The sequence below is a fragment of the Papaver somniferum genome, unplaced genomic scaffold (genome assembly GCF_003573695.1).
Source record: "Papaver somniferum cultivar HN1 unplaced genomic scaffold, ASM357369v1 unplaced-scaffold_132, whole genome shotgun sequence".
In the NCBI taxonomy this organism is placed as follows: domain Eukaryota; kingdom Viridiplantae; phylum Streptophyta; class Magnoliopsida; order Ranunculales; family Papaveraceae; genus Papaver; species Papaver somniferum.
In genome coordinates, this window is record NW_020622381.1 from 16091861 (window position 1) to 16154876 (window position 63016).

General features: G+C 37.4%; 2 protein-coding genes across 6 annotated transcripts; one reads left to right on the top strand and one right to left on the bottom strand.

Annotated features, from left to right (window-relative positions):
• The first annotated feature begins 38405 nt into the window (after window positions 1–38405).
• On the top strand, window positions 38406–43976 carry LOC113332987. 5 transcript variants are annotated; one of them, XM_026579472.1, is made up of 3 exons: window positions 38406–39477; window positions 43251–43519; window positions 43628–43976. In XM_026579472.1, the coding sequence occupies exons 1-3, from the start codon at window positions 39212–39214 to the stop codon at window positions 43870–43872; spliced, it is 780 nt and encodes a 259-aa protein (XP_026435257.1). In that variant the 5' UTR covers window positions 38406–39211; the 3' UTR covers window positions 43873–43976. The 5 variants fall into 5 exon arrangements, 3 of the variants coding, with proteins under 3 accessions (XP_026435257.1, XP_026435258.1, XP_026435256.1); XM_026579473.1 differs by having other exon boundaries at window positions 38406–39168; window positions 39335–39477; window positions 43251–43976; XR_003351756.1 differs by having other exon boundaries at window positions 43349–43976.
• Window positions 39397–44878, bottom strand: LOC113332989 (peptidyl-prolyl cis-trans isomerase CYP20-3, chloroplastic-like). Its single transcript, XM_026579474.1, has 4 exons — window positions 44739–44878; window positions 44442–44645; window positions 44191–44323; window positions 39397–44083 (listed from the first exon to the last, which is right to left on the bottom strand). The coding sequence occupies exons 1-4, from the start codon at window positions 44778–44780 to the stop codon at window positions 43983–43985; spliced, it is 480 nt and encodes a 159-aa protein (XP_026435259.1). The 5' UTR covers window positions 44781–44878; the 3' UTR covers window positions 39397–43982.
• Between the last annotated feature and the right edge of the window lie 18138 nt (window positions 44879–63016).

The window sequence follows — 63016 nt, forward strand, 5'->3', positions numbered from 1 at the left end:
TCATATTAACCACTTGCTCAAAATATTTGCTTATGGTTCAAAAGTTGATTAAAAGATGAAAAACTATAACTCTGAATGTTTGCAACGGTGTATTGGAGTCGCAAAACGAATGACTGATTGTTACAAAAAAGTTACTGTAGCAGAGTTACAAATTTGAGACACTGTTCTTATTTGCAACGGATGTTCTTCAGCAGCAGCAGCATAAATACGGGTTTCCTGCAACTTGATCAATTCGCCTCTGTAGTGTTAAAAACTCCTCTGCGACTGCTCCAATAACTTCGTTTCCTTCCCTGGGACTTAAACACACCTTTTATACTACTCAGAAACCTAAAAATAACGATTAATTCTCTCTTTTTATTTTCGTGCAAGCCACGACAATAATCTCTTCTGCCGACTTCCTTAATCGTTTCTGAGACTTCCAAACCATCCTAAACTCTTCCTTATATAAAATACTACCTTAGGAAACAATATCACGCGTTTAGTCTCCCTGGAATTCCTAAAATAATTCCACAAAGTTTCCGTGCAAAACTCAAACTCTGTTTCCTTTTTCCGGCTTATCCAGCCCAATTCGATTGATTCCATCGCACATACCAGGCCTTTTTAGTTGAATCACGTCCAGCCCAGCAAATTTCAATGATTGAATCTCACTAAAACATCTTCGAAATCCAATCGAAAGTTTGGTTCTTCGCTGGTTATTTCTTCCCGCCTTTTTCTGAATTTAAACGAAGAAGATGACCTCCCCCTATCTTGTGCTGGTATCCCTTTAGCAGCTGCCTGGAAATGGATGCCCCTTAGTAATTGGTCACCCCTTATCCATTTGAGGGGTCTGAATAGCAAGTGTCCTCCGGGGGTGCCCCGCGCAACTTTTCGAGCCGATTTTTCCAAAAATGTTTGTTGGCCAAAAATACCTACACACACATAAAACACCATAATAAGTACAAAAATGAGCACTATCAATATATAGAATCGAGACAAATTAGACACAAAAATGTGTCTATCAATCATACCACAACAGTTTGCATACTGGTATGCATACTGAGTTATATCCAGACAATGGTAATTGTTCTAAACTCCCATTTTAATCATTGAAACATCCTTATAAGACGACAATAGCTGTCTCACACAAACTATTAACTTATAAGTAATTTTCAAGTGATCGAACAATAAATACGAAACATTCTGAGTCGACATCAAATGACTGTCTCACACAAATCATGTAAGATGTTTCAAGGAAATTTTCACATGATCATCTTTTGACTTATTATTTAGTTTCCAACAAATAAATTGTTTCCAACTAAACTCGTCAAGAATGATGATGAACGTAGCTAAAGAAAAAAGTTTTCAAACACATATTTCGAGAAATAGATGTGCAAGATAAACTCGGCTCGAAATATCAAATGTGTATAATGTAAAAGTCTATATAGCTATACGACTTAGTCTCAATGAGAGATAAAATAGAATAGACTTTTGAGTGATAGATAAGTTTTAGTCTCCACATACCTTTTGTTGATGAAGTTCCTCCAAGCTCTCCTCGGTAGATATTCGTCTTCAATCGATGAACACCGTGAAGTCAAGACTTATAGTTTTGATCACCTAAACAAGACAAACAAGATTGAGATAGCAACGGTTGCGATTTCGACCGAGCCATGCTCTAACAATCTCCTCATTTGTCAATTTTAGTGACAAAACTATCAATACATATGGATTATAAAATTAATAAACTTTGTAGCTTCTCATCCAACATGCTTGATTTCCTTGGTTCTTCAACATTCCTTGAATTTTTCGCCACTCCAACTACTTCAGTGATTCTGAACGTGTTCAAATCAGCATCATTGTTGTTGAAGATCCGTGACATGAGAAGTTGTCATCTTTTTCTTTTTCAAAGAATTTAATATATACCTCAACATACTCTGAGATTTCCTTATCAACATCTCTATCAATATCTGAATCACCTTCATTATAAAGTTCATCCAACTGTTCTTCTGGGCGTGTTTCCCAAATATCAATAGTTTCTACATTAAGAGAATGTTTAGATATTGACATAGATGTGACAGTTTTCTCAAGTGAATCCAAGATTTGAAAATCATCTGGTAATTTCTGAACTGGTACGTTATTAGAGATAGACTCGTCCATATAGTCACATTGCTACAAACACAGACTTATGAGATCTTAGCGTGTTTGCTTGGCTCTGATACCAATTGAAAAAGCGGGGTATAACAACCAAACCCAATATTTCGTTCGACAATATGTGTGGACTAATCTAATATTATTACCCCGAGAGCACCAACTAATAAAGCGAGCTCTATCAAGAATGATATCAAAGAGTTATATCATTGTTTTTTCAATGTAATCAGCAAATCGAACACATATGAGTCCGTGAGCCTGATTATTATGAGAAACAACTTGGACGGTACCAAAGACCAATGTCTAAGTGTCAATCAATTTTCTGTCTAACAACCACAGGTCGGATTTACCAATTGATTGAACAACGCACAACCTGTGATATTTCAATTATATAAAAAATATAATGCGGAAAAGAAATAACACATACACCAGAAGTTTTGTTAACTAGGAAACCGCAAATGCAGAAAAACCACGGGACGTTGTCCAGCTTTGAATACCACATTGTATTAATCTTCTACAGACACTAGCCTACTACAAGTTAACTTCCGACCGGAATGTAGTTGAGCCCTAACTATGTCTCACTCCAATTAAGGTACAGTCGCGTTCCTTACGCTTTCGAATCCTAGCAGGACTCTACACACTTGATTCCTTTAGCTGATCTCACCCACAACTAAGAGTTTCTACGACCCAAAGTCAAAGGCTTTATAAATAAATCTGTCTCCCACAGAAAAGTCTATTCTGATAGATAAATTTGTCTCCCACAGAAATACCTACGAAGTTTTTGTTCCTCCTTTTCATAAATCAAGGTGAACAAAAACCAATTAATAATACGGTCTTATATTCCCAAAGAACAGCCTAGAAATATCAATCACCTCACAATAACTTAACTACATGGTAGTATAACAAGTTATTGTGGAATCACAAAAAATGAGACGAAGAGCTCTGTGATTATTTTTTATATCTTACCTATCGGAGATAAATCTCGAGCCAATCTTAGGGAAGATAGTACTCAATATGATAGAACAAGTAAGATCAAAACACGTAACTACAGAGAAAATTGTTGGGTCTGGCTTCAGAATCCCAATGAAATCTTCCAGTCGTTAACCTATAATGGTTTTAGGAAAAACCTAGGTTAAAGGGGAATCGACTCTAGTACGCAACTAGTATCACACAGAAGTGTGGGGATTAGGTTTTCCAGTTGCTAGAGTTTTCCCTTATATAGTCTTTCAAATCAGGGTTTGATAGCTTAAAAATAAAGCAATCAATATTCACTGTTAGATGAAAACCTGATTTAAGATTCAAGCTAAATTTGCTTAAAACTAAAGCAATATCTCTCCCCCGTTAGATGGTCTTACCTTTTTACACACAAATGAAATATACCCTCACTTAGATATAGGTAACGGTACCTAAACATGTATATTGAGTTGTCTCAACAATAGTTAACCGAAGTTAGCCATATGAACACTTTTGTATTAACCACATTCATCTAATACTTCTAGATCAAATGAATCTAATTGTGTTACTCATAAAGTTTTTTAATTGTTTATATTCTCATAGAAGTATACAAGACAGAATTGAAACAAAATTGGATTTGATTCAAGAGAATCAATTCATGAACATTTAGCCACGGTTTGCAAAGATTGCATTCCCTAATTTATAAATGTATTTGTTCATGAGTATGAAATCATACTTTACCGATTTTAGAACTTAACCAACTAAGTTACGCAAACTTAAGTTCCGTACTTTGATCTTTTCCGATAGTTCGCAAACGGGTACGCGTACTGTCGTTCCAGACCGTACTCAGGTGAAACTGTTCGCATACTGGTATGCAAACTTTGTTCCTAGACTTTAACAATTAAAACCGTTCGCATACTGGTATGCAAACTTAGTTACCGGACCTGAATCATACCACAACAGTTTGCATACTGGTATGCATATTGTGCTATATCCATACAATGGTTAATTGTTCTAAACTCCCATTTCAATTATTGGAACAACCTTAGAAGACGACAATAGCTGTCACACACAAACTATTGGCTTATATGTAATTATCACGGATGATAAATATGAAACATTCTGAGTGGACATCAAATGACTGTCTCACACAAATCATGTAAGATGTTTCAAGGCAAATCTTTTGACTTATTATTCAGTTTCCAACAAATAAATTGTTTCCAACTAAACTCGTCAAGAATAATGATGAACGTAGCTAAAGCAAAAATCTTTCCAACACATATTTAGATATGCGAGATAAACTCGGCTTTAAATATCAAATGTGTAAAAGTATATATAGCTATACGACTTAGTCTCAAAAGGATATAAAATAGAATAGACTTCTGAGTGATAGATAAGTTTTAGTCTCCACATACCTTTTGCTGATGAAGTTTCTCCAAGCTCTCCTCAGTAGATCTTCGTCTTCAATTGACGAACACCGTGAAGTCTAAAGCTTAACTACACATTCTATCCTAATCCGAGACATAGCTATAAGTAAACTAGAAATCAAGAATTATAGTTTTGATCACCTAAACTTGACAAACAAGCTGAGATAGCAACGCTTGCGAGTTCGACCGAGCAGTACTATAACATGTATGTATAAACTCAAATGCTAACTATATGTACGCTTGGCTATATTTAGTTTTTCAGAGTTTCATACCACTTTTAGTCTCAAATCTTAAACAAACCGACCAAATTTGGGTATACTCCTTTCGATTGTGATTATTTCTCAGACTAAATTTGAGTATTTACCTCATGACTGTGGAAGTTAATGGTATTGTCCCAGTATTCATTTATCTTGAATTTTAAGACGAAATAAAAATATTAAAGTGAAATTAGTGATGAAATATTGGATAATGATTGGTTTCTACAAACAAAGCAATCATGACATCATTTGTTACTTGTTAGCCTAAAAAGTTGCGCTACTGCTGCCATTTTTTACCCAAGGTTGAAGACTAATCCATGAATCTAAATATTTAAGGTACAACGAGACCGTTTAGATTTAATTATTGCACATCACTGGATGGGGATAAAAATGAAAGTGTATCTAGAAATGTTAGAGTTTGTATTTTGTTGTTGTTTATTTATGAATAAGCTAACCGCGAATCTAGTATTTGTCTTCTTTTTTGTTATCGAGGAAAAAGGGTAGAATGTGTAGATGGTTCATTAACTCCAACTATAAGTATCGAGGTTCCATTTACTAATAACCAAGCAGTAAATCCTCTAGGGACAAGTACTGAGATTCCTATTCCTCCAAAGCAAGCAGCAAATTCTCCAAGGGGAATTGACAGTACCATCAGTAGTTTGCAACGCGATCCAAGATTATGTCCTCAAGTATGGGAGAGCAATCTAAATCAACAAGATGAGATTGGACAATCATATATTGCAGCCGGTCCATATCATCCCAACCTTTCAATATATCCGCTATCTGGAGAGCTGGGTAACCAACGTCCCTTTCTATATTCATGCATAAGTTTAGTTCCAACATGGTTAGAAATTTAAAATATTTTCCTCATAAAGACATCGTTTTTTTTCCACCATGCTATCTATTTACTAAACCATCAAACAATACCGGGAAGAAAGCTTTTACAGTTACTGGATTTAAGAACTAGAAAAATGTTAATGATGGTGATAGATGTAAATTTTTGATACATATGAGTAGAAAAGTTCACATGGATGTGGTGAAAACATTAGAGGACTTGAAGAATTATTCTCAACATATTAAAAGAGTGGTCCAAAGTTATACTTCGCAACAAATTGCTGAGATTACAAACCGTAATTGATGTCGTTCGGTGGCTTACATTTCTAGGTTGTGCTTTAAGAGGTCGAGACGAAAGTCAGGGATCACTAAATCGTGGAAGTTTTATTGAAACAATTGAGATATTATCTTCCTATACTAAAGATGTTGAAGCAGTTATATTAAAGCTCCAAAAAATGCTTCTTACACTTCGTCGCAAACCCAAAAAGAGATTTCACATGTGATTGCAATAAAAGTGAAAAAAGATTTCGTGAAGAGACCGGCAATGAAGCTAACGATGAATCCAAAAATAGCAAATGATAATAGTGTTTAGGTTCGTCGATAAAAATGAGTCGATTACTTTCGAGACTTACAAGAAAATCGTATAACTTTTTGATAATTATTAAGTTAAATGGACTTGGTTTAATATTTTTTTGTACTTTTTGTGTTAAAAAAAAGAAGCCTTGCCCCTTTTCGAAAAAAATCGTGGCTCCATACCTATAAAAGCATGCCCTCATTGGTAAACATCAAAAGATGAGCAACTAGATGAAAAGTTCGTCGATATATAAGATGATCAACCTTATATAGTAACAATAACAAGGATCAATGTCTTGCGCGCAAGTAGTGTCACACTCTCTAAGTCTAGCAACTCTTCCCATTCATGTCTTTTTTCTCCCCTGGGAACGTCATTTTTGATGAAACCCCACCTGAGTTTGGAAAGTAATCTTTAGTAGTAATAGAAATGGCTTAACCTCTAGCTAGTTAGTACTAAAAGACAACTTTTGACCAAAATTAGATCTTAATAATATTGTATTATTATCTCTCAAAATCATCACACATGGTAAAAAAAAAGTGATATTGTTATTTCAACAGTCATATCACATCTTATTTGTCTAGATAATATTAAGGCAAATATATGTTTTATTAGCTAACATATTTTAATCAAAACTAGTCCAAAAGGTTTCTTATTTTGTATTTCAGTATGCGTGCAAATTAACAACTTTCAAAAAAAGGTGCATGTATATGCATATTGCATTTCTATCTTTTTTGATACACATGCGGCTTGACTAGTTTGTTTTTGTCACCCAACTTCTTTTTATAAATGAAAAGCTATCAACAAAGAACATCTAACCTAAGGTTTACATATAATGATCTAGTTATTTATTAAAGACGATTAAATATAAATTTTCGATTTGAGGTTTTGTCCATACGGTAGGTGACGCTGATTAAGTAGAGTTAAGTATGGGGTGTAAAATAAGACTACAATCCACATACTGGAGGCCTAATTCTATCTTTCTTACTAAGCTTCGGCACTGCTGAAAGCATCCACTGATCTTTTTCATGCCAAGGGTGGATCAATTAGGCTAATACCGTGATTTCTTTAGGATTATGCAACCTCCACTGCTTGCATACTTATAAACCTTACTTTTCTAGCCATGCCCAATGTGTTATTGGTGCGTGCCAACATCGAACACCTTGATAGGAAGTATGGGCATCCAAAGAATGGAATGTGAAAAAGCGGGGGTCTAACAACCACACCCAATATTTCGCTTAGAAATCTGTATGGACTAACTCCAATAAACTTTTAAGATAATCAACTAGACGTTCATACTCAATCTTAATAAAAAGTATATCAAAGAGTTATATCTCAATTCCTCGATTCAATACTTACTCAAGCAAATAGAAATTTGCGAGTCTAATTCAATACAAGAGAAATTCACTTGAACGGTGATCGGTGTCTGATAATGCATATTTCTTGATCATTTTGTTGTCTTTTGTCACACCTCAAGTTCTTTAATGTCCTGTTTTATGCCAAATTGTGTAGTTTGCCTCCCGAGACATCAACAATCGGTATATTGTAATATTTATTATCTATGTTTGTTTTTGTCTGAGAATATAGAGATTGGTCGTACTTCGAAAAGCGGAAATGTGAAGCGATATCGTTGATCTTGCTGGAGTTAGTAATGCACTAATAGAGGCTAAGAAGTAGAAGGAAATGAAGAGTAAAAAGAGAAACTTGGTGCAATCCATTGGCCCACTCTTCCACAAGCCATTTGCACCGTTGAGAACATCAATCTCGTGTCCCTGCTTAGCACCAAACATTACCTCCTCCCCAAACATCAAACTCGATGGTATTTGGAACACCCTAGCAAGCTTCTAATTTTCTTCCCAAATCAACTTCATGACCAGAAACCCAACTCCATTTTTATCTTTTCCTTCACCACCTCTATGTACTCTTTCCCATACCATCTCTATGTGAACCCATACCCCTATATACCACATCCACCAAACCTCTGCAAATCTACTTTTTCTCTTTCCCATTTCACATTCGAGTACTATTTGCTATTCTTGTTGTCCATATCCCGTTGAGATACTTTTGAAGCTAGAACTAGGTTTACTGCTTTTGACAAGAGAATCGGGTATGAGAGGTCAATCTTTGAATCATGTTGACACAATCCAAGGAGTTAATTACAACAAGCAATTGATGAAAAGAAATCTGAAATTGTTGGAGTGAAGTATAGGTTGTCGTATGAAATCATTCGAAGACTCCCTCAATTGCAGCATGTATGTGACGTCAATGGAGTGGTTGAAATCCGTATATTTTTCTTTGTCATTTGGTGAGTGATGGATATCTCAATCCCTAATTTTCTGATTGTACTTTATTGAAAATGGGTTTAAGAATTGGGAGAATTTTGTATAAATAGGGTTGCAGTTGTATTTTGAAAGCATGCCCGGAGTAGACGGTGCACCAAGACTTAGTAATAATTTAGGTTTAATTTCAGTTTTCTTCATGTTTTAGTTTTCTAACTAGGGTTGAGATGAAACCCTAAATAATTAGAATTGCTTAATTTTGTTCTACTTGTTCTCCATGAATTTATACTGAGAAGCATGATTTAATCTCTGAATTCATAACAATTTACTTTCACCTTGTATGTCATGCATCCTTGGCAGTTTGATCAATTCTTTGTTATGTATTCAAGCTTTGTAAACTGATTTAGTTCAATTTGTGATTGCCTATGCCTTAAAAAAATAGGTAATGCTTGGAATTGACACTTATAGTTCAGTCTTTGATTGGTTGTGCCGTAACAAGACAACCAATGCTTGGGTTTGACAGATTTTTGGCTTGAGGTTAAATCATCAATTTGTGCAAGTGATCTATCACATCTTCAAGGTAGTTTGAGGATAGAGCCTCTATAACTCCTTGATCAAAAGAGAACTAGTATATCAAATTAAGGAGTTCTAAGCATTTAGGTGGCGGATTCGAAACCATAGTTATCTTTGTATTTGTTTTACATTTGTTGTTTTAGTATAATCATCAATCCTAACCGTATCGGCAAACAAAACCCTCTTTGTTAACTCTTTTGTTTTTAATTAGTAATAGTAGAACTTAGAAGTTTAGCTTCGCATCGTTACAACTCCCTGTGGGATCGACCTGTATTTTCCATATCTATGTTATAGACACTGTGCGCTTGCAGTTTAATATTGTAGGTTTTTAAGCCTACCAAGTTTTTGACGCCGCTGTCGGGGAGTTGGCAAACGGTGTAGTTAGATTCTTTGGGTTCTGTTTATAATAGTTTGTAGTTAGGACTTGTAAATATTGTATATTTGTCTGACTGTTTAGTTTTCCTTGTTTTAATAATTTTATTTTTATGCATATCACCATCATTTGCATAAAGTTTGTGTGTCCCGTAATAGCTTGATTTTGCATTTCAGTTCATATAGTCAGTAATCCATGAACTTGTTAAGTTTGGTGAAATAGTGTTGCATTTTGTTTTGCATTGTCAGTAGTATTAGCTTTGGAATTTTATCCCTTATTGTTCGTCTTTTATACTTGCTTACTTTTTCTTTTCATTTCACCGTTTTAGTTAAGCATGGGGTAGACTTTTACAATATGTAGCACTTAGTAATCTAGTTTGTTTTATGTAATCCATGTTTTGTAGCTTTTTGATTTTGGAACATGTTGCGTCTGTTTTGTTTGCTTTCATTTCATAATGTCCAGTGTAGTGATTTGTAGGGTCTTACAGTATGTTTGTTTTCTCCTCTATATTGATAGAAGGTTTCACATAGAGGTTTACCTCTATCTCTATGTAAATACCACTACCTAGAGATTTTGAAATTTTTGTTTGTTTAATCACTATATAAAAGCTCTATATTTAAATTTGAATTTATACATTTCACATTTTACCCTTATACAAATTCAAAATTTCCAAAATTCATTCCAAATCAACATTTTCAAATTTTCAAAACTACAATCATTATCAACCTCACTCAGCAGTACCAGTAAAGGTCACCTCTAATCCATAATTTTGTACACAACCACAATAACATTTTATACCCTAACAAGTATATCTAATTCATTTGCAACCTGATCACGTAATTCATGCATAAAAGTCTGATCTTGTGGTCTAAAAACATGTTGTGTAGCTGATGTTGCACTTTCACTATGCATCTCAACGTTATTGTTCACTTCCAACCCGACATCTTCAAACCGCCGAAATAATTCGTCATTCAACCTAATGCGTCTAAGGAAATTATGTATAGCCATGGTTGCAACAACTAAATACTTTTGGGTGGTAAAACTAAACCTGCACATTTTGTCCAAAATGGGAAATCTTGCCTTTAAAACACCGAAAGCTCTTTCAATCACATTCCTAAGTTGAGAGTGTACTTGATTGAATTTTTCCTTCTTCGTTCGAGGGCGACCACCACGTCGAAAATCTCGTAACCAATATCTTGTATTCCTGTAAGGAGTCATAAAACCCTTTGTATGCGTATATGCTGCATCACACAAGTAATATTTGTCTGCAAAATAACAACAGATAACAAGATATACAACATCATCAGTTTACTGAACTGAAGAAATTCAGTTTTATAATAGCACAGACATAGCTTTACTGTAAAACAAACTGTGGGACAATATTATGCATAACAGTATGAGCTGCTCATAACCATTATTTGCAAATTATAAATCATCATCAATAACCTAATTATAATTGAATATAAATTATCATCAGTTCATGTTGGTGAATAATATTAACAAAACATCAAACCTAAGGAGGTAAACAATCAGAGAATCAACACAATACAAAATAAGATCTAAATCTGCAATACAACATCATGGTCATATTCATATTAGACCAAAAACAATATTGGATCCATATATATATCATTGATTCAATTGAATCCACAAAACCAGATTGAAACCAAAGAAATCAGAACAAAAAATAATGAAAATCAGCCGAAAACGAAATCGAATAATTGCTACCTCTTTTGATGATTAGGGTTAGGTCTCGTAAAGGGAAATCGAGAGAGATGGTAGATAGAATCAGAAGAGATGAAACTTACCCTAATTGTTGGAATTGGTTGATGAATCTTTTTTTTTCCGATGATGTTCTTCACTGAAAAGAAAAGAGATGATGAAATACATTAACCCTAAAATCTAACAGACAAAATATAGAAACATATATCTTCTAAGCTGAGATTCAAGATCAGTTAATCAAAGATATTAGATAAAACCCTAAAATCTGATTTAACAGAGATGGAAACCTAAAATCGAAAAACTGATAATGACTTACACAGATCAAAATCTTAAACTCGATTAGCGTTAATCTTAAAATCTCTCCATGAGTGAATCCAAAAGCAACCTTACCTCAATTTCAGAGAGAAAAAACGAAGCGGAGAGAAAAAAGAAAAATGAGAACCTGAGAAACGAATTTAGGTTTTGTTTTGATAGTGGATAAAATTTGTCAAAATAAAATTTGTTGGAGGGTCATATGGACATTTCACAACGAAATAGAGGTTTGGCTGAGAGATAGCAGTAGAGAGGTGCTATCTGATTTCCTCTATCTAATAGAGGTTTAGCCTCTATATTGTTAGAGGTAGTGAAAAAAACAAACATCCTAAAATGTGGGACCCACCTCTACATAGGTTAATAGTGGTTTGCCTCTATATAGAGGAGAAAACAAACATGCTGTTAGTTGTTTTAAAATTTTAACGCTTCATTTTTTTTGTTTAATACTGTTAGTAGCTTGTAGCATTTTAGCTTTGTATATAGTTCAGCAGCTTTCATCTTTTTAAGTCTTTGTTAAGTTGCTTTTAATTAGTTCATTTTTTTGTACATAGTGCATTAATTAATCTTCCTTTCCCTTTTATACCTTGCCTATAGCATTTGTATTTGTAGGCCCTAACTAGATAGTGTCATGTAGCTTTTGGACTTTGCATCTCACTTTAGCTTTTGTTAAACTCTTAGGAATTTGTCTGTTCTGTAGCTTGTGTATTTTAGGTTGCCTTTGTACTATTTAGTCTTGTTTCTTTCTTTAAGTGCGGTTATACATGATTCTGCAGGTTTGAGTTGTTTCCCCATTTGCATTTTTTTCTTTCTTTTGTTTCTACCTATAGTGATGGTTGTAGCTTTCTTTAGTATTTCCATTTTTTTGAGTTAGAAAATTTCTTTCTTCTGTAGCTTTTTGATTTTGTGTTTCATTTTGTTGATGCGCTGAATTGGCATGCTCTAAGTTGCTTGTAGGTTTTAGAGAAACTACTACAAAAGCTATGAAGAAAAGTACTGATATTCAATGTACTGTGTCCTTTTTTCGGATGCGTACCGGAAGTAAGTTTCTCGAACAGTATTACAAAATGACGTCTAGGACAGGTTATAATCGCTTAGCCTGAATGGTTTGATATTGGGTTTAACAAATGTGTAATATATCTTGGTGACATATACGAGTTGGCCTCTCGTTAGTTACCATATTTTTACTGCTATACTCCAATAGAAATCCACTTTAGGATTGATAAACGTCGAAGTTCTCTACCATTGATACAACAACAATATTTTTAATTTTTCTTATTAATTTTTATTATTATGATCGTGTACCGGTGTGTTTAGTCTGTTGTGCTTAGTCCTAGTAGCTTATATATAGTTTTTGCATGCATCCTTTTGTGTAGGATTTGTTGGTACCATTTAGGATATTAGTTGATTCATTTTATTCTATTTACTTTAAAAATAAAATAAAAAAAAGAATCATGTCAGGATTTTGGTCTGCAACTAGGGACGAGAAATCGTCGCAAAAATCTATTAGAGAACTCGCACACGAGCATGCTTCACATTATGAAAATCCCATAGACCATGATTTGAATAACTTTAGGGAATATTGCGGACCTTTTCAAGGTCCTGAGCTACAATATATAGACCTTAATTGTTATCCACACAAGTACCAGTCACCCCCATGGGATGTTGAACAATTTTGTACTCCCTTGAGCCGTTGTATGCAATCTGTGATGGAAAATCTCAAACTCATTGAATAAAATAATGCTAGATTTGAATTACAAGCATTGCATGATCATCCATATAACAACACATATGAATTTCCCTTCGATAGTAGACCTCATGCACAACAATGTACTGCATATCCATATGAAATGAGGATACCCACTACTGAAGACTCTCCTTCCATAGAACAACTTAATATGATTCTGAAAATGAACCTGATTCATTTACAAAATGAAGAAAGGAAGGAATCTCATAGTGAAATGTTTGTTAATCCTAATGAATTACATTTTGAAAATAGTGTGTTTAGTCCTACTCATGCAACTGATATTGAATATAAACCTAATTTAGAGGTAAACAAATAGACTAGAGACACTATGAATTTGAATAGGGCATTGCATTCTTGTTATGATGATGATGATGATGTTATGTTAGAAGAGCAAGTGTATTCTGAAAATTTTACGGAACCTTTGGTTTCAGAGACATTAGACTTTAGTTCGACCTTCATGAATGATGTTTCTTCTAGCATTCAATCTGCATATATATATGTGATGTTGATCCTGATTTGGGGCATGTACAACTGTTCTGTGAAAAAGAGCATGACACGCAAAATTTTGTCTGACTTAGAGAGGGATGAATTTTCTGTCGACACTAATGATCTTATGCATGAAAATAACTGTAATGTGTCTGATTCCCAGCCTAGGTCGCAACATGCTGCTTCTTCTGATCCTGGTTTGGGTGCTTTGGATAATCATGAATCTGATTTGGGTCTTGTTGATTTGTTCTATGAATATGAGCATGTTGTAGGACTTGTAAATGACTTAGGGAACTTTGATGTGAGTGATAATAGTGGTGCTCTTGATCTCATGCCTGTGAGAAATTTAGATGTCACCTTCCTGCTTAAGTCACAGTCTGATGGCCTTGCACCCAGCCTAGATTTGGTTTATAACAAGATTATAAAACCAACTTTTCTGAGAGTTCCCAATCTAGGATTGGAATTGTGTGCTTCTCAAGTCCTTCTGGACCATTTCGCATCTAAATATAATACCCTTGAGGAACCACAGTTGGAATGTGTATCTCTGCCCGTCCCTAACAATGTCCGATTCGAATTAGACCTTGTGTATGATGCGCCCCTAAGATTGCTAGATTTTGTGTCCAAAAGAACATCTGTTGGAAATTTCAGGTTTGGGGGTAGGTCATTAATATCTGCAGTCTTACTTACCTTGTCATGTTGTACATGCTTGAGGCTGTCGATATTTCTGCATGTCGTTTTCTGGGTTGATCCTCAGTTCTTTAGGTTGTATATATATGGTGAATTTTCTTTGTATATAATCCAGTAGGTAAATGGTCAATTTCTGTATCTTAAGTCAGTTTCATTTTCTTTTTCTGTATATATTATGCTAATCCAATATCAACTGGTTTATGTTGGATTATAGCCTTGAATAACGGAGTTCTAATCTTGCTTTCGCCGACATCTAGTAATCTCTTTCCCTTTCTATACTCAGCATGGTTTTTATCGTATGCTGCTGTTTAAATTGTAATTATCTTTAGAAACATCGAGGACAGTGTTTAATTTAGGTTTGGGGATGAAGAATATACACCTTGACTGTCACTGTGCCTATCATTGAATATGAACTCTGACATATAAAAAAAAAAATTGAATTGAATAAATTATTGAGCTCATCTGCCTTGATATGTGATGCATGCGCGTATATGTTAGGGTTCTCGATCTAGATGATGAGGTACAAGTTTGATATCTTTTTGATTCTAGCAGTATAACTTGTTAGTTCGATTTACATTTTTTTTGAAATTTTTTGAACATGTGATATGAAACTTGCACTTGCACTATCTGTCAAGCATGTATAGCGCCTGATTTGCATAATCCGGTAGACTGCCAATTATCTAGAATACCGATGCTGCCTCTTGTTGTAATGTTGATGTAATGTATCCTTTTGTTCTATGAAAAGTCGTTGTAAAGTCAGTTGTATTATCTTGTCTTCGTAACTCTTGCATCTTTGAAAAAAAAATGAAAAAAAAAGAAAAAGAAAAGAAAAGAAAAGAAAAGAAGAAAAATCAGAAAATTTCCAAAAAAAAAAAATGAAAATGAAATGAAATGAAAAGAAAAGAAAAAGAAGAAAAAGATTTTTTTAAGACAACTTGTTATCTTTTGTTCCATAAAGTTAGTAGTTGTTTACTTCTTGTTTCAATGTTGTCAAAAGTCAGTCAATGCGTGTGTTGTAATTAGTTTTTGTGTCTGCATTGTAAATAGTCATGTAATAAAAAAAGTGGGGTGTAGCTAGCTTGCCTTTGAATCGGTTCAACTATCTCTTAGTATTGGCAGTCATGACTTAGATTGATAAATCCGTTTCTATGCATGGTCATGATAGAATTACACTTTACACTCTTACCACATGTTAACGATTCGAACTTTTGGATTTCAAAATATTTTTTGTGTTGGAATCAGTGTGTGTCGCGTGTACCTTTGAAATCTAGATTGACATATCCATTTTGTTGTGAACTAATCTCAGAATTGCAGGTGACACATTTCATACTAGGTGAGCTATCTTTTGAACTAGAACTTTGTGGGTATGTTCTAAGCAAGCCCTCACGAGACTTCAACTCGTCCACTAGGGACACTTAGTGGTTTAAAAGGCTTATTGCATTCGCTAAATGCAATCGACAGACCAACGACAGTGGTATAGGTAGGATTTCCTCAGTTTGTTTTTGTTTACTCGAGGACGAGAAAAATTCAGGTTTGAGGGTGTGATCGGTGCCTGATAATGCATATTTCTTGATCATTTTGTTGTCTTTTGTCACACCTCAAGTTCTTTAATGTCCTTTTTTATGCCAAATTGTGTATTTTTCCTCCCGAGGCATCAACAATCGTTATATTGTAAATATTTATTATCTATGTTTGTTTTTGTAGGAGAATATAGAGATTGGTCGTACTGCGAAAAGTGGAAATATGAAGCGATATCGTTGATCTTGCTGGAGTTAGTAATGCACTAATAGAGGCTAAGAAGTAGAAGGCAATGAAGAGTAAAAAGAGAAACTTGTGCAATCCATTGGCCCACTCTTCCACAAGCCATTTGCACCGTTGAGAACATCAATCTCGTGTCCCTGCTTAGCACCAAACATTACCTCCTCCCAAAACATCAAACTGGATGGTATTTGGAACACCCTAACAAGCTTCTAATTTTCTCCCCAAATCAACTTCACGACCAGAAACCCAACTTCATTCTTATCTTCTCCTTCATCACCTCTGTGTACTCTTTCCCATACCATCTCTTTGTGAACCCATACCCCTATATACCACATCCACCAAACCTCTGCAAATCTACCTTTTATCTTTCCCATTTCACATTCGAGTATTATTTGCTTTCCTTGATGTCCATATCCCGTTGAGATACTTTTGAAGCTAGAACTAGGTTTACTGCTTTTGACAAGAGAATCGGGTATGAGAGGTCAATCTTTGAATCATGTTGACACAATCCAAGGAGTTAATTACAACAAGCAATTGATGAAAAGAAATCTGAAATTGTTGGAGTGAAGTATAGGTTGTCGTATGAAATCATTCGAAGACTCCCTCAATTGCAGCATGTATGTGACGTCAATGGAGTGGTTGAAATCCGTATATTTTTCTTTGTCATTTGGTGAGTGATGGATATCTCAATCCCTAATTTTCTGATTGTACTTTATTGAAAATGGGTTTAAGAATTGGGAGAATTTTGTATAAATAGGGTTGCAGTTGTATTTTGAAGGCATGCCCGGAGTAGACGCTGCACCAAGCCTTAGTAATAATTTAGGTTTAATTTCAGTTTTCTTCATGTTTTAGTTTTCTAACTAGGGTTGAGATGAAACCCCTAAATAATTAGAATTGCTTGATTTTGTTCTACTTGTTTTCCATGAATTTATACTGAGAAGCATGATTTAATCTCTGAATTCATAAAAATTTACTTTCACCTTGTATGTCATGCATCCTTGGTAGTTTGATCAATTCTTTGTTATGTATTCAAGCTTTGTAAACTGATTTAGTTCAATTTGTGATTACCTATGCCTTAAACAAATAGGTAATGCTTGGAATTGACACTTATAGTTCAGTCTTTGATTGGTTGTGCCGTAACAAGACAACCAATGCTTGGGTTTGACAGATTTTTGGCTTGAGGTTAAATCATCAATTTGTGCAAGTGATCTATCACATCATCAAGGTAGTTTGAGGCTAGAACCTCTATAACTCCTTGATTAAAAGAGAACTAGTATATCAAATTAAGGAGTTCTAAGCATTTAGGTGGCGGATTCGAAACCGTAGTTATCTTTGTATTTGTTTTACATTTGTTGTTTTAGTATAATCATCAATCCTAGCCGTATCGGCAAATAAAACCCTCTTTGTTAACTCTTTTGTTTTTAATTAGTAATAGTAGAACTTAGAAGTTTAGCTTCGCATCGTTACAACTCCCTGTGGGATCGACCTGTATTTGCCATATCTATGTTATAGACACTGTGCGCTTGCAGTTTAATATTGTAGGTTTTTAAGCCTACCAATCGGTACCAAAGACCAATGTTCAAGGATCAATCAATTTCAATCAACAACCAAAAGTCGGATTTCCCAATTGATCGATTCAACGCACAACCTGTGATATTTCAATTATATAACAAAATATAATGCGTAAAATAAATAATACATACACCAGAATTTTATTAACGAGGAAGCCGCAAATGAAGAAAAACCCCGGGACCTAGTCCAGATTGAACATCACATTGTATTAAGCCACTACAGACTCTAGCCTACTACCAATTAACTTCGGACTGGACTGTAGTTGAACCCTAATCAATCTCACACTGATTCAAGGTACAGTTGTATTCCTTACGTCTCTGATCCCAGCAGGATTACGCACTTGATTCCCTTAGTTAATCTCTCCTGCAACCAAGAGTTGTTACGACCCAAAGTCGAAGACTTGATAAACAAATCTGTCTCACACAGAAAACTATTTAGATTGAATAAATTTGTCTCCCATAGAAATACCCAAGAGTTTTTGTTCCGTCTTTTGATAAATCAAGGTGAACAGGAACCAATTGATAAACCGTACTTATATTCCCGAAGAACAGCCTAGTATTATCAATCACCTCACAATAATCTTAATCGACTAGGGAAACAAGATATTTTGGAATCACAAACGATGAGACGAAGATGTTTGTGATTACTTTTATCTTACATATCAGAGAAATTAATCTCGAGTCAATTATTTCAATTGTACTCAATACAATAGAATCGGGAAATATCTGAACACGCAACTACAAAGAAAATAGTTGGGTTTGGCTTCACAATCCCAAAGAAGTCTTTCAAGTCGTTAACCTACAAGGTCTCGATAGAAACCTAAGGTTAAAGGAGAATCGACTCTAATTGATGCAACTAGTAACACACATGAGGTGTGGGGATTAGGTTTCCCAGTTGCTAGAGTTCTATTTTATATAGTTTTCAAATCAGGGTTTGCAATCCAAGTAACCTTGGCAACAAAGCATTCAATATTCACCGTTAGATGAAAAACCTGATTCATCCAAGCTAATATCTTTCAACCGCTATATCGAACTTAAATTGTTACACACAAATGAAATGTACCCTCATTTAGGTTTATGTAACTGTACCTAAACGTGTACACCTAGTTGGTTCAACAGTAGTTAACCACATGGTTAGCCATATGAGCACTTTCATATCAACCATATTCATCTTCACCCTAACTAGTTCAAATGACTCAAAAGAACTAGTTAGAGAGTTGTTCAATTACTTAGATCTCATAGAAGTATATACAAGACACAATCGAATAAACCGTTTTTAGAAAATAACCCACTCAAGTATGCATACCGGTACGCATACTTAAGTATCCGGATTGAGTTCTTTTTCAGTTCACAAACTCCAACAGAAATGAGCTTCCGGCAGTACGCGTACACGTACGCGGACTTTAGTTCCGGTTATCCTGAGTAGCAAAGTACGCATACTTTGGTTCAAGGATTTTGGACTTACACAAGTATGAGTTCACGTACAATGTTTATATCCATTCAAGGTTATATATTCTAAACTCTCATTTCAATCATTGAAACATTCTTAGAGGATGTTAAATAGAGGTTATTCACACACTATTTTTCATCAAAGCAATTTTCAAGATATTGAAATAATCCACATGACTTTCGTCACTTGTAAAGATGAACTTGGACAAAACGAAAGCTTACCAACACATATTTCGATAAATAGATAAGCGAGAGGAACTCGGTTCGAAATAGCAAATGTGTATAACAGAAAGTCTATATAGCAATACGACTTTTGTCTCAAGATATGAGATAGAGTATATAGAATTTTGAGTGATAGATGAGTTCAAGTATCCACATACCATATGATGCGAAGGTATCACTATGCGAAGGCATATGAGTTCACGTACAATGTCTATATAGCAATACGACTTAGGCATCATTTATAGTTGTCTAGACTTCCAATGGGGCATATGATGCGAAGGCATCACTATGCAATTTCGCGAACTAAATATGCACATCACCATAATACATTTTGACGGAACGACCTATATGGACCAGGCTATTATTGCTTGGCCAAGGCCTTGCAAACACGAGTTGGCTAAAGTTGCTTGTCTCTTTGAGGATGAACTACGGTCAGTGTTTGATCCCTTTAAAGTAGGGAAGGGTACGTAGCGCAATGATGCGATATTGGCCATAAGGAAATAACCTGCATAATATGTTATGTCAGCGTTACTTTGCTCAAGGACATCCTCCCAACTGGCCTAATGCATCATGTGACACAACATTGGCTCTTGGCCAATATAAATCACGTAATGCATCATAAATGGTGCAATATTGTCCCTAGGTCAATATTCCCAACATAACCCGTCATTTTGACGCAATACTTGCCTTTGACCAATATGCCTCTCAACACACAACAGAAACTTGAGATGAAGCTTCATCTCAGGCCATGACACATCTTTGAACATACGTCACGTGAAAAATACAGGTTATTACATAGAGAGTGGGTTTTACCCCCAGAATATTTGCACGAATCAAAATTTTCGAAATATTTTCACCAGAATTATCACAACAGGTTTATTTCGACCAATAGAAAGCAAAGATTTTATCAACATTTAACATGGAAGTTTTACTTGTCTAGCCATTTTAAGTTTTGAGATGATATAAACATTAATACTACAAGCAAGCTAGCAAATTTCAAACTGATGTTACCATGGCAAAACAACACGAAAACACTGAATGACACAAATACTTTATTTTTATTTTAGAAAAAAAAATTACTGCAAAAAAATACTAATTATACAACCTATGGCTACACTAAAAAAAAAACATCTTTATGCACACTCCGGAAAATAATGTATATTTGACATGTTAATTTGATTGGTTGATTAGTTATGGATGAAATTAAAATATCACATGTTAATATAACTCCGAGAATTGAATTAGTAGTAGAGATTAAAATATCACATGTACAATCGATAGTATGCACAAAAACGTACTCTAGAAAGGAATCCAAGTACACCAAACATAAAGTGTTTAAGCTACTGGCCCAGTAGACATTTTAGGTTCCTGAAATGAACTAGGTATTTAGATAATTTTAAAAATCAGGCAACTTATCAGATTTGCTGGTATCATGAGTCTTCATTATCACTTATTCGCTGCCAAATCAAATAAGAGACTAGATGAAAAAGTGAGTTTTCAATCTTAAAAAAGACTGTTTTGCACACTAAGAGATTGATGTTCAGCCGCTCTTTTTTTTATTACTAAAACACCCCATGCTATTAAACGTTAACAATTTTCCTCCCTTTTCTTTCCTTTGAAATTTAATAATAAGATTTGTAAAGGGCCCCTTCTAACTTTGAATTTTTGAAAAACTATAAAAAAATATTGGGAGGCTGATCGTCTGGCACTCGAGAGAATTTTTTTTCGCAAGCATTTGATGTTCAGCCTCTTAGTCTCGATTTTTGCACACTCTTTCACTTGAATGAGTGCGTGAAGGAGTCTGGGTGAAAGTGGACCTTTCCATCTCTCATAATAGCACCTAACTTGATCAACTTTTGTGGAACTCTTTCATTTTGATTGAGAGATCTCTCTACATAGCCCTTTCTCTTAGAGACGATAGTTTTCTCTTTATTGTTTACTGGAAAAACCATATTAGGCCAAATTATCTTTGGGCTTGAGATATCATTCGCTGATATGACCTATAAATTTCTTGTACAAATCAATCTGCATGGCCCTCCTTTTTTCTAGGGGATCCAATAAATTATTGAATATAATCTTCATTCGTCAACAAATTAGCTGGTGGCAGGCGGCATAAAAAGCTATGCGGCCGAAGGAAGCCAACATGAAACCATTCAACAATTTAGGATCAGACAATTCCACCTTTTCTTCGTCAAATAGTATTAAACAACTCTATGGATACCAACTACCGGCGTATATCGTCGTTCTAGTTTTCTAATAGTGAAAACTACATCCACACCCATTTTCCATATTTTGGACACTGTGAAAGCCATGCTCAAAAAAACACAGGCGCGCACCCATTTTTTAAGACAAAATATGTCCCAAACCCATAGTTTCTGGAATTATGTTTCGGTCATTTTTCTTCTTCTTCTCCAATTCGTATCTCCCTACTGCTTTCGTATCAGTTCTTCATTGGAGCTTCAATTCACGGGTAAATCTCAACATCTTCGTATTTTGATTAACCTAGGGTTTCCGTATATAAACACTCTTATAAGATTTTTCGTCTCTCCCAAACTTCATCCCTGATACTCCCGCAAAAAACCAGTGAGAAAGAGAGATCTAACAAAAGAAAGGTCTAATAGCTTCCAATCATGGCAGAACATGGTGGTGCTGCTGGAGAAAGAGGTGGATTTGGTAGGGGGTTTGGTGTCCGTGGAGATAGGGTAGAGGTGATAGGGGGAGAGGGGATCGTCGAGGTGGAAGAAGAGGTGAGTCTCAGAGAGTCAAATATATTTGTGCTGCGGTTGAAGGTGATAACTCCATCAGATATATGAGTTTCCGAAGTAAAAATGGTGAAGAATTTATTTCGAAGGACCTCAACCAATGAAATCGAGTCCAAATCGCTGAGATGGGAAAGTTGTAAGGAGTTAATCACTGCTCAACAAACTGAATCGTACAAATTATAGTTGCTGCTTCTTTTCTCGGTTCCCACAAGGTTGAGAACTTACTTGTATCACTTGAGAATTGGTTCCTTCTTACGCTCCTTATCGCTTACACCTAAAAGTCTAGGAAGCCGTATGGTGGGGATGGAAATTGTATTGGCATTTCTGCATCCCAACGGGAACTGTGTGCACCCGTTTTCCATTATGTCTGCAAGCAAGGAAAGGGCAGAAACTATTCTACATACAGTCGGTGTTTTGCAAATGCTGTTTTGTTGTTTGGGAAGTTACATATGTATTAGTGCTGGTATTGGTCATAAGAGTTGAATAATATTTTATGCAGCTACGAAAATGGTTGCATAACCGGTTATGCATCTATAAAATTGTTGCATAACTTGTTATGCAGTCCCGAAAATGGTCGCATAACACGTTATGCAACAAATTTTTTGTCATTATTGAAACCAATAAAAACAAAGACTGCATAACTTGTCATGCACCTACAATAATATCTGCATAACATGTTATGCATCCGAAAATATGGCTGCATAATGCATTATGCATCGAGAAAATTGTTGCACAATCTTTTATGCATCGAGAAAAATAGATGGATAACCTTATATGCATCTGTAAATATAGATGATAATGCATTATGCATCAATTTTTTATGTACGCACTAGAACCAACCAAAACAATGGCTACATAACTTGTTATACATGCATAACTTTGTTATGCAGATGCATAATGTGTTATGCAGTGAGAAAATTGTTGCATAATTCGTTATGCGTCTGCAGAATGTGTTATGCATCTTTTTTTGGTGGCTGCATAATGGTTATGAATCAAGTTTTCGAAAATTTTGCCTAAAATGATGATCACCTCCGATTTTTTCGTGAAAATCAAAAATTTGATATTGTTGTTTGTACTCGTTGCGTAGCTCTCTTTAAAAGAATTCCAACGATATAAAATTTGGAAAATTCCAAGGCGCGTTTTTTTAAATATGTTATATCCAAGTTGCGTTGCCAATTATACTCCTGATGCATAACTCGTCATGCGGATGCATAATCCGTCATGTAGACATTTTTAATAATTTCATATAATTATGGGTGTGAGGGAACTAAAAGTTAATTGTGGGCCTGACAGTGAGAATATTATTTTTTTTGGACATGCGCCTAATTTTCCCAAATAAGCTTCTTCTTCTGATACGACGAAGAAGCTTCTGATGGCCCAGGCCATGGCTTAAATAGGTGGGCCGGGTATTTTCTTTTAAGAATACATGGGTTCTGTTGGCGGGCCGAAATTGAAAGATCCCGACTAGATCCGACAGGCGATCTTAGTCCCGTCCCGGAATATGCGAAACCGGAGCACAAGTAGTTTGGTTCTAGCAGTATTTGTTCCTCGTCCTGGGATGACTCGTTCTGAGTCGGTTCCTAACGTATTAACTCAGCATGGCTTGGATCATCATTGGCTGGAGGAGGGTCAACATCAGGAACTTTCAGAAACCAGTCTCATCTTCATTGTTGCCACATGCACTACCCCCAGAAGCGATGTCCGTATCAGAGTCTAATTTTTCTTTCATCATCAGATTATATTGTGGACAGTTCACTGAAATATGAGGAAGAACTGGAGGGAAACGTTGTGGTGGCTGAACTTGCAAATGATCTTGTCATACTCCATAGAAGATGCAGTCATTGAACTTGTCCATAGTCCATAGATGCAGTCATTCAAAACATGTCCCAGTCGATGACATTATGAGCAAAAGATATTGGGGAGATCATGCAACTCAAAAGAAAACCAACTAAAGCCTCCAGAATTGTGACCAGCATGAACACCAAATCCTTACTGGAATTGAAAAGATAATAAATACAGAAGTTGCAGTCAATTGGGTAGGGATCATCAAAACACCAAACCATTGTGCCGTTGGTAAAAGGAGCACTGAACAGATAACTTAAAAATTGCATACAGTAGCCTATGCTTGGATTTATTTGTATATGGAGTCGTGCATGATTTCATAAAACGCAAACAGTACAAAACGATATTACATTTCTCTTTTTTCACCCAAGATTTTCTCAACTCTTAACTGAAATGTAATCTTTAACTGATGCTTCTAACTAATAAACATGGAAAGAAAGAAAGAAAAGAAAAAAAACCTAGTTAAGCAAAATTTAGCCAAAGAGATATCAAGCATCTAATGGCAGCTCTCCACAATTGGTAATCCGGCATGGCACCCTGGGGGTGTCTCCTCTGCTAGTCTCTTGTGATTCCAGCGTCTCGACGACATCCATGCCAATAACATGTCCAAAAACAACGTGGCTGCTATCCAACTGTGAACACATAAATCACGAGGCCATCCAAATGTTCACAAACAATACTCGCATACGTCCTAACTCTAGAATTGTACATCGTATGCATAACGGGATGATTATATTGATTCATCGACGCAAAGCCTTCGGACTTGTCATTGTCTAGTCGAATATTATCACAAATAATGTTCGTATAAGGAAATAAATCAAGAGACAAGTATAAATATAAAGCATATAAAGTTTAACGCTGAATGTAAGGTGCTGAAATGTAAATGAGACAGATTTACGTGGTTCGGCACTAAGCCCTACGTCCACGGAGTTTGGTGTTTCACTATGTATTGAATGGTTACAAAGATAGTCGAATGACTTTAGAATATATATAGGTCTGCGGAAGTAGGTGGGTTACTTACTCTTCCTATTTCTCTCTCTTATATTCTCCTCTAATTGCTCTCCAAAATGGTCTGTCCCTTCTCTCTTAGTGGAGAGGGGTATTTATAGGGAAGGAACGTGTGTCCCATCTCTGAAGTGTCGTTGTAATCTTATCTTCTTGTGCTTTGTGCCTATTACGCAGAGGTCTTCGGTATATGCCGCGACCTGAGCTTGAACACGAAGGGTTATCCTCGCTTCTTCCACGAGCTGATCGACACGTGTATATCTCTTTGGTATTTAATGCGGGTAGATGGATGTCTGCTCGTGTCAGACAAATGTCTCTTTGTCTGGTCACATCTGTGTCAGCCAAACTTCCTCTCGGCCGTTGATCTGGGATCTTCCTCGGGATTGGGTGCGTTAATACCCAAGGGGTATTATCTGGTGCTCTTCTGAGTCATCATACCTCTGTGGTCCTCTGTCCCTGACCGTCAGATCTGCTGACCGATGGCATCTTCTGATGAAATGCTTGCTATCATGTTTTGATGTCTCGCTTCACATGCCTTCCACGTGTCTTTTTCTGTACACGTGGAGGATGATGAAAGGTGTACATACAATTTGCCCCTCTTCTTCTAACTTGGGCGTATTTTGCAATTTTGAAGAAGAAAGGTAGTCCTACACGTTTCCCACTTTGCATTAATTTCTCCCGTAACTGCTCCTTGGTACGAGGAGCAGTTATTGTCTTCTATAGCTTCATAAATAGGAAAGAGAATGTGAAAAAAAAACTTTTATCCTCTTCTTGTCAGTGTTCATTCTCTTCTTGTTCTCTTATTCTTGTTCTTTAGTCATTTACTATCACCGTTCTTGTGAGGAATATATCATTCAATTTTCTGTTTCTTTCTTCTGCTTCTTTCGTTCTTGATTGTTGCTTCCCCTGTATCTGTCGATATCTCCGATCCTCCTTTCTTCCACTGCGGTTGGTGCTTGTCGTCCTCTTTTATACAGGTATGGGATTTTTCATCAGTTGTTCACCATTGTTTTTTCTGTGTATCTATTCGTTTGTCTCCTGCTGCTGTGTTCTTGGTTTTGTGATGAAGATCATACATGTCGAAGCATATATGCTTGCCCCTGTTCTTTGTTACAGCGTCTGTGAGTCTGTATATGAGTATTATCCCTGGATGGAGTATTTTTTAGTTTCTTAGGGTTTTTCATGTTTATCCGGATGAACCATCAATTATGGGTTTTTTGATCTTTAGTGATCTCCTCGTATTCTGCTCTAAACTGTTTTTGTGTTTCCTTGTAGATATGTCCGATCGTCCGCGGGCTCCTTACCAAACTCCCCCGTCTAGTCCGCCAAGGTCCCCTCCGCGTAGAGATCTTGACAGATCTCCACTTGGGGAAGGTCCTCACAAGTCTTCGCAATCGGATCCTCGGGGTCATAAGGTTTCGTCTTTCTCCGGTGTGAAGATTATGCCTTCTAAAAAAGGGGATATGTCGAAGGGTCCTTCTGGGTCTAGGTATGCTGTTAACCGCGCCCTTTCTCGTCCTCGTGAAGATTCTAGGAGTACGCATGCTCCTCCTCGTGATGACTCTAGGAGTACGCGGGATCCTCCTCCTCGTAATGAAGTGGTGGATGCTCCGCCCCTTCGTTCAATGGCTGCTCCTTCAGTGCCTCAAAAGAAATCTCTACCGCCTCCTCCCGCGGTTTCTTTCAAAGTGAAGTACTCCAAGGGTACTGTATCGAGAGCTGATCCGTTTACAAATCTACCTTCTAAAAGGAAAGCTTCGGAATTGGGTCCTACTTCTGATTCCGCAGACGAAGAAGAAACCGTCCCCGTGATACGCAACATTTCAGTTGGTAAGAAGAAGGTCACTTTCAAGCATATTGATCTTGAGATGTTCAAGGAAAAACATGAACTCCAAGCTTTTGAGGTTCGCTTCTATGCTCCTGACGATGATATCACCTACGAGCTCCTTGCTAATTATCAGTTTGACGAGCTTCATCTGTTGACTACGGTTGGAGCCTTCGAGGCGGGTCTTATGTTTCCCTTATACAAGTCGGGTGACTCCTTTTATTATGACGTGTTGGCTAGTCGCGAAGGCTCTTCTACGAACACTCATAATCGTTCTATGTCACAACTATCTGGGAATTATCTTCGTTCACTGAAGGAATGTTATCTGCGGAGCAAGGGAGAGACTATGATGACCTGCTATGTTCCAAATCCTGCTGAGAGAGAGTGGTATACTCCTCAGAACTTTAACAGTTCTTTTGGGGATTATATCAACAACAGAAACCGTAAGCCGTGGAGTGTTAGTCTTCGTAATATTGCAAGCTCCCCGTGGTGAAATTCGTCTCTTGAGTGAGGTGAGTGATGCCAAGCTGAAGTATGTTCCTGGTACTGAGGGATCCGCTAAACGGAAACTCTTTCCTGCTCGTGAAAGGATTAAGCGTGACCATGATTATGAATGGAATGCTACTGTTATTGAGGTAGTTGGTCCTTCTGAAAATAGCAAGCCTCGTGAAACTCCTCCTGCTTGTTATGGAGATTTCTGTCCTTGGCGTCCTAATTTCGCGGGCATGAATTTTTCCTATGCTCTTGATGTCGTTGATGGAGATGAGGAGGAGGGTTCTGGTGCTATCCATCCATCAAAGAGTGCTGCTGCTGCCAAGGTATAGTTTCTTCTTATATTATCTATCTTTTTGCCCCTTTTTCCTTGCTTGAAATAATTTTCATTTTTGAAGTGAGGGAAAAAATGAGCCTTTGTGGGATGTATACTGGTTTGTAGGTGTCGAAGAAGAAGAAACTTGGACCCAAACAATCTTCTACTGCGGTTATCAGTGAGGTTGAGGGTTATGAGGAGGTTACGAGTCCCGTAAACCAAGGATATGGTGAGGATGAAGAAATTTCCAACGGAGAAGAGCGTACCGATACTTCATATCCTGATGACGAAGGTGGTAATGAAGAAGAGGTTGTCGCGGGTGGTGATGGTGAGGCTGAAGTTTCCGCGGGTGGTGATGTTGAAGAAGAAGTTGCCGCGGGTGGTGATGGTGACGAAGAAATTGCCGCGGGTGGTAATGGTGAGGCTGAGGGTAATGTTATCATTGGTGGTGCTGGTGGGAGTGGATCTGCTCCTGTTGGTGACGACATTGTTGGTATGGGTACTTTACCCGTAATTTCCCCAGAATTCTCTTTCGGTAGAATATATTCCGCGGGGGAATCCTTCGATGTGACTGCTGCCATGGGTCTTGCCGAGGACTTCTCATTGCTTTCCCTACATTATGATTGGGATGTGCTTGGGGACCTTGGAAAAGAATGTACCACTGATCGGCAAGCTGAGAACGCTGGTGGTCATGCTGAGGGTGGTAATGTCGAGACTTGCGCGGGTGAGGAGATAACCGCCAAGAGAAAGTCTGCGGTTGAGTCTCCTCCCGAGGATTTTCATTTCTCGCTAATGCCTGAAGGTGAAGATGCCATTTTGTCTTGGCTAAAGAAGAAGAACCTAATGTTCGTTCCTAACCCTGCCCCCGTGGTCACTGGTGAGAAGAATTCCGACGCTTATACTCGTCGAATGATGCAGCTGTCTTCTGAAGCCCGCGTTGCTGAGATGTGGGAGAAAGATCTTAGAGCTTCAGAAGCTAATTTAGTGGTTGACCCTCCCTCATCTGTTGCTGATATGATGGCCATAGATGATGGGTACCAGTACGGTTTTCCCCAGCAGTGTGTCTTATAGGTAGATCCTTGTACTCTTATTATGATATCCGCGCATTGTACTCTTTTTATGATATCCGCGCATTGTGTTCTTCGTGATATCTGGTTCCTTTGGTATAATAATGTTTGTTGTTTGTGACGTAGATGATAAGGAGCGAACATTGTAACCATGTTCTATACCAGTTCTTTAAAGCAAAGTCTTTAAAGTTGGAGGCCATAGGGAAGAGGAACTGTCTGCGGCTGAAGCGGAAATAAATGAACTGAGGGGACGTCTGAAGGAAAAAGAACAGCTGGGTAATGCTGAGGAGAGTCTTCGTTCAGAGCTTGCTATAGTCCGCAATGAATTGGAGCAGACTCGTAGAAGTTCTCGTCCTTCACAGATTTGTATTTTACGGATTTTTCGCTCCTAGTGATTCCCTATCTGTATTTTGGTGTTCTGTCTGAGTCTCCCCACCATATCTTCAGTGGGTGGAGTCCCCGAGTTGATATGGCTTCGGAAAGAAAGGGAACGACAGAAATCCCGTATTGCAGAGTTGGTGAGTAAGTTGAAGAGTGAAGCCGTAAAGTGGAATGCTCGTGCTGATGAGCACAATGCCTTAACAGCTGAGTGGCGTGAAAAGCGAACACTGATGGTGGATATGCAAAATAAGTACAATCATGACCGTTGTTTGTTTAATGGTACGCTTCTATCGACGCGTGACAACCTGCGTGATGCTCGAGAACATGGTTCAGACTTAGAGGCTAGAGTGCGTTTTTTAGAAGGAGAGTTACAACAAGCTCGTTCTTTCTTAGGCCCTGGGGTTAGGGATAGTATGATGCGTCTTTCCGAGGAAAGAGATAATGCTAGGGCCGAGGTTGGTGCACTTAGTAAAGCCCTAGCAGCGTCTCGAGCGGATGTTGCTCGCCAAGTGGAGTCTGAAAGAGATCTTGAGATGAATGTGTATCGACTTCATAAAAGGATGGGGGAGGTGAATGATGAAGTCAACCATCTTCGTCACTTGGATTCGATGAAGCAGGTAGATTTAGACGCCAGTCAATTTGCTCTTACGAACCTTCAAACGGATTATAAGAAACTATCCACCGAATATGACTTTCTTGATGAGGCTCGGGACGCAGTTGTCAATGAGTATGAGGAGGCTTCGGCTAATGTCGAAGGTATAACCTCGTTTTATCGAGTGTGATTCTGTTATTTCTTCGTTTTAACCCCTTGGTATTTTTTGTTTTCAGCACTCGAGGGACAGCTTCACGCAGCAAATGATGAGCTTAAAAAGACTCAATCTGCCTTAGTGCAGCAGGAAGGACAAACCAATATTTCAAAGGGTTGGCCGCGTCTCGTGAGGAAGCAGCGGAGATTGCCTCCAAAGAGGCGGAACGCCTATCTGTATTGCTGTCTCAAGCCCACCAGCGGACCGCTGTTATCACTTATAAGGCTCGATGTCAGTTGGCTGAAGAGACCAACAAAGTCCTGGATAAGATTGAACTTGGCCTTAAAGTCGAACATGGTCTTGTCAAGAACTATCGCGCGTCCCCTTCCCGCGCCTTTGCCTGGTTCTTCTGGGCCCTCTTCAGGTGGTAGCGTACCCTCTCGCAGAGACAACCCCGTTGATGGAGCTGTATCGTCCAAGTAGATTTCTTTTATTAGTCATAGAAAGTTGATCCTCGTTGATTATATAATTTCGGATCATTTTTTGATGTGTTTCCTGTTTTATCTTATTTGCCGAGTCTTGTAATCAACTCTTTATGAAATGGATCATCCTTTTGGCGTACCTGCGTTATCAATTCATCTTTTTTATTTTAAAGTATTGTGAAGTGTTAAACTAGAAATAACTGGTTTTGTAAAAAGTTGAGAGTGTTTGAGTGCGACACCGAAGGTAAATACCTTCGTGATCGTCTTGAGACCTGTCACCCCGCTGGCGAATCCTGGGCCAGAGGATTCCCAAACGGTGGGGGCCGAGGCAGCGTTCTAGGATATGGAATGCTTATTGAAAATATTTACATGCACCCATTCCGTCGACCCACTGCCTTAAAATTGGTTGGGTATCTCTTTCTGCTGGGTGCCTTCCCCCTGGTCTTACACTCATAGACACTGATAGGGGAGCCCTGAGAGATTGTAGATTAACTACTTTCCCCAATATTGTTAATAAATTTTGTTTACTTTGAAGATTTCCCAAAAAGCTTGTTTGATTGATAGGTTGAGGCCTGCTACTCCTCGTCCAGAGATAGAAACATGTAAAGCGGTTACGCTGCCTTCTTCTTCTGGTATTCTCCACGCAGATGCAAAGCTGCGCTGCTCCTATGGGTAGTACGGTTTGAGCCATTTAGCATTCCAAGGGTGCCGGAGGACCTCGCCTTTCAGATTGCGAAGATAGTAGGAACCGTTTCCCGCAATGTCGTGTATTATAAAAGGTCCTCCCCATGTAGGTGCTAACTTTCCCCATTTCTTCTCTCGTTGATACTGCGGGATTGTTCTTAGCACATACTGCCCCTTACAAAATTTCGAAGCTTTACCTTTTTGTTGTACTCCCTCTCGCTAGTCTCCGTTGATAATTTTCCATCTTCTGCAATGCTGCTTCCCTCCTTCCTTCCAGGTCGTCCAGTCTCTCTAACATCATGTCTGTTGTGAGATTTTCTCCCATGCTTCGGTCTTTGTGGTTGGCATGAGGATCTCTGTTGGGATGACTGCTTCAGCTCCATAAGTGAGGAGAAACGGGGATTCCCCAGTGGCAGATCTTCGTGTTGTCCTGTATGCCCATAATACATTGTGTAGCTGTTCACACCATCGCCCCTTGTGTTCGTCTAATTGCTTTTTGAGTATAAGGGCGAGGGTCTTGTTGGTAGCTTCCGCTTGTCCGTTGCTTTGAGGGTATATGGGGGTGGACTTGTTTTTCCTTATTTTGAAAGTGTCGAAGAGCATGTCTATGTTTTTCCCCTGTAATTGTTTACCATTATCGGACACGATTTCCGCTGGTATGCCGAACCTGCAAATAATGTTTTGGAATATGAAAGTAAACACGTCCACGTCTCTGATCCTGGCTAAGGCTTTGGCTTCCACCCATTTACTGAAGTAGTCCGTGGCTACTATCAAAAATCGTCTTTTCCCTGATCCTTCGATGAAAGGCCCCACGATATCTATGCCCCATTTTGCGAATGGCCACGGACTATCCACAGAATTCAACGTTGTTGCTGGTGCATGTATCTTTTTGGCGAAACGCTGACATTCTTCACATCGTCGGGACATTCTTGCGGCATCTTGTACATTGTGGGCCAGTAATATCCTTGCATTTTTGCTTTGTCGGCTAGTGATCTCATGCCGCTATGATTTCCTGCGTCACCATAATGGATGTCGTTTAGAATTCGATGCCCCTCTTTCCTGGATAAGCAACGTAGTAACGGTCCGAGGAAAGATTTCTTGTACAGGATTCCATCCCGAAGGTCATATCTTCCTACTTTGGAGAGTATTTTCCTGTTTTTTGTGATCCGCGGGTAAGGTTCCATCCTTGAGAAACGCATGGATCATCATTCTCCAATCATCTTCGTTGCTGAAATCTTCGTCTTGATTTGCTCTTGACAGGATATCTTCTTCGTCAAAATCGTCACGGATGTCTTCTCCCACCTGATCTTCGATATTTTTCTTCCACTGTATCTTGATTTGTAGCAAAGGAAAATTGTGTTGCAATCGAGGGTCGTATACCCTTGTGATTTTGATAGCTTCGATACTCTTGTCCTTCAGCATGGATGATATATATGCTAGGGCATCCGTGCCTGAGATCCCTTCTGCATAAGTGCCGGAACTTGATGTTCGGAATTTGTGATGCCAATGTTTGGACCAAGGCCATGTAAGCTGAGAGGGTGTCGTCGTACACATTGTATTCGAGCCCTATTTGCCGTATGACAAGCTGCGAATCACTTGTCAGTCTTACATCGGTTACCCCCATCTCTATTATTAAGCGGAGGGCATGTACGACTGCCTCGTATTCGACGATGTTTTAGTATGCTCTTTGAATTCTAACCTGAGTGCCTGTACGATCCTTTCTCCAGTTGGGGTGGTGATGACAATGCCTATTCCTCCCCTTCCTTATTTTTGGAACCATCAACGAAGACTTCCCATTGTCTTTGACTCGCGGGTTCGAGGACATCAACTGGATCCTTGCTTTCTTCTCGTCGGCTTCTGGTATTCCCCTAATCTCTTCGTCGTTGTCCAGGGGGAGGTCTGCTAAGAAATCCGCCAAAACTTGGGATTTTTGGGAATGTTGAATTTCATGAATGATGTTGAATTGGTCCAGGTGGGTGTTCCACTTGGCTATTCTGCCTACTTTTCCCGCGCTTTTGAGGACTGCTTCCAGTGGTGCTTTGCATGGGACGCGGATGAAGTGAGTTAGGAAATAGGTTCTCAGCTTTTGAGTAGCCCACACCAATGCCAGGATAAGTTGTTCGATCTTCGTGTAGTTCCTTTCCGCAGAATTGAGGGTCTTACTGACATAATAGATAGGTGTTCTATCTTCGTATTGGTTTTGACCAACACTGCGCTAACTGCGTCTTCTGTCGCTGCTATGTACAATGCCAAAACCTCATCAGGATCAGGCTTCTGCAGGATTGGAATTGAAGCCAGGTGTTCCTTGATTCTTTGGAAGGCTTCTTCGCATTCTGCGGTCCATTCAAACTTACTCCCTTTTTTGAGAATATTGAAAAAATGTTTGCATTTGTCCGAGGATCGGGCAATAAATCTGCCCAAGGCTGCTATGGACCCATTGAGCTTCTGCACTTCTTTTAAATTCTTCGGAGATGGCATTTCCTATGGCCTGAATCTTCGCTGGGTCTACCTCAATGCCCCTTTTTGTTACCAGATATCCGAGGAATTTCCCTGAGGTGACACCGAAAGTGCATTTTTCTGGATTTACTTTCATGTGATGTTTCCTCATTGCTTCGAAATATCTCTCAGGTCCTGGTGGTGATCTTTGCGCAGCTTACTTTTGACGAGCATGTCATCAACGTAGACTTCTAAGGTACTACCAATCCATGGCCTGAAGATAGCATCGACCATTCTTTGGTACGTTGCCCCTGCGTTTCGAAGTCCAAAGGGCATTCTAGTGTAGCAATAAAGGCCATGCGGGGTGTAGAATGTGTGTGTAGTTGATCTTCTTCTGCCAGGGCTACTTGGTTGTAACCAGAATATCCATCCATAATGACAGCTCTTCGTATCCTTCCACTGCTTCAACCAGCTGATCTATGCTTGGCAGGGGATAGCTGTCCTTTGGACATGCCTTGTTGAGGTTAGTAAAGTCGATGCATATCCTAACCCCTCCATTTTTCTTAGGAACGACGACCATGTTGGAGATCCATGTAGGGTATTTGACTTCCTTGATGAACCCTGCTTCTAGTAGTTTCCGAAGTTCTTTTTCCACTGCCTTATGATACTCCGGTGCAACTTTTCTTATTTTCTGCCTGAAAGGTGGCGTGCCTGGTTTGATGCGCAGCTCGTGTTGGATTATTTTCGGATCAATCCCCGATATCTCCTAGCTTCCAGGCGAATACATCCGCGTATTCTTTAAGTAATTTGGTTAAGGAATCTTCTCTTTCTTTCGTCCATTATGGTCCCTACTTTGATCATCTTCGGGTTTTCTTCCGTTCCTATGTTGATTTCTTTTACGGGCTCTACTGGTGTGAACACCGGCTTCGGGTCCCCGAGGACTGGGACGTTCTTTGATTGCTATTTGGTATGTTTCTGTCCTTCGTTGGCTGCTGAAGTACCTGTCTCTGTGTTTAGGACATTATCATCTTTTGTCAAACCCCTCCTGTGGTTTCCTTGAGGAACAGGTCTATGGCCTTTTCTTTCGCAGCTTCTTTATTTTTAATCCTTCGGGTTTTTCGCTGCTCTTCTTGTCGTTGATACGATCCTGAGTGGTCTGGCACTCTTTTGCAGAGACCCGATCTCCCTTGATTTCCATCACTCCCTCGGGTGTAGGGAATCTGAGATATTGGTAGTAAGTTGCAGCCACTCCCTTGAGTTTATGTAACCACTTTCGTCCAATAATGGCGTTATAGGGGGATGGGGCGTCAACCACGCTGAATCGTGTTTCTACTTTCATGGGTCCGGCGTTCACCTGCAACACGATGTCTCCCAATGGCTTTGTGGGTGCTCCATTGAATCCGTAGATGGTGTAATAAGAGGTCATTAGCTGTTCATCATGGAGCTTCATCCGTTTGAATGCGTCGTAGAATAGAACGTTCACTGAGCTTCCCCCGTCTATGAGGATCTTTTTGAGGTTACATCCAGCCACTGGTAGTGTGAGGACCAAGGGATCGTTATGATCTTCCATATCTTCTTCGATATCTTCAGTATCGAAGATAATAGGTGCGTCCATCCACTCTTCGTGTTCGTCCACCTCTACGCCATCAATCTTATATAATTCGCAGTGGTCTTCGAACTGCTTCCGTAGCCTCTTTCCTATCTGCGCTGTAAGGGAGGGCCCCGCGGCTTCGGAACACGAGATGGTGTTGATTGTGCGGTTTCCCTCTGGAAGTTGGACTTGCTTGGTCCGTTTGGATCTATCCTCGGCGACCCTTTCGTATGTAATGTTTGAGTTCGCCAGCATCAATCAATTTTTGGATCATTATTTTGAGGTTTTTGCATTTCTCGGTCTGGTGTCCATTGAAGCAGTGATACTCACAGTAATCTTTAGACTTCTCGGTTCTTGGGGGTGTTTTCCCTTAGACCACGGCCACTCCAAATTTTCCCTTCCTTTGATCTCTCGCAAGATCCGAGCGTAGCTAGCATTGAGCTTCGTGTAAACCTGATCTTCGAATTTTCGATCGTCTTTTCGTCGTTCATCTCTTCGTTCCTTCCTATCTTCGTGAGGCCGTTCTACTGAGCTATTTCTTTTGGCCCCGCTGGTTTGTTCTGCGGAATTGGTACGGTGAGACCTCTGCGTGTGTGCCCTCGGGTTCTCACGCTGGATTTCTTCAAGACGAGCGTACTTTTCAATAATTATTCGAAGATCTCCTTCTGTCTTAGGCACGCTTCCATGAATCTCAACAAATAGTGGACTCATTCGGTCTAATCCCCACTTGTAGCAGTTGATACTTACTACTGGGTCCACACTCCCTATGGCTTGGCAGATCTTGTGCCATCTGTTGGTGTATTCCCTCGTGTTTTCCTTGTAGCCAATTGCCAGAGAAAAAAGTTTATCCATTCCAGTGTTGACAGCTTTGTTGTACATGTATGTCCTCAGAAATTTCTCTACGAGTTGATCGTAGGAGTTGATGGAATCAGGTGGCAGGTTGTCAAACCAAGACAAAGTCGATCCCTTCAGACTTGATGGGAAATATCTACAGAGGACGGCGTCGTTCTGACTCCATCGGGCTAAGACACGGTTATAATACCGGATATGTGCCGCGGGATCACTGGATCCGTCGTATCATTCAAAAGTTGGGACAGGGCACTTTAACGGAATGGGGGTATTTTCCAGGCGATGAGTTAGGGGCGTGGAGTTAGCTTCTTTCATCACCTCTTCAAGCCTTCCTCCGCCTTGTCTGGCTTTTAACTGTTTGATCTCAGCCATCATCTCATCACGCAGCTCCTCCTTTGCGCGGTAATATCCCACGTTCTCATGCTCAGTTGAGCGTTTCTTTCTTCGATCTTCGTTGTCATAATAGTCTAACTCTTCGTGGCATATTCCGGATCGGATGCACTGCTTCCCCTGGCGTCATTTGCTAAGATGATTCTTCGGTCTCGATTAGGCTCTGGTGCTTTAGAATTTGCTTCGTCCAGTTGTTGGCTAGTCTTCGTGCTTTGGGCAATCTTATCCTTCAAGTCTTGGTTCTCCCTGGCCAGAAGAGCTACAGCATCTGCGTAGACCTGCTGGCTCTTTTTCAATTCTTCGAGCTCTACCATCAGTCGGTGGGATTGGTTTGATCCCTGATTGGGAGTTCCGGCTGGTACCCCTACGGCCATAGTTCCCCCTTCGTCTACAGTGTGTATTAAGGGTGGTCGAGGATCAGCTTCAATCGTTGGTATCTCCAAGTTTGGTCCCCTCGGTTGAGCTTCCACCCGTGGTACTAAAACTACTGGTATAATTTGATTCTGACCGTTGGTTGACGACATTCCGAATATTGGTGGATCTGCGGGCTGATGTGTCATAGATTCTGCTACCCCTTCTTTCTGTTGATGGATTTGGCTTGAAACCAAAGTCTTGTTAGCTTTTGTATCCTGGAGGGCCGCAACAGTCTTCGTGGCTGCTGCTTTGAGAGCCGCGGCTGCAATGGAGTTAGTGTTCATAGGTGAAGTGATTTCCGCAGCATCCTGCCTCTGAGTAGTTGTTTAGCTTTGTCTCCTTTCTGCTTGCTTCGGGTCATGACCGAGGTAACCCTCGGTGTCTCCTTTGATGAGGCTTTGGTTTTTCCTTCCTCTAGTATCTTCTCCATTTTTAATCCTTTCCTGCATATGGGAATAAATAAGGAGAAACAAAGATATCCACGAGGATCGGGTTAGCGCCACTCGTACCCGCAAGACTATTGGAATAGAAGGAAATGAGTTGCCCAAGGGCCCTAATAGAAGAGAAATGTAAAGACTTCATTGGTCTAGTTTTTGAAATACAAATCCTCTAATAAACGATCGTGAATCTTGTTTTCAGACTACCTTTTGAAAAAGAAATCTTGAAAAGGCAAATCCGTCGCGAGGACTCATGAATCTGGATTATTAAATCTTAGTTGAAGAAAACACCTCCCGTGCAAATCTGTGATAGATAGCCGCGGGTTTGTCTGTTTTGAAATGGTGTTTGTGAAAATGAAGAACATGAACTCAGAATGAAAAAGGTTTTGAAAGTACGCTGAACCCAGAAAAGGGCACAACCATAATGCGCGTCTTAAGGTGAAATCACATGATAAGATAAATCTTTTACCGGGACAAATTCCCTGTTTCTAGCGCCAAATTGTGAACACATAAATCACGAGGCCATCCAAGTGTTCACAAACAATACTCGCATACGTCCTAACTCTAGAATTGTACATCGTATGCATAACGGGATGATTATATTGATTCATCGACTCAAAGCCTTCGGGCTTGTCATTGTCTAGTCGAATATTATCACAAATAATGTTCGTATAAGGAAATAAATCAAGAGACAAGTATAAATATAAAGCATATGAAGTTTAACGCTGAATGTAAGGTGCTGAAATGTAAATGAGACATATTTACGTGGTTCGGCACTAAGCCCTACGTCCACGGGGTTTGGTGTTTCACTATGTATTGAATGGTTACAAAGATAGTCGAATGACTTTAGAATATACATATGTCTGCGGAAGTAGGTAGGTTACTTACTCTTCCTATTTCTCTCTCTTATATTCTCCTCTAATTGCTCTCCAAAATGGTCTGCCCCTTCTCTCTTAGTGGAGAGGGGTGTTTATAGGGAAGGAACGTGGGTCCCATCTCTGAAGTGTCGTTGTAATCTTATCTTCTTGTGCTTTGTGCCTATTACGCAGAGGTCTTCGGTATATGTCGCGGCCTGAGCTTGAACACGAAGGGTTATCCTCGCTTCTTCCACGAGCTGATCGACACGTGTATATCTCTTTGGTATTTAATGCGGGTAGATGGATGTCTGCTCGTGTCAGACAAATGTCTCTTTGTCTGGTCACATCTGTGTCAGCCAAACTTCCTCTCGGCCGTTGATCTGGGATCTTCCTCGGGATTGGGTGCGTTAATACCCAAGGGGTATTATCTGGTGCTCCTCTGAGTCATCATACCTGTGTGGTCCTCTGTCCCTGACCGTCAGATCTGCTGACCGATGGCATCTTCTGATGAAATGCTTGCTATCATGTTTTGATGTCTCGCTTCGCATGCCTTCCACGTGTCTTTTTCTGTACACGTGGAGGATGATGAAAGGTGTACATACACCAACCATGGAGTCCGTTTCACAAAAATGAGAGAAAATATTAGCACAAACCCAACTACAAACAGGACCTGGGACAAAAACATGATGAGAGTCTGAATTCGCTGATTAGTTTTTAAATTGTTAAAAGGGAAATGGGGGCATGGGTCTACATGGTCTTTGATCGTCAGCTCTTTGAGTTCGATTATGTCCACCCACTTGGGACTTCCCAAGTGACATGTTGGAGTGCAAGATGCTATTTGTTGTTGTTTAAATTAAATCAGTCGGTTAAAAAAAAAATTGGTCTCAAAAATTCTTAAACTATGGGTCGTTGAATCCGGCCCCTTTATTTAATTTAGATGGGTCCGTTTAAATGTTGGACTTTGTCTTAAACTTGACGTCGTTAAAAAAGTATAAATTATCAAACCTGCTGAGGTTTTGATATTAGCATCCACAGTGTGTTTTTGAACACATGGAAGGTCGTCAGTAATTAATCTAGAAGTTTGAACACATTCGTGTTTTGACTAGTGGGTTTAATTTGTCCGGTTTGCCTCTAAATTATCCCTTGGGTTTTCTTTCTATTTTTTAATTTAATTCCTTTCAAATCCAAAATTTTCTTCTTCTCCTCTGTTGAGCGTTCCAGGAGCTTCTATTAAATTTGTTGAGTGGTAAGGAAACTCTTTTAGGTTTAGGCGGGTCTTTTGTTCCATTATGAATTTCATGTTTGTTTGTTCCCAGACTAGTGAGACCATTTACACCATAATACTGAATTTCTTTACCTCTTTTGACGAAGTCCTAACGCCATTAGGAGGTCCTTTTTTTGTTTCTCTTCAGGAATTAGAAGGAAACTGGGTAATTTCATTATGGCATTTTGTCGATCCCCTTTTGATGACTGGTTTTGATTACTCTCCTCTAGTCCACAAGATCAATTTGTTTATTTCTGCTACTCCAACTGAAAAAATACCAAGGGAATCCAGGTACCCCAAAATTCTAATTTTTTCCTCAAAATTTGTTATTAATTGTTTACTAAATTGTCCCAATCTTTATTCTGCACCTACCTTATACGTTTGTGTAGGATTAATAGATCTCCTTGAAATAGTTTTACCTTCCTGCTTCATGTTTCTTTTATTTTTTAGATTTAGAAATTTTTATAACATTGTTTAGATATAAGTTTACTGAATTAGTTCCCACCTCATGCTTGTTTGTTCTTTTCACCTCTGTATATTATATCTGGTAAAAATCATAATTTGTTTCTTGGTAAGGTTTCTTTACATCATCATCATAGTAGGGTTAGAAGATGAAGGTTCTGGCCTAGAATGTTCAGGGCTTTGAGAACAAACACACTAGATATCATTTAAGGGATTTAGTCAGATCTAACGACCCTGATATAATTTTTCTTGCTGAGATTAAAAACAAGGCTCAAAAAATGATTAGTAATTTTTCTTGCTGAGACTAAAAACAAGGCTCAAAAAATGATTAGGTATACTAACCAGTACAACTACCCAAATTATTGGCTTGTGAACCCTGTTGGATTATCGGGTTGTCTATTTTTGATGTGGAAGGATGGTATTTCTGTTGAAGTTGTGGATTCCAATAGGAATTTTATTGTTTGCTTAGCCAACTTTGATGCTAGGAGTGAAATTTTTTTGTTGATTTGTATGTATGGTGCTCTGGATGTTATTGGTATCGGTAGGCAATGGGATTTCTTGTCTTCATTGTCTGGCAAACATAAATGCCCTTGGCTTATCATGGGAGACCTTAATTTCGTAGTTAGTAAAGACGAAAAATTAGGAGGCAATACGTTTCCCCAATCTCATATTGATGAAGTTAACGACCATCTTGATTTTCTTGACTTGACTGACATTGTTTTCTCTGGGAATACTTTCACTTGGTCCAATAAAAGGAACGATGCTAGTGTGATTTTTGAAAGAATTGATAGAGCTCTAGGTAATGATAGATGGTTGGATTGTTTTCCTAACTGTATTGTGTATCATCTACTTGCATTTGGGAGTGACCACTGTCCTATTTTACTAGTTAGTGCTAAGGAGGAAAACACAACTAGAAAACCTTATAAGTTTAATAAATGTTGGTTCTTGAATGATTCTTGTAAGGAACTCGTAAGTGCTAATTGGAATTCACAAGATAGAGGTTCACATGCTTTTAGACTAACTAGGTCTCTACACAATGTTAAGGATGTTCTTAGGAACTGGAATTTAAACACTTTTGGTAACATCCAAACTCAGTTGAAGCTAGTTCAAGATGAATTAGCTATAGTGAATACCAATAATGCTGATAAGAATCTTCCTAGTAGAACAGAACTTGAAGATAAACTTAAATATTGGTATGATGTGCAACATGAATTTTATATGCAAAGGGCTAAGGAGAATATTCTCTCGTATGATGATGGAAACACTAAGTATCTTCATGATAAAGTTAAGTTTAGAAAGAGAAGAACTCAGATTGATTCTATTCAGTCTGAGATAGGAGTGAGGATTACTGACAGAGATAGCATTGCTAGTGAGCTTAAGAGACACTTTTCCAATATATGTCGTTCTAAAAACCCTCCTAGTCCTGATAGTTTGCTTGACAATATTGAGTCTTGTATTTCTGATGAAGATAATGATGCCCTTCTTAGTAGCCCATCTACAGATGAGATTAAACAAGTTGTCTTCCAAATGCAACCTTGGACTTCTCCAGGTCCGGATGGGTACCATCTGGTTTTTACCAGGAAATGTGGGATGTGGTAGGCGAAGACACTGTAAAGGTAGTGCAGGCTTTCTTCTATTCGAAGCATCTTCTTAAACAAATGAATCATAGTTTTGTTTCCTTAATCCCTAAATCTAGTTGCCCCAAACATGCATCTGATTTTAGACCTATAAGCCTAAGTAATGTGTCTTATAAAATTATTAGTGAACTCTTGGCTAGTAGGCTTAAGAAGGTAATGGACAAGTTCATAAGCCATTATCAAGCAACTTTTCTATCTTCTAGGCAGATAACTGATAATATAGTGATTGCCCATGAATTAGTTGCTAGTATGAGGAAATGTAAAGCCAAAAAGAAAGGCCTTATGGCTTTCTTTTTGGCCTTATGGCTTTCAAGCTAGATATGTCCAAGGCGTTTGATAGGATTGAGTGGGATTTCTTGATTGTTGTTCTTTGAAAACTAGGTTTTCATGAGGATTGGTGTAAAATGATTTACGCATGTGTGTCTACAGTTTCAATGTCTGTGCTTTTGAATGGGTCTCCTGGTGAAATATTTTATCCTACAAGAGACCTTAGACAGGGAGACCCCTTGTCTCCCTATTTGTTTATTATTTGTATGGAAGCTTTCTCTAGGCTTATTAAAGAATTCAGCTAAGTCTTATTAATGCTAAGTCTTTAATATGCTTTCTCTAGGCTTATTAATGCTAAGTCTTTAGGTGATATTGAGGGAATCAAGGTGACTCGAGACAGTCCAGCAATAAGTCATCTATTCTTTGTTGATGACTGTCTCATCTTCACTAAAGCTAGTTATAAGTGTGCAAAACATTTAGACAATGTTATTAAAGAATTCAACATGTATTCGAGACAGTCAATTAATTTTGATAAGTCTGGGATAGCTTTTAACCCTAAACTAGACAACGCAATTAAAGTTCAGATTGCAGACACATTAGGGATTAAGAGACTAGCCCTCCAAGACAAGTATCTTGGTGTCCCGCTGCTAATCCAGAGAAATAAAATGGAAACTTTTGGGCATCTACCGGATAAATTCCATGATAGGTTAGCAACTTGGAAAAGTAAGCACCTTAACCAGCCAACTAGAACAGTTATGACACAAGCTGTACTAGGATCTTTAGCTTCTCATCACTTAGCTGTCTTTCCGATGCCAAAAAAACTCACCGATAAGCTAGATAATATTTAGAAAAAAAAAAATTGGAATAAGAAACAAAATGGAAGAAGTTTAGTCTTTAAGGGATGGGATACTGTCGTTTTGCCTAGAGTCTTAGGGAGTCTGAACATTAAGAAGACGGCTGATCTGAATGCAGCTCTTCTTGTAAAGCTTGCTTGGAGAATGTTATGTGAACCAGATGCTCTGTGGGTTAGGATCTTAAAACATAAATATTTTCCGAATAGCCATCCCCTTATTTATGCTACAAAGCATGGCTCATGGGTCTGGAAAGGAATATATAAGGGTTTACAAATCATTAAGGAGAACTATTGTTGGAAGGTGGGAGATGGAAAATTAATCTCAATATGGGATAGTAAATGGATACCTAATAGGTCTGATTTGGTGTCACCTAGGTTTAGATCTACTCACTATAAGACTGTTGATCAACTCATCACACCTGGAACTAATACTTGGGATATAGATATTTTAAACGCTTTGTTTGATTGTGAGACTGTTAATGAAATTTGTAAGATTAGGATTCCTATGAAAGGAAATGATACATTAAGATGGACTCCCTCTAGCAATGATATCTTCTCAGTGAAGACTGCACACGAAACTATTAGTAGCGCAGGCCACGATGCTAACCTAATTGCTAGCCGTCAGAATTTCCCTTAGATAAATTTTGGAAGGTTCCTTTACCTCCGAAGATCTTGCACTTCCTTTGGGAGTGTGTTCATAATTGTCTTCCTATCAGGGAAAGACTTTCTAGATTCGTGCGAAGTATAAGCTCTTCTTGCCCTCTATGTACTAATGACATTGAGTCAGTTGATCATTTGTTATTAAACTGTCAGGTAACTAAGTAGGTATGGATTGCAATTGATAGGTTTTCTGCAGGGATATCGGGAAGGAGTTCTCTTAAGGACTGGATTTCAAGCTGGTCTACATCAATTAATGTGCAGGATGATTTCAAAATTGTTGCAGGATACACTCTATGGAATATCTGGAAAGCTAGATGCTCCCCTGTATTTGAAAATACTCGATTCCAAGTAGAAGGGATTGTAAGGATGGTTAATAAAGATATATCCGAATGGAATGAGCACTTAAGAAAAAACACATCTGGAGACCTACATGCTTGCAGAGTTAGAGAACCAAGTAGATGGAATCCTCTGCATTGTGATTTTATAAAAATTAATTTTGATGCAGCTTTCCAAAAAGAAAACAAAACTATGGGATCTGGTCTAATACTTATCGATGATGCAGGAATTTTCTATGGAGCATGGTGCATCCTAGGAGTAGCTGAAAATGAAGAACATGCTGAGGCTATTGCATCTTGGGAGGCAATCAAATGGGCTAAAAGAAATAACTCTCAAAAGTTGCATATGGAGGGAGACTGTCTTAATGTTGTTTTGGCTATAAATAGTAATCTAGGATCTGTTAGATGGACTAATAACCCCATTATCATGGATTGTAAGGAAATGTTAGGAAGTTTCAGTAGTTTGGTATAAAGAAGCTAAGAACAATAATATTCCTTTGTTTTGGGGAAGTGATTCTCCTGTATGGTTGAAAACTCTCATTAGAGAGAAATTGTATGTGTCACATTGTTAAGTTATATGAACTATCTTTTTCTATTTAAAAAAAAAAAGTCCCCACCCTGAATCATGAATTGTTTGATAATACGATGGAACGAGCATCCTTTGTAACCAAAACCTTTCTCTCCTACACAATTATAACGCTTCAAATTGATCATTATGTTCTCAACAAGAACTTTCCCTATGCAAACTATGTATTTCACAAAGTAAAGAAATTAAAAGGGGAGCAATTACCAGTGCACAAAACGCGAAAATTCTCAACAGTCTTTGGGACTTCATTACCAAACAAACCCATTACAATCCTACCCGCTGGCTCTCCTCCAATGTCTACATCAAAGAATACCTTAGTTGTGACTTCTGCTTGTAACTGCAAACCCCAAAACAAAAAAAATAAATGAATCAGACATCAATTATCTTGTTCAATATCTCTATACGAACCCAATAATAATAGTATAAAAAACAATCAAAACTCTACGCGAACTTACATTTGTTGCAACAACATTAGTACACACCATCCTCCTATGTCCAACAATTGGAGTAGTAACATTAGAAATCTGTTTGATTTGAAGTCCTCCGGAAGCAGATCTAGAACAACTAGATGATAACAAACTTCTTTTCCCCGCAAAATTAACTGATGATGATGTAATAATAGGGGAAACCATTTTTAGGTTACCCACATTTGATTTTTGCTACATAAATAAAAAATGAAGTCAGGAAAATACAGAACCAGTTTTTATTTTATGAATGGACAACAAGAAAGTATTGAAGAAACCCTAAGTTACCTGAAAAACGAAAGGAGTGGAGAAAGCAGAAGAAGTAGCCATGGCGGAGTAGTAGATAGAAACTGAAGCTCGAGTAGGTGAAGAATGATAAAAATCAACGTATAAGAAAATGGTTTCCTTTTTTTTTTTCAGCGTACTTATATAAAAAAAGGGTCAAGGGGGCAGTTAAAATGCGCTAGGTGTGCATTGAAAAAGGATTTCTCGTTCGGATATTCCAAATAAACGGGTTTCCTAAAATTCTCCGCTAATCAACTCTATTGGACTGTCTCCACCATAATCCGTCCTCCGCAGTGGGTCATTCGGCATAGGGAAAAATTCGGGACAGAAAAGTTTGAGTAATGGATGAAAACCAGGGTTGTAAGAGCAGTTTTTATGGGATGAATAAACTCAGAGTTTATTCATTTTGCTCCCACTATGGAATGAACAAACATGAAAAATGGATGTTCAAATCAACAAATCTGTTGATTTGAACATCGAGTCGGAATATCCGGCGCGCGTCTGTTGTAAGGACGCGCATCATCTCTACTAACACTGGCGTCAACACGAATAACGCCCGCGTTTTCACTACAAACGCGAGTTTTTACTTACAGCGCCAGAGTCCTTACTAGAAACGCCAACGTCTGACCGAATGGCGCCAACCGCTCTATCTGAACGGCTGAAAAATCTGGTGATCCAACGGTTACATTTTTTGAATTCTATAAATACTCCTCATTTCAACTCTAAATTCACACATTCTACACATTCTTCTCTCTCAAATCATCTACAAAAATGCCTCCCAGAGTTCGTGTTGTTAGATTCACTCAACAAGAGGATTTAGCTATTTGTAGAGTCTTTGTTTTTCACACAGAAGATGTTGTCATGCGTAATGTAGCCGATTCGACGTTGACTTTCTGGGAGAAAGTTTTCAGAATGTTCGTCGCTGAAATGGGGAACATCCATGGGCGTGATTCTGGCGGATTGCAACATCGTTTTAGTTTAATTAGTATGAATGTATTGGAGTTCGTCGCCCAACTAATGGAGAATCACCAAAATAAGCTCAACGGTGAATCCGAACATGAAGTGTTGCCCATAACTCTAGCGATGTGTCCAGTATCTCACCGCGGTCGTCCTTTCGACTTCCATGCTTGTTTCGACATTCTTAGGGTGCTCAACAGATACGATCCCTACATCGCCCTAGGAATTCAACTACCCGCCGAGAGTTGACGCATATGTAGTAGTTGTTTTAATTTAATGTATTTCTTTTATTCTCATGTATGATGTGGTTGTTCAATGCAATATGTTTTTATTTATGAAATTGATGGTGCAATGTTTAATCGAAGAAAAATTTAAATTACTTGATATTGATGGTTTTAGATAATCGTAATAACACAGAATAAACAACAAATTAAATAACATAATACCATAGTGAATCGATTTGTCCTACAACTTCAATCTGCCCACTCCACCAAAGAACACCTGGGACATTCCCAGAAATGCCTTCCATATGTATCTTCTTCAGAAGAAGTCCGCAAATGCATAAAAGTCCTGCAACCGGGCTTTGAGCATAAACTGATTCTCTGTGGACAATGTTTGTATTCGTGATCTCCTTATCCACAATGCTTGCAGTGTAATAACTCCTTCTTCAATTTGGCTTTAAGTTTGAAGTTTTTGCAGAGTGTTGCAATCGTTTCTTCTTGTTGTTTTTTAATCTTCACAGCATCATCTAGCATATGTGGTTCCTCTGGACAATTGGGATCTTGACATTGCAAATACCTGAGCTTTTCCAGTTGTGATTCAATCACCATTCTGATGCGTGAAAAACCTTCCCGTGGACACTTTGAATACATCCAAGGACATTGCATAAGACTGTGGTTATCCATGAAACATAATTGGCATACCTCTTTTGCTTCGACGCATAATATTTGCTTCGCTTTGCCTTTAGAAAACATGGTGGATGATGAGAAAGAAGCCGGTTGGTTTGGTTTAGAATAAAACCTAGTGATGTATTTATAATAGAAAATAGGCGTTGGTAATTCAAGCGGGCGCTCAAAGGAAAGTCGCGTGCGATTTTACTACAAATGCCAATGGCTAAATTTCCATTTCCAACGACAAACTTTTCTTTCTCGACCTATAAATTTCATTCTCCCATATCCAAAATCACATCTTCTTCTTCTTATTTTTTTCGTACATCTCTCCTCTCCTCCTTTGCAGAAATGTCTGTTAGAAATCGTTGTCCCAAGTTTACTCAAGAAGAGGACATAACTCTATGCAAAGCATATTTCTTTCATAGGATAATCACTGGTGTTGTTATTTCTCATGACAGTTCTTTTTTGGAGAACGTTTTTCAATGTTCGTCTCATTGACGGGAAACCCAGGAAACCGAGATGCTCGTCGATTGCGTGCTCGGTTTCATTCTATTAGGCTTGCAGTCCAGCCATTTCTTGCTATGGTAATAGAAATTGATCGAGAAAATTTCAGCGGTGTAACTGAAGATTAAGTGATCCAAACAGCTCTTGATAATTGGGAAGAAGCTCATTGTAAGTCTTTTCGTTACGAAGCGTGTTTCAGAATTCTAAAAGATGGTCCATCTCAAGCACATCATTACTGCACTCGAATGCCCTGCCGGAATTTACAATGGAAGAAGATGTTGCTCTTGTTCGATGTTGGTTACATCGTATGGTGAGACCAATGAACAATGCCAATTTCTGGGAAAGAGTATTGGGACATTTTGTAGCATCGCGGAACGAAGCCATAAGAAACAGTACGAGCCTAGAACTAAGAATTGCATTCATCACTAGTGAAGTCAAACATTATACGGAAGTATTGTGGATGGTTCATCGTAGCAATTCTGGATTATCCAACGAAGAACTGGAAACCATCGCTCAGACCAAGTTTACCGAAGAAAGCGGGAGAGAGTTTAGGCATTTTGAATGCTATGAACTTTACCGAGAGAATGTCGCTGGATTTGATGTAGTTTGATGTTTTTGTTGTGGTTTATTAAAATGTAATTTGATGTTATTTGCAAGTTTAATAAATTGTAATAAATTTCACTTAATCTGAAGTGGAAATCTATTTTAAAATATAAACATTTTCATTCATTGATATTACTGCCAATTTTTTTACAAGATATAAACTTAGACAATAATAAAAACTTCAATAAAAATCAAGTACAAGTTTTGGCCCCCTGTTTATCTTCATTTGATGTATTTTCCATTCAACGCGCTCTTTGACAGTTTCACCTTTGTTTTTGAATTTTTTGTTGTTAACTTTCAAAACTGAAGCTCTTTTTTGCCTTTTAGCGGAACATTTTCTTGGAGCAACTTCTAAAACTTGCACTTCCCTTTTACAATTTTCAATCTTTTTGAAACTCCCACATATCTTAGAAACAGCAGCTTCAAGTTTTGCATCGCAAAAAAGTGTGATCGCCTTTTCAGCCATATTTAGAAGAGAAAATTCAAGTGAATTTTGGTGTGAGTGAATTGTTTGAAGATGGTGGTAATTTATAGAGGTAAAAAGTGAAATTCGAATTTTTAAAAACTACCCATTGGCGTTCGGGGTAAAAACCCCGGCGCTTTTTCTTATGACGCCGCGTTGGTTCTTTCGTCGCCAGCGTTTGTTCTCCCGTCGCCTGCGTTGGGTCTACTGAAGACAACGTTTTAAGCTGGCTCGCGCGCCTATTAGTCTAACGCCCACTGCTTTACCATAGTGGAAAATCTAGTTTGGCCATCCATGTGGCTGAACAAAAGAATTTGTTTGTTCATTCCCACAGGAATTGCTCTAAGGCCGGTTCATATGGGGGTCGGCTAATCCCTCCATGTGCCATGTCAGCTGGTCTGCAAACTGATCGTGCCACTATGATAAAAGCGTTAAGCGATCTAGTCTCTACTGAGCGGTCGAGTTTCCACAGCTAGCGACTTCAACTCGACCGCCCGGTCAAGTTTGCACTGACAGCGATTTAAATTCGACCTCCTGCAGTCGGTGCTCTACCGTGTATAAATATTACCATTATCTTCAGTTTCCATTCACAAAAAAATTTCTTCCCTTTACAGAGCAAACCAGAGCAGAAAATTTGTTTTCCCTTTCTTGGTTACAAAATGAGTTCCAAAAGACAAAGGAAAATCTGTTGTAGATAGTGATATTGTCTGGGTCCGGGATAAGGAAAAAAAGTTCGAAAATGTTAGGCAACTAGTTGGACCTGGTGTATTACCTAAGCATTTATGTAACCATCTCCGGTATCATATCAAGGTTATGAATCGCCTGATTCTACTCAACCACCATCTCAGACTCAAACTAATGAGTTTTCGGAGGATCAAACAGGTAAAGAGAATATATATTTGGAAATCGTTAGTTTGATAGATATTAATCGTTAGTTTGAATCGTGGTTTAATGTAATTGCACTTTTGTTTGATAAACAATAATCTTCTTTTAAATTTTTCTACTTAAGTTAAAATTAAGAACTTAAAACATATAAATTAGATTAAATTTGGGCAACGCTTTTAAGATTTCATAACAACTTCCATGTCGGAACTCCTCTCCGTTGTCACGGAGCCACTCTGCACGACACCTTTGATCAATGTCCAGTGGGGTTTCACCACTTTTTATATTTTAAGCCGCTTCCCTTATCATAGCAATATACCTGTTAACATTCTTAGAAATTATGGAGAACCGAGCACTCAACTACATCGAATCACGATTGTTGAGGTTCGTTGTTTCTTCTTCAAATTTATGTAAAATGCGTCCCCAAAACAGAATGGCCTGTAATGCGCCATCAACGATTGGATGATTAGTGAAGAAAACGTAATTCCTGCATACGCAATTATGCATTCATCTTCTAACGTACTAAATTTGCGTTGATGTGTAGCTCTTGCATTTCTTATTTTATTTTTTACATTAGCTCGATGTTAAACTCCTTGAATTTCAGCAGCATGTTGCTCTTCTATGAACTAAGTCATGTTCATATTTTGAGAAATTGGAAAATCTAAGAAAATAGGAAGAAGGTGTGAGTTGAAATGAAATCAGAATTGACTATTTATAAATGTTTATGTTCGTTGGATTAGATCTAGTGGAGGGTCTAGTTTCCGCCGCGCAGTCGAGTCTCAGCCGCTAGCGGTCTAAACTAGACCGTTCGGTGTAGTCTTGACCGAGCGGTCGAGTCCGGTAAAAACTTGACCTAGCTTGGCTAAGTGGAAAATTTGCCACTTTACCATGCCCATAGTGGGTGCAAAAGTGGCAAACTCATGGCTTTGCCATGCACGCGCGTTATTTTGAGCAGGGGAATTCCAAATAAAATTTTTAAGGTATGAGCAGTGAATATTGGTAGTTATTTTATTTATGGGAAGATATTTATGGCCATCAACAATTGACCGTAAAAATAAGATTATTTATTTAAATAAATTAGTTTAGTCTAATTGAATTGAATAAAAAGGTTAATTTAGAGCTTCCCCAATGGAATGTATGTGAAGATAAATGTCTAAATCCACATAGGATAGACATTCATTTTTCCTAAATTTTTTCTCTAGCCCCAACTTCTTAAATCAATGTGAAGATGACAAGGCTTACTTTTTTTAGACATTGTCAAAGTGAATGTGTAGTTTTAGACATTCACCTTGACAATGTCAACCTATCCTAATAAGTCGTTACTTAACTAACATTAATTCCAATATAATAAATAACCATTTTTATTAGTTCTAATAAAATTTTAAAATTACTAAAAATAAAATTTACATTTAATAAAAAAAAGATCACAACAACACCATTGGAGATGAATAACTTTTTGAACCTAAACTTAAGGACAATTGGAATGAGGATGTCTTGTTTGTGTTGTCATCTAGAAAACACATAAAACAACCATCGAAGAAGCTCTTAGTTTATATTTTGGGCTGCCGATATATACCATTTTAATGATGGGTTTCTGGAATAGAGAGGAACCAAATTTGGGTTCTTCATATAATTCCACATTCATAACCTAATTAAACAAGCGACCGAGAGAGAAAACCCTAGATTATCTTGGAATTTAAGGAAGGTCCTTTCGCAAAATTAGAACTGAGAGAAGAAAAATTACGATTTTTTTTTTTTTTTTTGCCAGAAGAAAAAAAAGAGAAGAAAAATTCGGTTGAAAATAATGAAATGGAAAAAAAATGCTACAATCGCTAAATCAATTCGCGATAAATTAATAACTTTCTTAAAATAATATTTTGTCAATCCCGACTTAGGCCAGTGTGCTAAATACATATATAAATTAATAATCAGTATAATAACACTACGTTATGGTGCTTTATTAAAATAAGAATCCGAAGATGTTTGTTTCTTGATCTCATTTAAATAACATTGAACTACATCTCAAGTATTTGTAGTTCGTTGAGAAGTCTGTTTAGAAGTTCTGCACTGACGTTGTTGTATTGTTCTTCTTATTGTTTTAATTTAAAGATCAAAGTTTATATATTTATATGTTTCGATATGTTAATAACTTATTATTATATTGATAAATTAATACTTCCCTAAATTGATAGGATATATTTGTCCCAAGACTATGAATTTATCATCAAAGTTTTATTGTATGTGTTTCTTTATTTATAAACAAAAAACAAAATCATATCCATGCACCGGAACCGAACGGACCAATAATTTAATAACACGTGCAAGAGGGGTTAATCGATCGAGTCTTGTAGAGAGTCTTAGAGATATTCCAAATCTTCTCGTTAAGATGATAGGGGGTCTTTGTAAATCTCTAAGAGCATCTCCAACATCGGGTGTTAGAAATCTCACGTGGTGGTCTCATTTACACCTTTATATATGGGGTTTTATATGTGTAGTGAAAATAAGAATTTTGTTTTAACAAATCATCCCTGTAACTTAATTATAAGATTTGTTATATGGAGAAGGAAGAAAGATGTTTCTTTTCTTGCTATTGATTTAAGATATTTTTATTTAAGATCTCTGATAAAAAAATTTGCACTAACATTTTTAGATGAATATCCGCCACACAACCCAATGGTATAACTCGTATCATAAATGAACTGGAGACATTTTTTTGCACTCCATTGGAATGGGTGACTAAGTACCGATGTTTTCGGAAGCAATATTCTGAAATATATTGGATGCATCCCTCCCTCTTCTATTAATAAGAACTAGGGAATGTTAGTCAGTGAAACATATACATGCAACCTGAGAGAGTGGAAAACCTACCATGGTGATCATCAAGTTGTATTAAATAAACAATTACCAAAGCCAGAAGAGGATGCGATACCATACGAGATAAGGGTGTGTAATAGTACTGAATTCCAAGAAAATAAAAGTAACACAAAGTTTGTTATTAAACTTATAAGCGAGGTTGCCTCAAGCCTACAAAGCTATAGATAGGAAAATTTGTAGGTATCTAATCTCGGACCTGATACCATTGTTCTGAAATATTTCTACCCAAATGTTTTTACGTTCAAGTTAATGGTTATCAGGGGTAATCCAAATGCCAATGCGACCGATGTTCGAAATGGATATATTACTATGGTGGTGACTAAATGCAATCCACGTAAAAATTAAATATAACCCTTTTAAAATATTATAAACATTGTTAACATGGATGAACAAAACTTATTTTCATCTTCACCCACGATGTTTGCAGATACATATATTCTATTTTTTCTTCATTCTTCTTTCGTTATAATTGTCTCTTTAATTTCTTTTTTACTAAATAAACCAGGTGGTACACCAAGAACATAATGGAGTTAATACAAACAACCCATTTTGGTTGATTTAATAGAGTTTAATTTCCATTCAAATTCAGCCTTTTATTACAAAAAATCGTTAAATTTTGTTTGATTCTTCAAATAAGTTTTTATTTTCTTAGGAGGTTTTGATCTCTGAGAAAAATAAAACAGGGATGGATTGAAATTGGTTGAATGTTTCTAACAATTATTGACGCAGAATATAATCACTTGTGTGATGGTGATGCAAAAGAAAAAAGATTAACTCTACTAATCATATACCACACTTTGTTAAGGAAAATAATTTTTTTTTATGATTGAATTGATTAAGAGTACTAAAAATCAGATTTTCAGGGTTAAGAAAATGCTGGGGAACCCCGTTTACAAAGTTGGAGATCTCTTTTGGTGGGGAATGAAAAAGAGAAGACCCTAAGAACCTAATCTCTTTCCTTCAGATAGTAAGAGAGTTAGAAGCGAATAATACATTCTCGTCCTAGCTTACAAATTAAAACTAGATAAGATGTTGAGTATGATTTTTTGCCCTCATATTTTGCCTCTTTTTTCTTGGATATTGTTTGAAGAGAAATTCATAAGAAAAAACTTGTCTTCTTTTAACTTTCAAAGAGAGACGTGTGGTGATGAGGTGGCTTAGATGGTGTCGAACTGATATGAGAAATATATTGCTTGGAACCGATGCTTGTGTGTGATGCTGACTATTCAACGAACTCTGGTGGTCTTAAGTTGGTTGGGCTTCGTGTTACCTAGGCAGTGATGCTTCGTAGATTGCTGGAATTACTAAATTAGTGACGAGATGATGTGTAAGGTCTTTAACGAATTTGAATCAGCGAAGTGACTGCATGTTTTACGAATTTTGTTTGTATGAAGAATATTTTCTTTGAGGTTGTTGTTCATTGAGCTTAAGATTTTTTCTTCATTGTGTCGAGACGTTTGTTATGCTTGGTTCAATATTTTCCTACGAGATAATTTTATCTGAGGTTCTTTTGTTGGGATGGCGAGATGATAAGCAAGGGTTTATCTTTTATGGTGAGCGGGATATCTTAGTGAATTGTCCAAGGTTTTTTCTCTACAAGTTTTGATCCTGGTAGTTGGTTTTGGACCTTCCAAACAACGCTTTCTCCATTCGTTATCGACATGGGTAGAAAATGCTGGTTTGGATTATTTTTATTTATGTTTCTTCATTGGTAGATGACGAGAGCTTGGTGTTGGGATTACGAGCTTTGACGGTAACATTTTACTGTGACTTCAACGGGATATTTACTAGCGAACCTCTTTCATCGTGGGTTGTTCATTTGTATTCTTGCGGTATGTTTGGTTGCTTCCTGGTTATTACGGACCTTGACATCTCTCAAAGTTTATTTGTTGACGTAGAGTACTTCTCTGCTTACCGTTTTAATAATGAGTTGATGGTGTTGCTTTTCAATTTGTCTTTCCCGAGCTATAAAATTTCCTCGTTGATAGTGTCGAGCACTCTTTGGGCTATACTCTGCAAAAGAATGTAGAATTGAGTTCTGAAAGTTTTTATGTAAATTGTAATAGTGTTATTCCTTTATAGTACGCCTCCTTTTTCTTTGAGAGGTGAATGAAATAAAGCCGTCGAAAGCAAAAGCAATATGTTGCCTCTATGTTGCAAATAGAAGTCTAGCTTTGTTCTTGTTAATCTACGAACTGATATTTTGGATGCCCAGTATGATTTGCCTCTGCCTTGCCTCGACTGTGCTTTATGCCTTGCCACGAAGAATTTAAAAAAAAAAAATCCCTTCCGTGTACTGTACGAAATAAGTAATATCCTTAAATGTAACACCCCGAGTTCCGGACCAGGGTCAAGACGATATGGAGTCCTGAACTTAAGACATTACGGATCGGAATGATGCTTATGCGTATATTTAATCCTGCTAATTTACTTTTATACCGACATATTTGAAACTTTTATACATGAATTGAAGCATATAAATACATTAAACATCGCTCAAAACATTTTCAACTAAACATTTTTTTTGTTTCAGTTTACACGTCAAGCAATACAAGAAAACAATGCAATCATTAAGCTACTCATTTCTAGCTTCCAGTTCCAAGTTCCATAAATCTGCAAGGAATGTCAATTGGGGTGAGATGATAGCTCAATATAATGCATTCCCTTTCTCAAAATATATAAAAACATGCCAATCAATCAAACAAAATATGTACAACAAGAGTATACGACGCAACTTCAAGGATTTAAATATATGTATATTCATCAACCAAACTCGCAATCTATCAAATTCTCTTAAGTGCACGAGTATCCTCGGTTCGTTCCCCGCCTATCTGTGTACCTCGGCACGGGACCGCCAACCTCACTTGCACGAGTATCCTTGGATCCTTCTCCACCGTTATGTGTATCCTCGGTACGGGCATTGCCATTCAAACAAATATATTAATTCATTTATAAATTCACACTACCGTTGTACGAGTATCCTTGGGTCGTCCCCCACCTATCCGTGTACCCTCGGTACATAAACCTCAATTCAAACAAATATATCCATTCATTTATAAATTCACACTATCGTTGCACGAGTATCCTTGGCTTGTGCCCCACCTATCCGTATATCCTCGGTACGGGCACCGCCATCCAAACAAGCATATCATACAATATACATTTTGATATTACAAACCACTTCATCAACAAGTCATAAGTTCATAACCCAACTAACGATGTAATTCTTTCAACCATTTAAGCAAGCACACTAACTGCAAAATTTTATTTTATAAGTTTCATAATGATAACTTGGTCCGATCATCCTCATATTTTAGGTGAAGATTCCTGACATATTTATCTATCTTATATCCATATTTCACAGAAAACTAACAGTTTAAAAAAAATGATTTTTACAAGGTCAACATAACAACTGGGCAGATTAAATGTTATTACCAAACAATTCATGAAAAATTAATAAAACCTGAAATTGAGCAAATCCAAAGCACAAAGAAAGATAAAATATATGGATACAACTTTTGTCAAGATCACAAATCATTATAAAATCATTAAAATTTTCTAAACACACCAAAACTATTGCAGAGAGAAACTGTCCAAAATTCCAGAAACAATCACCCAAAGTCAAACAAATATTCAACGGTGGATTATTCTCAAATTTTAACCAATGATACCCAATTATGTTATCTATCAATAGAACAAGCCTGATCATCAATCAAATATAGATGGTTATGCGAATAAATTTCTGAAACCTAACAATACAAAATCATACGAGAAAACACACAAAGAAAACACCAAAAGAGAAAGGGTTTCACATTCCACCTTAGTTTCATTAAGCATCTACGGATTTTCTTCTCCAAAAATCTCTAACTCCGTCTTCCTCTCCTAGCGTACTCTCTAATCTATGTTTGTAACCCCTATTTCTTTTCTCCTCTTTCCTTTATAAATCATAGACTAATTCCCATATTAATAATAATACATCATATTTATTATTTTATTTATTTTTATTTTTCTTTTCATTTTCTATTAATGAAAATATTAATTTTACTATTTATTATCTATTCTATTTTCACCACAACTTGTATCCTTTCTGGTTCAGTCAACCCACCTAGGCTAAGGCAAAAGAATAACAAACTACGCCACAAGGTTAACTAATTTGGGTATTAGCCGACCCGAAACAATAACTAAAAATACCGGGTATTACATTAAAAGTACAAATGATAAGTATCCATGAAAAATATCAATCTATTAAAAATTAGATGTTGTAAAAAAAGTTCAAAGTGTATGTAGTGTTCCTTGAATAATAATCTACGTGTTAGAAACTCAAAGTATTCATAATGAGAAGTATCAATCTTAAAGAAGTATGAAGAATAAAGGATCTGAAGCAAGGAACACTTAAAGATCAATCTGGTCGTATCCAAATAATCAAATCGGAATTCAGCCAAGTAATAAACTTGCTATCTATCTTTCAAGATATAATTTTACAAAAAACAAGTCTCATAATCGATTATAATTATATGGACATATCTACTAAGATTGAATACGTACTATTTGTATAAATCCAGTTATAAAGATAAAAAATATAATGCGGAAAAGAAAAAACACAAGATACCAGAAGTTTTGTTAGCGAGGAAACCGCAATAAAAAAAAACGGGACACCAAAACTTTATTAAGCCACTACAGACGCTATCCTTATATCATACATCGGTTTGGAATTTGATGTTCATTTAAACACTTAAGAAGTTACTCATGATACACATACATAAGTGTTTTAGTGATCAATCATGTCTTAAGGGTGTTTATATATGAGAGTCATAGCAGTGCTAAACATATTTAAAAAATAAGTCTTTGAGCATCTTCTAAAATCTACTAGCACCGTTGCCTTACGGTTTGTGAATCGTAAGGAAAATTCACGAGTCAGGGTGCTACGGTTCGTGAACCGGGTTCGCCAACCGTGCTCGGCTTGAGGAATTATAGACACGGTACGTGAACCGGGTTTTCCAACTGTACGCCTTTTACAGCAACATGAAAAATTCAGTTCACCATGGATCGGGAACTGTCTCCAATTGAACTTGTGGTTGGTGAACTGGGATCGCCAACCTGATGACTTTGTAAACACGTCATTTTTACATCTTAATTTACATTTATTTACTTCTTTATTTTGTACATATTTGATTTTTGATTTTTTTTCGGAATTTAATAAATAAATGGATTAAAATACGATACTTTGCCATAAAATGGATGGAAAGTCAGATGCCTGAGTGTACTATCGAAATCGAAATTAATTCTCAAAATAGCAAGATATCTTTCGGGGTTCACTAATATCAATATCATATAATGGGAATAATTTACATGTTTGGGAATATAATTTGTCTTGACTAGAAAATTTGGAGGCCAGATTAATATGAAAAGCAGAAGGAAACAATATTTTAATCAAGGAAAAAAGTAAAATCATTAGGATATCTATATATTTTCCATATTACTCATTTTTTGTATTCTATTTATTTAGTAAATATACTATACTAATTAAATGTGAAGATTGCAGAAAAATTTCAATGACTTGGGTATAAAACGGGGTCAAAGACACGTGAAAAGGGGAGTTCATTTTTCGAGTTCAATCTGAGCTAGTAGTTTAGTTTAGTGTTTTTTCTTCTTTTATATTTATTTTATCTTGTAATGAAAAAATCTCTTCATTGGGGCTACAGATGAAGCCCTATGATATGTATTAGAGAGTTTTAATTTATTAGAGAGTCCTATATTCTTGTTTATTATGATAACAATTCTTTTTACATGTTCTCGTGCTTTCTTAAAAGAGTTATATTTCTTTGGTTCCACCTATTTGAACCTGGCTAAATTGGGGCCTATATGACTTAATTGGGGCCTATAGCTAGATGACAAAAAAGGTCACTAGAAATCACTTCACACCACCCCTTATCAAAATAATTACCAAACTACCTATTGTACCCATGATTAATTAGCACTAATTAATCATATTAGGGTTTAATTTTGTTTTGAATGTGAGATTAACTAATGTTAGAGAGTTCATCAAAACATCAATATTTTGATTTTTTTCGTAAAAGTTGCACATAATCGGTTTATGTTCATCCACTTGTAAACCGATTCTGGATTGGTGTTTAGAATTACCAGAGGACATCCAGAATCGGTTTACTTTGATATGATTTATAATCCGATTATGAAAATCGGTTTTTTCTTATGACACATATAAACCGAATGTTTCTTTTCATTACCAAATTTTCATTCATCGTATTATTATTGTAGGATGCATTTAGCACATGCATCAAGCCTTTAAACCCCTAGGCGACCCTAGTGGACGAATTATAGTCTCGTGAGGGTTTACATAGAGATCTACCCACAAAACCTACACTAAAACTTCTAAAGCCATCAATATTCCTCCGAAGAAGACAATACATCATCCAAGTAGTGCGGGTTATCCACCGGGATTCTATCTGCCAAGAAGTGGTAGCTTGCATCGAACGCGAATGGTTCCCCCTTTACCTCCAAGTAGCGCGTTTTCACGGCTTCGTGTTACAAAAACACAAAAACAAACTTACATTTGTTAGTGGTGTTTCATTGGAAGATAAAATAACATGGGTTACGTAAAAAAAAACACAAAATTACTCATAAATTGCGCAATGGACAAGGTGAAGGCCGAGTGTTAAAAATCCGAGGTTCGAGAGCTAAAAATCAAGTATCACGTTTTCGATGACAAGGTGCCTATCGTGCACTTGTTGAACACTTCTTGCGTTTGGATTCCCAAACTCTTGGCTAAATTTGTTGTGTACCCTAGCCCAAAAGGTTTTGGAATCCACCCTTTCGGAGGATTGACGTCTAAGTCGTTTTCCGCATGCCAAGATTTGGTGATTGCCAAATCTTCATTTGAATCAAATGAAGTCATTCTTGTGTGTGGATGTATGAAATGAGTATTTGTGGAGTATATGGAGTGAGGGGGAGTAAAATGATCAATTTTGGGGCAAATGGGGTCCAAGGGTGAGGTCTCCATTTATAGAGAAAGTCCCAAACGACTATTTTTTTTGAAAAACGTGAAATAATTTGAAATAATCGGTCTTTTAGAAGGACTGTAAACCCCGATTGTGTTTGCATGGCACTAGGAATCGGACTTTCTTGAGACCAATATAAACCGATTAAAGACAGTTAAAACTTTGAATTTTCACTGACACCAATCCTTTATATATTTCCATATGTGATCCGATTCTAAAACATCCAGAAAGATTGGCCTGCATAATCAGTTTTTATATTTCCATATGTGATCCGATTTTGTAACATCCAGAAAGATTGGCCTGCACAATCGGTTTTTAAAGCCATATCGAGTAAACTGATTGTTGGCATGTCAGGCTAGAATCAATTTAAACATTAAGTTCAACACAAGATCATCCAAAATAAAAACATAAACCACACCAATATCATCCAAAATACAAACATCAACCATCCCAAAAGACTTAAAACAACCAAAAGTCTTATAAACTTAAAGTTTTAGAGTTTAAAAGTGAAACTTCAAAACTTAAGGAGCACCAGGAGCATTTGCAGCAGCACCAGCATCAGGAGCATTTGCAGCAGCACCAGCATCAGGAGCAGCTGCAGCACCAGCAGCAGCATCATCATCATCAAGAGCAACAACTTCTGCATCACCCATGGCCATAAATTCAACCATTTCTTCAAACATACCTTCCAATTTTTGATGGGCATTCCTACCAGCTGAAATAATCTTCCTCCTCATCCTGGCAAACGTCATGACCTCAACAAGCTCTTCAAGTGAAAGCATATCAATCAATGCAAGGGCTTGTTCAAGACGGGTCTCAGCTCCGTAAGAAAACTTATATAGGCTTCTCACTGGAACTCTTTGTGTTTTCCTCATAATATCCTCCAAGGTTAACTCTTGATTATAAAATGGTAGGTGTCCGAAGTCCATTCTACACAAAAAATAAACAAAAATCAAGTTAACAATCGGTTCATAAAGAATTATATGTAACCCGATTCTGAAGAAACAACCAAAATCGGATTATACATATTACATATATAAACCGATTCCGGCTATGCATTTTCATATTTCATTTCTAAGTCAGAATCGGATAATGTTAATCCTAATGTAACCCGATTGTTGTGCATGCTCTTCATGGTCGGGGAAAAAAATCCAGAATCGGTTTATTCGATAGGTCAATAAAAACCGATTCTGGATTGAATCGGAGTTTTGATTTGTCAAAAACGATGATTTAAAGATGTAAATCAATAAGATAAGAAGATGGGTTGATGGAGATTACCTTCTTCTTGGTTGGATTGAAGATCGTTGGAGTAGAGGATGAAAAAAAAAATTGATTAGGGTTTTGAGAATTTGGAAAGTTTATGATAGAAATGGAAAGATTTTTTAGGTTTGGGCTTTTTTGATTTTGGATTTACTAAAAATAGAAAGATTAGAATATATATGATTGAGATTTAGAAATTAATGTGGGGGTAAATTAGTATTTTTAATAAGATTTGGGTGCCTCGAGTAATTTGGGGTGTGAGAAGGAAAAACCTATAGGCCCCAATTAAGTCATATAGGCCCCAATTTAGTCAGGTATTTGACACCCACACTATTTCTATTTGCCACCCACCTTAATTGCCACATCCATTTATCCTATTTACCACCCATGTATTTTAGAATATATTCTAAATACTACTTCTTCACTTTTTATTCACACCCAACACTAAAAATACCCAAATACTTAACCCTAAAAATTAACTCAAAAACAAAACAATTCCAGCATTCTTCTTCTCCCCAACGTCACTTTCTCTCCATCCCTTCCACCCGCCACCATCTCCAACAACAGATCCTCCACAACTTAAAAAAAGAAAAGAAAGCTTAGTCAATTTGATTCATTAATAGACGACTTGTAGTGGAGATGATTCATTAATGGAAAGATTGATCGCTTAGTCAATTGATTATTTAATGGTCGACTTGTAGTGCAGATGATTGATTAATGGACATACTAGGAAAGTTGTTCATCACTTCTCTTTGAGTAATAGCCGTACTATTGGTTAAAGGCCATATGAAGGCTAAACTCACGAAACAATCCTTACTAATATCAATTTGGATGTTATTAGCGTGAGTAAAGGAACTCTACTGTTATGCAAATCATAAGCTTTTGGCAGACATTAATGGCTAAGCACAATTTTAATTTAGGATTTATTAGTTTATTAGAAGACAGATAAAAATGGTTAGAGATATAGTCAAATTATACTTGACTTTTTATAGGTGGTAAATAGGTAAGGGATAATTGGAGTTTAGTACTTGGGTTGTGACCAACACTAGGCTTTGGTCTAACATTTGTCCAACGTTAAAGCTTGGTACCTGGACCGGACGTTGACCAGATTTGACCATTTATGACCTAACTTTTAGTTGATTTTGTAAAATAAAAATATGTGAAATAATGAGATTACAAGTTTATCCTTAAGGTGGGTCTAAGATCCAACGGTTCAAAAGAAAATCAGTTAATCTATGGCTCGGATGCAAAACACCAATAACCCCAATCCTTAAACTCTTTTTCCTCGGTCAATCATCGCTTCTTCCTTCGCCTCAATTCTGGATGTCTTAATCTTTTCAACTTACATGTCAATTAGAGTTAAGAATCCATCCAAGGTTTGTGTACTAGGTATTGCTTCCTCTTCTTCTTTCTACCCTAACTTATTTCTGTTAGGTTTGATTAATCAAGTTTCCCTGAATGTTACCAAGAACATAACCGCCTTAAACTCCATTAACTTCTTCCCTGATTTCTTCAGTCACAAATCCATGGATCAGTTACTCTCCCAAATCAATACCTTAATTTCAATTAATCGAAACCCCAACTTCTAAATCAAACAAAAACAAAACCCTAATTTAGTGATTCAACATCTCAATCAACCTAATTTCTGAATCAAACAAAACCATTACTTACTGAATCGAACAAAACCCTAGTTTACTGATTAGATCATAATCCTAATTTCATCGAATCAAAACCAAAATCCCAATTTCTACCCCAATTTTGCTGAATCAAAACCACGTTGTTACATTTGAGGCGAATATGGCGATGCTAAGGGATAATCTGTTCTTTGTGGAACAACCATCATTTTCTGCATCATCTGTTGGTGCAAGATTGAATGTTACAGAGAATTATAGATGGAGATTTCATGGAGCGTAGAAATGGTGAAGAAATTGAATACATTGGCTTTAATACTCTGAGTCTTAAACTGATGTTGGTTCACTTCAATCATTGGTTGGAAGCAAATGAAGATGAGATCGTGATTAGGAATTTTTATTGGAAGGGAATTAGATGGGTTCGTTGATTCATTTCGGTTGCTGGCTTAATTGGTGGTGTTTTTGAGTAGAAGGTCACCTGGGCAAAAATGGTCATAGACATGGTGGTAATTTACTTTAATTTGGTTATTGGTAGTGATAGAGAGACAGAAATGGTGATGGACCGATGGTGGTGATAGGTTTGGAGAAATTAAAGAAGATGATTCTTGGCCTTGTATGTTATGATGTAAATGATGATAAAATTAAGGGCATGATTGTAACCTGGTTTGGTAATTTAATTTAATTTATTTTTTTGGAAATTTTTAAATAATATCTAGACATGAGTCAATTATTAAGACAGTCAACTCGGGTCAACGCCTAGTCCAGGTACCAAGCCCTAACGTTGGACAAATGTTAGACCAAAGCCTAATGTTGGTCACAACCCAAGTACTAAACTCTAATTATCCCAATAGGTAAAGATAGAATTGGAAAAATGAAATTGTTAGAAATTTTAAAATGGGAGGCAAATAGGAAAAATGTGGGTGGAAAATAGGTGGAACCTATTTCTTTTCTAAAGACCAACACTTTTAAGTAATGAAAGTTGTTAGTATTTTGAGAATCAATTGATTATAAAGTTATATTTTCTGAGACGTCCATCATGTCCTAAATCATCTTGAGTAATTTTAAGAGAATATATTATTTAAAATGGTTCTAGTTACCTGATATACATTATATTGGTGAAATCTAAAGTCCTAGGTTTCATTTCTTATGATTTTTTTTATTTTTATAGTTTTACTACTTATTAATTATTCTTTTAGGTTCA

Coding starts and splice junctions, on each gene's coding strand:
- LOC113332987 (XM_026579471.1), top strand. CDS start 39,212: ATGAATTTCATGTTTGTTTGTTCCCAGACTAGTGAGACCATTTACACC. Junction 39,478..43,250: donor AAAATACCAAGGGAATCCAG/GTACCCCAAAAT, acceptor TGCAATTGATAG/GTTTTCTGCAGGGATATCGG.
- LOC113332989 (XM_026579474.1), bottom strand. CDS start 44,780: ATGGCTACTTCTTCTGCTTTCTCCACTCCTTTCGTTTTTCAG. Junction 44,324..44,441: donor CTAATGTTGTTGCAACAAAT/GTAAGTTCGCGT, acceptor TGGGGTTTGCAG/TTACAAGCAGAAGTCACAAC. Junction 44,084..44,190: donor TTTTCGCGTTTTGTGCACTG/GTAATTGCTCCC, acceptor ATAATTGTGTAG/GAGAGAAAGGTTTTGGTTAC.